Genomic DNA, 72,089 nt, shown 5'->3' on the forward strand with positions numbered 1-72,089 from the left:
GTCTTTTGCTCATGGTTTGTGTTATGAATCCTGTTTGTGGTGTTTCCCCAACATAATGCCGCATTGTTTCCCTCCTTTCTTAAAAGGCTCTTGCTACACTCAGACTCTGTGCTTGCGAGAGGGGAAGTATTGCCTCCTAGAGGCGCCCAGGGGATGGTATGTAATTGTCCCAGGTCACTGGGTGGGGGCTCAAGCCGGTTTTGCATTGCATTATTGAAACGGAACCCCTAGACACTGAACCCGGCCCTTGTTGCTACCAACTCAGAGGGGCAGAAGGGTTACATATAGTTGGTGTTATTTTTTCCAATGTGCATTACTTTACATTTATCCACATTAAATTTCATTTGCCATTTTGTTGCCCAATCACTTAATTTTGTGAGATCTTTTTGAAGTTCTTCACAGTCTGCTTTGGTCTTAACTATCTTGAGCAGTTTAGTATCATCTGCAAACTTTGCCACCTCACTGTTTACCCCTTTCTCCAGATCATTTATGAATAAATTGAATAGGATTGGTCCTAGGACTGACCCTTAGGGAACACCACTAGTTACCCCTCTCCATTCTGAAAATTTACCATTTATTCCTATCCTTTGTTCCCTGTCTTTTAACCAGTTCTCAATCCATGAAAGAATCTTCCCTCTTATCCCATGACAACTTAATTTACATAAGAGCCTTTGGTGGGGGACCTTGTCAAAGGCTTTCTGGAAATCTAAGCAGCAGGCCCCAGCCCCACTGTCCCGCTCGGGTCCCGCAGGGGAACGAACGGGCCTGGGCTGCTGATGCCTCCGCCCCGGGGCCACCGCGGGATAGCACCAGCTGGGTAGCAGCCCAGATGCAACTGGCCAGGGGCTGGGCGCAGCGTGTGCGCTGCTGGGTCCCCACAGCAGGCCAAGGCTCGGGGGCTTCGGGCCTGGGCACCAGAGCCGCAGTCGCCGAGCTTGGCCATCGGCCGCTTCCTCCCCCCACAGCAGTAGGAGCTGCAGCAGCGGCTGCTCCCGAGTCCCGCTACCCAAGGGGGGAGAACAGTCGCCGCCTGGCCCCACGGGCCGCCCCCCTACTCTCCCTACCGCCCGACTGAGTCCTGCCTGCACTGGGGCCAGGCCGGACTCTTACTCACCCTGGCCCCGCGCGCTTCCCCTGCGTCTCCGGGGCTTCCCTCCAGCACTTGTGGAGGGAGGAGGAATGGTGAGCCTGGGGAAGAGGTGGGGATTCGGGGAGGGAGCCAATGGGGGGAGGAGGGGGCGGAGTCAGGGCGGGGGTGGGCACGAGCACTTCCGGGCTCCGGAGCATTTCCTTGTTTGTCCAGTGTCCCGACCGCACATCGGAAGGAAATATCGGGACAGTCCCGATAAAATCAGGACGTCTGGTCACCCTACAGTGACTTGTTACTGTTAAGTTCATCAATTAATTCCATAACCTCCTCTAATGACACTTCAATCTATGACAATTCCTCAGATTTGTCACCTACAAAGGACGGCTCAGGTTTGGGAATCTCCCTAACATCCTCAGTTGTGAAGACTGAAGCAAAGAATTCATTTAGTTTCTCCGCAACCGCTTTATTGTCTTTAAGTGCTCCTTTTTTATCTCGATCATCCAGGGGCCCCTGGTTGTTTAGCAGGCTTCCTGCTTCTGATGTGCTTAAAAAACATTTTGTTATTTCCTTCTGAGTTTTCGGCTAGCTGTTCTTCAAACTCCTTTTTGGCTTTTCTTATTACATTTTTACACTTAATTTGACAATGTTTATGCTCCTTTCTATTTACCTCACTAGGATTTGACTTCCACTTTTTAAAAGATGCAAAAGAGCAATATCGTACATTTCTAGAGTGTCTTTTCTTTCCTCTGATTCTTGGGAGGCAACATGCAATGACAGCCTCTGCTTTTTCAATTGTCATAAATCAACTTCCGTGCTACCCTCACTTTCCCCATGCCCTTTACTCTTTACCGGATACACCATGACCTCACCCTCAATGGTATTTAGGTAGAGAAGAAAGTCTGATGACTATGTATCACAGATCCATTCAGGATTTTAATCTTTGTTCTGGGTATACGGTTTTAACTCCAATTTCCTATATCATCTTTACAATTTAAAAGGTGTGAAAACACACACACACACACACACTTCCCTGCCCACCTTTGCATCTCATGTCCTTGTTCTAGCCCAGTCACTATGCTTTTACATGCTAGTGATCGGGAAGTGCTGTCCTGAAGCCAACTGCTGTCTGTCTTCCATCTGAGCTTAAAGAGACAGAGCTCACATTTTTTCCTTGTTCTCATTTATTATTTTGCACTACCACAAATATAAACTGACAGACTAATGCCAATCTGTCACACGTTAAAAATAAAACACATTTAACCAGGTTAACAACGTTCTGGCATTCCCTAACTGCAGTAAAAGCCGTGGGAGGCAACTATGGGGGAAGAAGTGTTCGTGGAAGTCCCCTTTGTGGAGTTTCTCCCACATTGCTCCTTCGCAAGGGGAGGCTTTCCCATCCCCACCCATCAAACAACGATTCCGCAAGTTCAGACCTCAAACCCTTAGCAATCCAGGGCAGAGTCATTCATGTGAAAATCCTTGTGACAGGAAACTGTCCCTCAGGATATCCCCCTTGTGGTGCAGTGTGGCCCTGCAGGCATACTGTACTCTGCTTCCTCTGTCTGCCTCTTGTAAGAAGCTACTCCCAGGCCAGAATACTTGGAACTGAGATTGTCTCTGTGGGTACTTCTACACAGGGATAAAAGACCCGTGGCATGGCCGCAGGCGGCCCAGGTCAGCTGACTCGGGTTCATGGGGCTAAGAGTCACTGTAGACATTAGGGCTTGGAATTGTGAGTTACTTTTGGCAGACTCCCAGAGCACAAGTCCAGTGAGGCTGAGTCTACACTGAAAAGCAATAGGGCTTGAACCCTGGGTCCTGGCTTGACTCAAGCTCTGACCCCGCACCCCGTAGGGTGCTGCGACCGAGCCCTGGGTCAGCATGATTTGTGTGTAAACGGAAGAGAGATTAGGTTTGAGCCTGAGTTCAAACCCTGGGCTTACATTGTAATGTAGACATACCCAGACTCTAGGACCCTGTGAGGTGGGAGGGTCCCAGAGCTCAGGCTGCAGCCTGAGCCCCAATGCCTACACCACAATTAAACAGCCCCTTAGCCTGAGCCTGGAGACCCAACTGCTAGAGTCTATGCTGGTAACTCACATAGGCTTCATCTCCTCAGGTCAAGTCTCACAGCCCTCCTCCTGGAGTCTGTACTGGTAACTCAAGCCAGCTGTAGCCCCCAATCAGCTTCTCTAAACTGGCCCCTTTCAAATATTTCCCCTAGGCTAGGAGAGGTCAGCAGACCTCCTCCAAGCTGTTCCCTTCCCATCTACCTTTTGGGTCGCTGAGGCTTCTCTTTTATCACTAGGCCTGGGACTGATTTAGCCATAAGACCTACCTGTCACACAGCCGCAATGACTTCCTCACCTGGGAAGGAGAGCTGAGGAAAGCTCATGTAGGGCTGGACCTATTACTCTTAAAGGGGCCAGTCATCCTGTGACTGCTCTGTACATCTGGGAAATTGCTGCCTTCCCATCCCCCATTACATGACAACGAAGCTCCAAAGGAGGCACATTCTAGCAGGCAGGGCCGGCTTTATGACCCACGGGGCCCGATTCCAATACCCGGCGGCAGTCCGGGGCTTCAGCAGCACTTCGCGGCGGGGGGGTCCGCTCCGGGTCTTCCGCGGCACCGAAGGACCCCCCACTGCCGAAATGCCGCCGAAGACCCCCAGCGCAGGGCCCTCTTAGGCACGGGGCCCGATTTCGGAGAATCAGGTGAATCGGCTTAAAGCCGGCCCTGCTAGCAGGGCCTCCCCTGTCAGTGGCTGCCTCATGGGAGAGTTGCCACCTGACCAAGTTTTCCCAGGATCATCCCTTTTTTGGGGTAGTTGTCCCGGGCAATCTCTAAGGGCTCTCAGTGCACTCTGCCAGCTGTCCAGTTTTATGGGCTCAGGATCATCCTGGATGTCCCAGCTTTTTGTGCCGCTGAGGTGGCAACCCTAGCCCCATGCCCCCTTAAAGAAGAGCTGGCAACAACACAGGGATCTCTGCAGGAAAAGTAGTATCACTCCGTTAACAGAACTGCATAGATACAGAAGAACTGGGCAAAGAATGGGGAAAAAGATAGATTTGTTGAACGTCATACTTGATAAATATATTGGATGGATATATTTAAATTATTCACCCAGCTCTCTAAAAATATGCCATGAATAATGTAGTCCAAGTGTGACATTCTTTAAATACAACTATTTGATGAACATTATTCGACCAGCTCATTATAAAGCCAGAGGAGAAAAGGCTCTGGCAGTGATGGGATAAGGTGGTGTGTATTTACCTCAGTGGTTAATGTTTGCTGCTTGAAGCAAACATTCTGAATTGAATTACAAATTTCTTCTCCCTGGTCCATGTACCTTGCCAGTGAGGAGCGTGAAAACAAATTTGCCAAGATTTTCAAAAATGGGTGCATAAAGTTGGGCTCCTCAGTCCATATTTAGTCACCTAAATAAGTGACCTGATCTTCAAAAGTGCTGAGCACACAAACTTCCACTGAAGCCAAATGGGAACTGCTGTCCTCTCTGGACTTTTTTAGACCACAGCTGGAAGTTGTGTGGGGTAGGGAGAGAGGCCGCAGCAACAGGCCAGAGGTAACAGCCTGGGAGCTGGTTGGCACCTAAACATGGAAGTAAGAGCCACCTTTGAAAATCTCACCATTTCTTTTGGAGAAACAAGCACTAATAATTTGGAAGCTCTAATATCTGAGTCATGTGTTAATATTCTTTTTAAATAGAGTTTAATGTTGCCTTAAGGAAAAGCAACAATCATCATTTACAAAAACATTTAATCTGTGTTATGGACCTGACATCCGCTGACCAAAAAAGCAAGACCACATCTTAGAGACAATTTTTTTAAAGCTGTAAATGTGCGGCAAGTGATATTTTCTGTACAAATTGTCTGAGTGACCAGTGTAGGTTTAAATCTAAATGTTATTTGGGGATAAGTTACTAATTTGCGGGTTATTTTTAACACTCATGAAAGTAAGGGACAGATGATGCTGGGCAGAGCCAGGAAAAATACAAATGAGAGCTGTGTAAGCTTCCCACCCACAACTTTGTCACTGTCCTTTGAATTCTGACTTTCAATACCCTCTGCTATATCACTCTTGGCTTCCCCACATCAACTCTGGCACAGCACCTCAGTTCTCTGCGTGGATTTGCAGATACTGCCAACTGTGCAATTATACTCAACTATGCAGGTGGTTTTGTAATGACCATGTTGATAAATATGCACAAAGAACACAGACTGGAGAATACTAAATAACTTTTGCCTATGGCACACTGTGTGGTTGTCATTGTTTTGGGTCTTTGTTTTGCTTGAATTACTTATAGGCGACAAACTGACTTGAATGAAGAATTTAACTGGAAAAACCTTTAGCTCACCTATGCCACAACTCACAAAGTGCAATAAAAACCACGGTCAAAGGGCCAAATGGAATAAGAGTCTCAGAGAATGAAGGCCAACCTCATCTAAAACCAAGCACAATTCATCATTTTTCTTTCTGTGTCTCACTGCGTGGCATACATTCAGTTCTCAGCATGGGTAATGTTGTTCAGTGAATGCCTTATTTACATTGATGTTTTTAGGCTAAAAATGTTATGCACAGTTTACTCTTTTAAGCCAGCAGCAGGCACAACGTAATTACACTACATGCAACCTAGAGTAAGTCCTGCTTAAAAGAAAAAAATTTAGTGCTAAAAGAATATTAAACTAAGGGTATGTCTACACTACGGGATTAATCCGAATTTAGATAATTCGAATTTGGGAAACAGGTTGTGTAAATTCGATTGTGCGCGGCCACACTAAGCACCTTAATTCGGTTTTTAACCACATTAATTCGGTGGTGTGCGGCCACACTACCCCATTAATTTAAACACAGTAATTCGGTGGTGTGCGGCCACACTAACCCTAATTCGAATTAACAAAATCGATTTAGGCGCTACTCCGCTCGTCGAGGTGGAGTACAGAAATCGATTTTAAGTGCCCTTTAATTCGAATTAACTGGCTCTGTAGTGTGGACGGGTGAAGGGTTAATTCGGATTAACGCAGCTAAATCCGAATTAAAGTCGTAGTGTAGACCAGGCCTAACACTAGGTTGTATTATGTTACATTTTTAATCGAGTGGGCTTGTCAATGGCTCTGAAGTGCCCAATTCAACTCTTAGTAAAAATCAATGGGAGTCCTGTGAGTGACTTTAATGGGAATGGACCTGGCCCTAACTGAATAGATTTCTATGGTTTTACACATTGCCCTTTTAAGTTAAGAGGTGCTCTGCCATTTGAGACAATGCCAACCGGCAACAGTGTTCTACTTGGACAATAGCTACCTGCAACTGCCAAACTTTCAACTGACATTGTGAGCTAGATTCGGAGTTATCAAAAGCCCTTAGCAAGGGGCAGCGTGTAGCTCAGCTACCCGAGGGTCCTTGCTTATTCCTTGTTTTATGAGATAAGTAAGCTGCACCAGCACTATATCTAATTTCCCTCTTCACCAGCCCAGCTGTGCTGGCTGATGCATGGGAATGTGGAGCCAATACTGTGTCTATTCGCCCCTCTTGCTTGTCCACTCCTTGCCCATCTGTGTGAGTCAGACAGCAGTAGCTCTGCCTGCAGCAGCTGCTTCCCACGCCAACCCCAGAAAATGCGTGAGTCCACGCAGGGAGTTAAAAGGGGTCATAGGGCATCTGACAATTAAGCCCAAGACATTTCTTCAGATTACAGAAGAAAACTGTAGTGTTTTCAGCTGAAAGAGGGAGGCATCCCCATCGGCAAATCACTCTGAATACCACAGACATGTACAATCATCTAACAGGTCACCCCAGGCTGGGAAAAGATAAGTGGAAGAGAATTAAACAGTAAAAAATTTAATCTCATTAGATAAAGCCTGCCAATTAAGCACTGAAACTTTTCAAAACGCTGATTCTCTACAGTTTTGACATGAAATACCTTGGGAGGAATTTGGCTTGTATTCATGTAGGAGATCCAAAAATGTTAATGACTGATAAAATAAAGAGCAGGACATGAGTGGAATATAAATAGTTTAATTTATTACATTTTCTAGTATATTTCCAAAGATTTCATAATAAAATGTACATTTAATTTGATATGAATTCAAAGGACTTTGTTTTGGCCTTTAACGTAGCCTTATATGATATCTTCATAAATTATATGCCTCTTTGACCATGCATAGACCCACAGTAAAAATAATATTGGAGAGAAAAATCTAATGTTTTCACAGTTCAGTTATCTTGTTTAAAATATAAAAATCAGCAGCTTTGAAAATATACACCAAAAATTATTATTTAGCACATTAATCAGTAAAGAAGGATTTATAATCTATAGCCCAGTCCTGCAAATGCTTGAGTACACATGGAACTTATTCATATACTTAAATGTCTGTCTTCAGGGAGATGACGCATATAAGTAGTTCCCCGTGTGCTTAAATGTTTGAGTTCGAGGGCCTACCTAGTGTGAAACTCTACTCACTGTATTTTCTGAAGTCTTATATATGTGACATCTAGAGCATTAGGAACACAAATGCTCCTAATGTTAGTGAAAAGTAGGCCCTTAATTTTTCATTCCTTACATTTTAAGGACTTGTCCTTATTTGTTTGATATGCACTGGGGAAAAAGCCCTACATTTTTCTGAAAATATCTAACATACTACGCAAAAATCAAAAGACTGAAATAAATGACGCAAAGGTTTATGATCAAAGTGGCCTTTTCTGGTCTTAAAAATGTATGTCTTGCTAAGCTATAGTTTCTTCACTCGGGAGTGCATCAAAAGGAGTAGCACTTCACGCAAACATTCTATTTGCTGCAATAAACTGGCCAGAAAAAAACACACATTGTTTTATATGGTATAAAGCATAAAAAATCTTTCAGTTAAGTATATGAGTTTATAAAAATAATTTACAACACTATTAGAAGCTTCTCAATAGAAAATGGTGATATTCACCCTGTGCAGAAGCCCAGCGCAAGGCCAGTGCACCACTTAAATAGTCTGTTTTAAAAATATAATTTTCTTAATCGGATATAAACAATGCACATATGGAAATTAGGACAGTTTTAGGTGTTGTCTACACAGGAAAGATTGACAGGGTTTGTTTTTTCTTTTTATTTACTCAGCTATACAAATATAGCTAACTTGAAAGAGTGCATTCACACTGCTTTGTCTAAAGTGGCTTAAGCAACTTCCTTTGTGCATCACAATGCCCACGCAGCACTGTGTGTTTTGAAATAAGCACACAAGCTGTCCGGGCAGGTGTCCCAGGGTACAGTGCTCAATATACTGTTGTTTATTGTTTTGGATTGTGGGATACCTACTGGAATCTACTGGAACATGGGGTCAAACTCCCTTGATTCCTTCCACTGTAACCCATAATTGGCTTGTTTTCCACTAGTCAACACCATTTTCAAACTGTTTCAGTTTCAAACGAGTTTTCAAACTGCTGTCAGGCAGCATAGATGAAGCACTGCTGAGTACAGCAATCCTGACCATCATTAATACGAACAGGGTGCTCCATATGTGTTAACTGCCTAGGAAGGTGATGTTGGAGGAGATGGAAGATCACCACCATTGTGACAGCACACGGATGCTGCTAGAGCAAGATGCTAAAACTAAGCAGTTACTTCAGTCCCGCTCCTCATAGCATGCACATGTGCTGGGAGCATTAACCGAGATCTTTGTTTTTGTAATTCTACCACTGCTCCTTGGTTTTGGTGCCACACTGGCACCTGTCCTGGGAATATCCCTTTCTCCTGCATTTGCTCTGCTAGCTGCTGGTAAATCTTGGCATTCTAGTGACTCCTGAAAAGATGAGATTGAATGTACTCTTCTCCCTGGAAGGCCAGGAATTCCTCAATTTCCTGATGCAACCACATGAGGGTGCAATGGACTCAGGGTCTGTGAACTTGCCTCGAACTGGAGATACACAGATGCACTTGTATGTCTGCCATTATTTAAACAGAGATAGGGATGTCCAATCAAGATGCAGTTGGTGCTTAAATTGGTCTGAAAAAAGTGTGTGTGTGGGGGGGGTCCATCATAATCTGGGAGCAGCAGCTTTGGTAAAACGGTGCTTGGGTGTGCCCCTCAGCAACCTAGCTCGGTTTTTAAACTTTTTCTTTTTCCCCCCCCAGGGCCCCAATCCCTTAGACCACCATGTCACCCCTCCATTCCCTCACCAAGCACATAGACTTTAAATGCCAGATATGGTGGAGGATAGGGCTGTGCAAATAAGTGATTTTTTAGTTTGGTGGCTGAACCGTAAAGTCGGGGGGGAAATTGTTTTAGGTTGAATTAAACGTTTTGTTTGAGGATGTGGTCTGGGTTTTTTCCCCCCAACATTTTAAAATAATTTTGAGGTAAAATTCAAAATGCAAAATAATTTTGAATAAAAAAAATGGAAGCATCTCATTCAGAAAATGTTGAAACAAAGTGTTTTGATTATTTTAGAATTTTTTTGCTCCCGACCAAAACAATTCAGCAAATTCAACGTGAATTAGCAAAATGCATTTTTTGGACAAAAAAAGTTTTGGTCCCAGCTCTAGTGGAGAGTGCACACGTAACCAGACAAGCCAATCCAGATATTAAGTAATGCAGTGTGGGATAGCAGTGAGAGGACTACCTGATGCGATACAGCTATTTCAAAACGGGGATATGTCCACACCAATCTTACAGCGGTATAACACATTCCAAAACAGAATTATGTCACTTCCAAAGTGGGTTAATTACAGAGGGATAAGATGCAAGATAATGCCCCAAAAGATCATTTGAGTCTGGATGGAAGGCAGTTTATGCCAAAAAACTAAAGATACACCCCCCCACACACACACAAAAAAAGCTTTCCCATGTAGACAAGGCCTATCCAAGATAAACATTTTCCTTTCTCAGAGGCTAGTATAAGGGGCAACCGTGGTAACAAGTATTCATCTCTAGAATAAGAAACTATGAGGGATTAATTTTGGTTTTAGGATTTTTGGAAGCCAAAAGAGACTTGCTATTGTGGATATTGCTAATTATGGCTAAAAGTACGTGACAGGCTATTTTGCAAGACAGAATGAAACATGAGATAAGATCACCCCTCTATACTCATACTTTACCTGCTGCATTACTGTGATCTGATGATATGCAGGCTCACTGAGGAAGAGTCACCATCATACTGTTTTATAATGCAGTACATGGAGATACCATAGAACTATCAGTACTTGTGGTTACACATTTAAGTTAGGAAGCTCTTCATTTAGGAGAAAAGGGTTATTCTCAAACTGTGCCAGCAGTTCTTCCATCGCTGCCTACCAGAAAATACTGGGTTTAGGCTGCGACATCATGGAAGCATCCTGTAGATGCCTTGCCATGCAGCAGCTTGATGTTAAATATTCCCACTGTTTTGTCGATTGCCATCCAATCATCACGAGTGACTAACAAATCCCAATGTGCTTTTCCCATTCAGTTAAGTGAATGCTTTGGTCAAGGGGGTGCCCACTGCTGCTGAGGATGATGAGGACAGCTTGTTTGGAGATGTTTTCTTCTGCCTTGCACAAGTCAGCCGTGGTGATGAAAGTCAGTCTCTGGCAAACGCAACAACAATGGGGGTGATTAACCTCAGCAGCCAGACTGAAGGATATTTCCACCAGAACGCTTAGTCACTGACAGCGTGGTGAATATCTAAGAGGAAGGAAGCAAGAATGTTTTCAGTACATTGAAATGAATCCCAAGGAGGATGGCACTCAGATATATAAGGAATAATGCTACAACCATAGCATTTCTTATTCAAAGTAGTATAGTGTAATGGCAAAGACACATTTAACATCCTCATTGCTACACAGTACACACACCCCTTGTCTTCACCACTTTTCTTAGGGTTTTTATTTTTGTGGTCAAGAAGAAACGACTGAGGGAAAGTCCCGTGGCTTTCTACCACTTTTATCTTAATATGGTAAATTAAAATATCACGTTAATCATATAGAATTCTGGAACCAATTCCAGCTCTAGATATTTTGGATTAGGATTTACAGCACTTGTGCGGACCAGGATCCGGTGATTGGAACTCCTGCTTTAGGAAGTGTGGAGCAGATGTGGCTACCCTTCCAACACATACACTGGGATTCTGTTCTATGTCTCCAGAAGCACTGGGCAAGGGGAAGAGAAAGATGGTTTTAAGCTAATTTTGTGTCTGTCCGGTTCTGGGGCTAAAATGACAACCAGCATAATTTAGAACAGCCCTGGAGGCTGCTTTAAATTAGGGCAGCATACCTTGAGGTTCCTATCATTTGCGGTACAAGCCAGAATGGCCGTAGGAATATATACTAAGGCCCCAACATCTACTGCCCATGGCACAAAGGTTTGTCTGGGGAAGGGCCAGTATAGGGACACCTATCGTGGCCCAACATAGTACCTGCAAGGAGGAAATTCTACCCCAGCAACTTGCCTGTTGAGATCCAAGAATGATCTTGGCACTGGACAAGGATTCCAGGAAACCTGTGTTCTATTCCGTACTCTGACACACTTTTCCTCTGTGACCTTGGGCAAGTCACTTAACCTCTCCGTGCCTCAGTTTACAATCTTCTGCTTGTATGTGTCCCTTTCTCACACTTCTTCTCTATAAGACTATAAGCTCTGTGGGGCATGGACTCTCTCTTACTAGGGGTTTATACAATGCCTAGCACATTGGGCCCCCTACATGCTACTGTAATACAAATAAAATAATAATAATTGACTTTAATGGAGGTACCCCACACATTTCAGGACCAGGCTCTTTTAAACTATATCTTTGACTGAAGGAGCTCAAACGGTTCCCAAAAAAATGAAAAATCCATGAGCACAACTCTTCCAATATAGTTCTCTTGGATTCAAGCTGCTCTAACTTGATGCCGAAGGAAAAATATTCTCAGTGCACTTTATAAAGGTTTTCTTTTTTCCCCCCAGACAATAGCCAAGAAACCTTTGTAGATCTAGTCTACAAAATGAGGACTCTTGGTGCTTTCCTGACACTTACATTAAAAATAAAGATATTCAAGAGTAGTTTTTGTAAAATGAAAAAGTACTGAAATTCTAGAAGAAAAATAAGTTGCATGAAATCCAACAAATTACCTCAGTTAGTAGTTAAGGTTTACTACACAACTGATGGTGTTGTTTTGCACACACATAATACAGGAAGGATTACAGGAAATCAAAACCACTTCTATCTAAATGGTTCAAAGCTACAGTAATTAGCTGGCATCAAAGTCATCTCTGAGGAAGAATAAACTGAGAACAGAACAGAGTATCTGCACATTTCTCTCATGCAAATAAGATTGAAATGTCTGCAGTTAATAGAGATCTGAAAGCCTTAAAGTTCAGTAAGTTGAAGCCTTGCTGTACACAGACTGCTAACAGCTCTTTGGGGAATAGCATCAATAAATGATACACAACCTCCTCCCTCTGTAAGCAAATAAAACACTACATGCCAATAAGGAATTCAGATACATGCAAGAAACTACCTTAATTTATAGTGAAAAGAAAGAGGATATATTTAAGCTAAGGGACTGGGTTTGAAATAGGGCTTCTAATTCTCCAATGCAAAATATGTGCATCTTAATCTTCATTTTCATTTCAAGTGGACTTTGATTGCACTGCATTGTTGAAGTCACTTTGAAATGAAAATAAAGATTAAAATGTGCTAGCTTTATCTGTTTTTCCTTCTTGGTCTTGACCCCAACTTCTATGTGTACTGGCTAGCTTTAGCTGCTGTGCGGTCTCTGCATAGCTTCTTGACTAAAGCAAACCAGCTGGGATCTATCTGAGAGTTACTGGAAACATGATTTTTCGATTTAGAGCTGTTAGCTGTTCAAGTGAAGACAAGGCTATAGATCCAATAAATGGAAGCGCTCATTAGTGAACTAGCTGAGTCATGCCAGTTTCTAAAGGAAGATTTGCCTGAATTGTAAATACCAACATTGGTAATCACTACAATTCAGTCTTTCTTAAAACCAGGTCTCATTACAGCCCAGGTTCTGCCACCTATACTCACGCTGAGTAGCACTTGTCTCTGCAAACAGTTTCATTGATTTCAAGAGCCTGTTTTGTAGAGTGAGTAAGAGAAGCAAAATCTGGCTCTAATTTATAAAAGCAAAGTAAATTAGAGCCCAATCCTTCTACCCTTAATCAGTGGCGGATTTAGAGTTAGTGGGGCCCTGTGCTCAGCTTCATTTTTGGGGCCCTCCTTGGGACCCAGCCAAGAAACATTCTCTCTTATCTCCCCCCACCCATCCCTGCTTTTCATCCTTTTTTTCTTCATCCTTCTCCTATAAGTAATAGGAAGTAAATGAAAATAAAGTCAGGTACCTTGATTGTTTTTGTAGTGTAACCTATTTTTCCACAGACCACTTGAAAAATCACTGAGGGTCTCGGCGGACCCCTTAATGATCTTTCCAAATATTGTTTGTACCGTTAGCTAACTATTGTAAAGCGCTTTGGATAAGAGCGCTTTATAAAAAAAATGTAAAAAAGCGTTGGGGTGCGGGGTCTGGCCAGAAGTTATGATGCGGGAGGGGGCTCCGGGCTGGGGCTGCAAGGTCTGGGAGGAAGTTAGAGTGCAGGAGCAGGCTGGGGGTTGGGGTGCAGGGTCTGGCCAGGAGTTAGGGTGCGGGAGGGGGCTCAGGGCTGGGACAGGGGGTTAGGGTGTGGAGCACTTACCTGGGGCAGCTCCTGTTTGGTGTGAGGGGTGCAGGTGAGGGTAGGGGGGTGCAGGAGTCAGGGAGGGCAGGGTGTGTGTGAGAAGGGTGCAAGAGTCAGGGCTGGGAGTGTGTGAGGGGATGCAGGAGTCAGGGAGGGCAGGTGGCTGAGTGTATGAGGGGGTGCAGGAGTCAGGGCTAGGGTGCAAGGTCTGGGAAGGAGTTAGGGTTCAGGGGCAGGCTGGGGTGCAGGGTCTGGCCAGGAGTTAGGGGGCAGGAGGGGGCTCAGGGCTGGGGCAGGGGTGTGGAGCACTTACCTGGGGCAGCTCCCATTTGGTGCGAGGGGTGCAGGTGGGAATGTGTGTGTGGGGGGTGCAGGAGCTCCCGTTTGGTGCTCAGGGTGCGGGGGGGGGGGGAAGGTGTGGGGGGGTGCAGGAGTCAGGGCGTAGGGGGTGCAGGAGTCAGGGAGGGCTCGGGGTGTGTGAGGGGTGTGCAGGAGTCAGGATGGGGTTGGGGGTGTGGGCTGGGGTTGTGGGGGTGCTCCCAGCCCCGTGCCCCACCCCAGCCTCCTGTCCTGAGCAGCTCATGGCGGGGGGGGGTATGTGTAGGGGGAGTGCGGGGGCCCCGCCTTTGCTCCGCCCTACCCCATTTCCACCCCCTAACCCCAAGGCCCTGCTCCCGCCTCTTCTCCACCTCCTCCCCCGAGCGTGCTGCAGCCCTGCTCCTCCCCCTCCCTCCCAGAACGACCTGAGTGCTGACAAATAGCTCTTAGGAGGCAGGGGAAGCGCTGGGTGGGAAGGGGCGGGAAGGCGGCACGCTCGGGGGAGGAGGCGGGGGAGGGGGAAGCTTGGGTGCCGGTGGGGGCGGAGCCTGCAGCAGGAGCCACAGGAGCCTGCAAGACCAAGCTTCTGTCCCCGCAGCTGCCCGGCCCTGGGCCTCCCCCACATCGTTGGGGGGCCCCGGCCAGGGCACCCTGTGTTTCACTGTAAATCCGCCTCTGCCCTTACTCATGCTGAGTAACACTGTACTTGTCAGAAGACTGCTCGTGAAATGAGATACTACTGGAAGTCACTGAGGATGGCAGTATCTGGTCCGAAATAAAGATGTGCTACATCTGTGCAGGAAAGTGATAGTAATTTCCTTTCCTTTAGCATGTTTATAAATGTATAACATAGAAAGCATGCTGAGGTCATTCATCGTTCTATTTGTCCCAATGCAGTCAGTACCCACAAAATGCCAACAATTTTTTTACTTTTATTGGCTGAATAAGAGATGAGATTAAGTTAGAGGAGCAAAAACCTTTTGAATGCTAGCACTACCAAATCATCACAACCCTCTGGAGGTTTTAATTTGCATGTTCCTCCTCAAAACGATTCTCTCCCCCACTCCTCCCCAAATAAACCTGATTAGCTGAAATTACCACACCACATTATGTCTAATCATACTATTCATTTTCAATTTTAGCAGCTCAGATGTCCAAAATAAATTATGATTATCATTCTATCTTCACACTGCATATGCTAATACGCCATTTGAATTCACAGGTGTGAAGACTCCCACTCAGCCGTCTACCAGGAAAAGGCCTCTGATAAAATGAGAACTTGTTTTCCTTTCTTTGAGGGTTTATAAGAACCCCATTATAACATGATGTTACAGAGAAAGATAAAACCTTTGCTGTGGATGCTCTGAAATGACTCTGCTATCTGCCAATCTGTTACATTCACAAAGGCTGTCATCTTGTCTACCTTGCATTATGCTGCAAACACAACATACAACTAGCACAGACAAGTAGATGTGGCTACTTTTGCAGATCTCTGGTATTTTAGAGTATTACAGCTTGTAGCTAAAATATGTACATAAGGACACAGATTCAGCCCAAGACCCACTGACAGATTCAAGAGTTAAAATGGCTTAGGATATGTCTACACTGCAATTAGACACCTACAGCTGCCTGTGCATAGATGTTCAGGATCAGGCTGCAGCCTGGGCTTTCAGGTTCTAGAGCCCAGGTTGCAACCCACGTTCTCAGGTTCTAGAGCGCAGGCTGCAGCCCGGGCCCAAAGTTCTACACCGCAATTAAACAGCTTCTTAGTCCGAGCCCTGCAAGCCCAAGTCAGCTGGCATAGGTCGGGCACATGTTTTTAATCGCAGTGTATGTCTAGCCTTAGAGGAAATCCTCAGCTGGTCTAAATAGGCACTCTCCAATGGAACGCAACTGATTTACACCAGCAAATGATTTTGCTCCTTTTCGTGCTTCTTTACTTGGAGTCAGACACATGAACTGAGTAAAGAAAAAATCTCTGGAGCGGCAGAATTTAAGAGAAAAATCATTAAGTAACTGATCTTTCTCTAGAATGCCAGTTTATAAGCCTATTTTAAGTACTTAGATCAACCTGAAATGTTAGCCTTGATAACCAATTAGCAGAAATAAATATTTGAAGCCTTCATACACAGATTTCTGAGAGTCAGAGTGTAAGGAGAATTCTCTACTCTCAGACAGAGGAGACACTACATCATGGCAGACCATTGACATTATATAGTTAAAGAATTAAACATATGTAAAAAAAAACCCAACAACTCTGAGTCTTTATATAAACAGTCAAAACTTCAATATCTGAAACTCCTGGTCATCCAAAATTCAAATCAAAACTTTGTCTAGAAACCAAAATTCATTTTTATAAACTCTAATTATTCAAAGATTTCCAACATCTTCCCCGGAGACCCCAAAATACAAGGCTGTGAGACAAAATGTGCATAGTGCAAGCTGGGGAGTGTAAGGGTGGAAGTAGCTTTGGGCAGGCTTAAAGTTCACTCTTGAACTATCCCTGATCCTGCTGACACTCTATATTAGACTGGTCCCTGTGCTCTGAGTTAGAGCATCTTAGGGATGCTTTGATTTATGATAGCTGTAAATGACCACAAGGTTGAAGATCAGAAAGAGGGATCTTCTAGTGGAGTACAGCAGGTATGGGAGCTCTTACATCATCACTCTTTCCCCTCATGTGCTGGCAGCAGGAAGGAGGGGGAATGCCTGCTCTCCTCGATCAGAAGATCCCCTTGTGCTGGCTGAAGCAAAATGCCATAATCTGGCGTGATTCCCCCTGGGGCTGCATGTACTAGCTTTAGGATCACATCATCTGGCACTGCAGTGCAAAGGGGCTGCACTGCATAAGAAAATCTAGCCTTATGTATTTTTTGTTTAGAGATACCACGCACACACCTCTGACACCACATACACACCTCTGCACAAACTGGATGAATTCCTATTGTGTTGTCCAACTGCGCTTTTGTCAGTCCACATTTGATGGCTGCTGAAAACCCCTGGGTAACTTCTCCAGCATTTGGACCAAGCACATGGAAACCGATAACTCGCTCCTAAATAAAGAAAATCAATTCAAGTAGCCTTGTACATTTATTCTCTTCAGATAGTCTTGAAGATTGTCTTATTACTAAAGACAGTGTGTTTAACTTTTACTCAGATAAGTTGTTCCACTGACTTCAATGGGCTACTCACCTAAGTGAAGATAAGCATATGTGTATATCAAGCATATTGCAATACCAGGGCCAGTGTTGGTTGGTCATTTACTGTGTGTTTGTTCTGAATCATCTCAATAAAAATTAAATTTTACAAACTCCCAGTTTAGCAGTTAAGTAGCATTAAGTGTAACACAAGAAACGCTTATATATGATTCTATTTAGCTTTTCTAACTGAATTGATGTAATTGAATGATTACTGCTGGGCAAATATGTTCACTGACAAGTAATACATATTCTGTGCAAAAGGTCAAAATCAAAACACTGGCTCATGGATGTGATGTCAGGTTACAAGGAGACTGAAGCCTGAGCCCCGCCACCCGGGCCCAAAGCCCAAGCTCTTCCACCTCTTAGCTTCATGGGGCCCCCTGTGGCATGGGGGTCCGGGGCAATTGCCCTGCTTGCTACCCCCTAATGCCAGCCCCGTGTACATTTCTGTGATTTTATTGTTTATTGCCCATGCCCTGTCCGTGACTTTTAATAAAAATACCCGTGCCAAAATCTTAGCCTTAACTACGAGCAATAGTTAACATCTCTGGTGACTGCTGAAACAGACACGGCAGATATTCACAAGAAAACAACTATCACTGCATACTCCGCTTCTCCAGCATACGCTAGTGTCCAAATGAAAAATATCTGGAAACATTTTAGTATAGCTCCTTTCCGTACTACCGAGAGAACAACAAATCTGATTTATAAAATATTTTACATCCTGAGCTGGTGTAAACTGCCATAGCTCCATTGACTTTGATGGAGTTATGTGATTTATGCTAGCTAAGGTTCTGTCTCTTTGTTTTCATGCTATAACAATCCTGTTGGATATCAAAGGCTATCTGCTTCTGCTAACTACAGTTTGTGATTTGAGTTTTAGATTATTTTTCCTCATTAGTGAGCACCTATGGGCTAGTTACCCATGGGCTATTTCAAGGATAAGATAATGGGTAAAACCTAAAGTATATCTATTTTCAATTCTCTTTTTTTTATGACATTGTATTAATAAGAGTTTCAGGTAGAAACTTAAATATTTAATGGATTGAATTTTCATCCTGGATAACCTCTAACCCTATAGATATTTAAACTCATTTACAATTTTCAGGACAATAAAATGTGAACAAATTAAGGCCCTGATTCAAAGTCCACTGAAGTTAATGGGAGTCTTTCCATTTACTTCAATGGACTTTGGATCAGGCCCTATAGCCCCAGTTCTACCACAGGATCCACATGGGTGTAAAGGTGATCTCCAAAAAGTGGAGCCTAAATACTATGGTGATGGGCACTTTAGAAATGAGATAGTTATTTAGACACCATCAGTGTGTGGTAGAATCCTTAGAATTACCATAAGTACATTAGACAACATGGATAGGAGTAGCTAGATAAAATAGATTTATAGATGTTTGCTAACATTGGTTGCTAGATGCCAATATCTAATAACAAAGATACTGTCACAGTAGAAAAAGTTAAAGGCGAGGGAGAGACTTGTTAATAATTAAAGTCCAACTCAGCTCTTATTAAACAGATCTTGCTCACTTATAGCCGGGAATGCTGATTCTTCTAAATGGTTTATAATCTACTTAATGGTTTAACAGATTCTGTAGATGTCTGTAGTAGCGAAGGGTGGTAGTTTTATCCCTGCTATGTCAGGTTAATCTTAGCATTATCATTTAAAATAAGATTTGTGAGGGCAAGACAGAGAAATCCTGTTATAGTCATCCCAAGAGTTCAAAACTAACCCATGGATTTGTAAGGAGATGAAATTTGATGGATTCTGGCTGACCTTGATTTAAGGGAGATACATCTCCTAAAGGAAGAACAGGAAGACTTTTTTAAAGTGTAAGAGCTACGTAGCATTACTAATAGTTTATTTACCTACTTTTGAAATATAATGAACATTTCTAGTGATAGCTACCAATATTTTTTAATCCTTATGGAAAACTACTATGTACAAATGTCAGCCATACAGTCTGTTAAAGGGCCATTTTTCTATAAAACATAAATATTTGGTACATATTATTAGAAATGTTTAAAAATATTCAAAAGGTAGATTAGTGACAAACTGAAGGATATTTATTTTTTAACAAATGGGAAAAACAACTACTTATCCCTTTCACTGTGGCCCCTAAAACGACTAGCTGGTTCCTGTTTCCCCAGGAGGAAAAAAAATGCACTTACATTATCTTGAATATTGCAGATTATCTTTGCATAGCATTTGTTGTTGTCTCTAGATGGGACAGTCCACTCCAGTGGCCAGAAATAACTATGGTAAACCTAGAAATACAATAAAGACTTTAAACAAGTTTTATAAGTTTATGGTGCTAGAGTAGGCTTTTGAAAAGTGCCCCTTGTCAGCCTAACTCTGCACCCACTGAAGTCAATGGGGAGTTTTACTGCTAACTTCAATGGGAGCAGAGTTAGGCTGACAAGGGGCACTTTTTAAATTCTCACCCTTATAGTTCTTAAAAATGAGTAAAACACAATCCTTCCTGGAGTTCTCTGTGGAGCAGTGCAGCTCTACCACCAGCTAACTGTAAATGAATTATTAGATGAGAAGAGTGTTTAATTAACTGCGGCTTACTGAGAAAAACTGAACATATGTCCCTCAACAAATCAGGAGAGAGCTGGTTTAATCAGGGCCGGATCTACCATTTTTGCCGCCCCAAGCAAAAAAAAAAAAAAAAAAACAAAACACCAAAAAAAAAAAAAAAAAAAAGCCGTCTGGACTGTGCCACCCCAAGAATGCTTCCTCCACTGGTGCCTGAAGCCAGCCCTGGGTTTAATGCATTTCACATAAGTAAGGTTCTAAGGCACTTTATAAACTACATATATAGAAAGATGTTGTCACCCAACACTGAAATTTAGCCATTTCAGGGGTGAAAGGCAGCTCAAGACCACAACTAAAAAAATGTTTAGAGGACAAAGAAAAGGAGACTACAGGTGCAACTAAGTGCTAAGGAAATTGTAATTATCCAAATTAGAATTCATCCAGGTTACAAATGACATTGAAATTCTTTTTGCCTCCTTCGAGCAAATTTTCAAAAAAAAAGTCTTCTAAAACTGCAAGTGCATTTTTCACAGTTTAGGGTCCAAGATTCCACATCCAGTTTGGGGGCTTGCACAGACTGGGTTTTGTGAACATAAACTGAAGGTGTGTGGGCAAATGAAAATTTCAGCCATCTTCCAGTGGCCAGAAGTAAGACCCCGTAAAAAAAAAAGGGGAGGGTGGGGGGGCGTTGTGCGTCAAATCATATAATTCTTTTTCCACACAGCCCTCTTAAAAAAAAAAAATCTTCTTAGCTTTACTCTAGTAAAAGTTTGCTAATTTATGAACCAGTCCTTACATAATCATTCACCCAGGCCTTGCTCCCAAAGCAATATCAATGAGAAGACACCGTTCACTGCCAGATTCTTGCAAAGATTTTTTTCTACTCTGTGGTTTGTAGAATATTTTACTGTTTTAGGGCCCAATCCTACAAATTCTTACACGTTCAATTTTACTCCCACGAGCAATCTCGGTGGGACTACTCCCCTGAGTAAAATTAAATGTGTGTGTGTTCGTACAATCAGGGCCCTAAGGCTTGTCTATACAACCATCTAGCTTGCAGCAAGCTGGGGTGTAAATCCACCTCTGAACAGCCTTCTACACTAAGAGTATGTCTACACTTACTGTGGATCAACATTGCGGCGATCAATCCACCGGGGGTCGATTTAGCGAGGTCTAGTGAAGACCCGCTAAATCAACCGCAGATCGCTCTCCCGTCGACTCCGGTACTCCATTGGAACGAGAAGCGTAAGGTAAGTCGACGGGAGAGTTTCTCCCGTTGACCCAATACAGTGTAGACACCCCAATAATTCAACCTAAGGTACATCCACTCCAGCTACGTTAGTCACTTGCGTAACTTAGGTCGACTTAACCCCATAGTGTAGATCTGCCCTAAGTGTCCATGCAGCACCTGATGCCATTTCAAAGCAGGGTAGATCAAAGTGCACTAAGGAACTAATAGTGCATAGCAGCAGGGTCCACACCGACAGTGGGTGGCAGGCTAGTGTGAGGTAGACTTACACCCCAGCTTGCCATGAACTAAGTGTTTGTGTAGATAAGTCCAAACAGTCTAACAGGAATAATAACCATGGCAGAGGAGTATATTGCCATACTTTGTGATTACACCAATAGTTCAGCTTTGGCACTAAAAAACATTTACTGCCTTTCAACGCTCCTCCACTAATTGATCCCCTTATTATGTCTAGAGACAAAGATTACATTTTTACAAGTATTTTACACACAAGCCAACAAGAGAACACATCTGCAGCTAGGTTTACCAGAATTGCAGACTAATGTTTACACCAGGGTTTGGGGTCTAACCAAAGCGATAAAAATATTTTTAGTATCCTGTTGACCTTAACAGTAGGTCTACACAGCAAAGAAAAACCCATGCCTGGCCTGTGCCAACTGACTCGGGCTCACGGGGCTGTTTCATTGCTGTGTAGACTTCGGGGTTCAGGTTGGAGCCCGAGCTGTGGGACCCTCCCACCTTGCAGGGTCCTAGAGCCCAGGCTCCAGCCTGAGCCTGGAAGTCTACACAGCAATGAAACAGCCCACAACCCAAGCCCTGAGAGCCTGAGTCGGCTGGAATGGGCCAGCTGTGGGTGTCTACTTGCTGTGTAGACATACCCTCTATAAGAAAGAGGGAAGGACGTTAAAATTTAATTTAAAAAAAAACTCTTTTAATGAAAAAGCAGAACTGAACAGTTTACCTCAATATTTTCCTCCCCAAACTTCTCCAACGCTGTCTCTTCTGAGAATCCACAGGCTCCGTATTCCAGTGGTGTGAACACTGTGGTTGGAACATTCACATAGTCGCACTGTGTGGGATTTAATATATTTTTTTTTATGTCAGCATGTTTAGCACCATCAATATTCCAGTTATAAATCAGTGCATTGTTAACATTTCAGAGAGATTTGGCACATAGGAAGCAGAGATGGGAAATTCATAACTCTGAAGGTATCACTTCGAACGCAACAAGACCTAAGGGCTCTAGAGATGCTGACTAGAAAGATTATACTAATCTTTTAAACTACACAGAAATTAACATGCATGGATTGGGAAGGAAGAGGAAATTCAGTGCCCTCCTTTAACATGTCAAACTGAAGATAAAAGGTAGATTCTCAAATGCCATTAAAATAAAATTTCCAATAGGTAACACTGCATGTATGGTGCATAGCAGCATCCAAAAATGAGACTATTTTATACCTGTCGTGGTCTAAGATGATGAGGGGGGAAAAAAAACATGATGAGAATTCTTGCAGGGTATGATTAGAACTGCAGAGGGCACTATGTGCCTGATCCCGCACCACTGAAGCCAATAGGAGTTTTGCCATTGACTTCAATGGGAGCAGGAGCAGGCTCTGTCTTTGCCGACTTCCAAGTACAGCAAGTAACATCCCTTCCCGCAGAGGTCAGTATTCTCAACAGAGCATCTCTGCTGGTGATTATAAAGTTACAGGGATGCAACTTTTAAATTATACTGCCAAACACAATAAGGAAATAGGTAGAACTGTAATAAAATAAGATGCAGTTTCCTTTGTCGTATTGCAGAAATTGGCCCTGATGTGCCACAGATCCAGGGCTCTTCCCTATGCCCCTTTTCACGTGGAAATCCTGACTCTCACTTTCAGACAGAAAACTGTCTGTTTCACAATTATATTGATTAAGGGCTCTTCTTAATGTATTTTCTTTGTGGTAGGGGACCACCAAAAAGTTTCTGTTGACTATTTTTCTCCTCCCTCCCCCTTCATACATACTTTTTTATGCCCCATCAAATCACCCTTCTTAAGTCTTGGAAAATGAGTAGTACAAGCAAGGACACTGTCTAAAATAACAACTAGTTTCCTGGAATCACTGACCAGGGGGATTCTCGCTTTTGCAGCGTAAGAATGTCAATTAGTAAAATAGAGCAATCTGGCAGAAAGCGTAAATTAAGATAAATTCCCTGTATTGCAATCAAAAATTTGGCTCCAGTCATGGATTTATTAAAGTTTGCCTGGCTGAGGAAATGGCACTATGCTCATTGGTTCAGACGTCTGTTACTGCAATACCGGCCAACCTGAAACCAAGACTGGTTAACAATTGAATCTGATATCAACACGGAAGTCTTTGCAAGATAAAATCCTTGCATTCAGATTCAATGATTGGGGGCCATTTGAGTACCTAGATAGATGGAAAAGCACTTTGGGGACACATTTTTTCCCTTTTCATATAAAGATTATAAGGCCTGACTGGGCACTGTGTTACTCCACTGGCTTCAACGGAGTTATACTGATGTAAAATGGAAATACGCAGTGGTGATCCAGACCCTATAAGTGAAAGTATGTTGCTCCACTAACGTATCAGACCTTTCTTCTATACATATTTTAAAATGTCAAAGGACTTAGAGTTCTGCATTATAATGAAAACACAAAGATGGGAAGTTAAAGATATTAGTTCAAATAGCTCTGAGAACTAACAGCATCACCTAGGATCCTGAAACCCTTTTATTGTCTATTTAGGGACAATAAGCAGATTTACTAAATTGCCTGTGAATGAGAGTTAGTTTAATGAAACTATGGCTACTGCTGACATTTATAGGATAGCAGTAATATTTAGTCAAAATGGCCTCAGTTCACTTTCTTATTACACTCTCAGAGAGAAAGAAAAACCCCACTTATACTAGATAAAAATCAGACCTTTATTGCATTCTTAAGGTATTAATTTTGTCCTGCACTATAGACAGAACATGTCTGCAGTAATATCTTTGCAAAGGAGGAAAGCTGAAGAATAAACAAAGCTAATGCTTAAAAAAGATGCTATGAATATATAGTCCAATATGCTTCATATAGCACAATGACAGTGCTTCATGCTAATTGCTTGCTTACCTTTAAGGTTGCTCCAGCATAAAGCCTTCGAGCCAACAATCTACCTGCTTGGATTGCCACTGGTGTGAGCTCCAGCTTGCCCTCCAACACATCTCCAATGGCATAAATATAAGGCACATTAGTTTGTTCCTCATCACTGACAGGAATTTTTCCTGATCTAGAAGAGACAAGGCATGAAGTAACTCAATATTGGAGACTGGAGGAGTAAAATATTAATAACCTGTAGAAGTAAAGCTCTCTAGCTCTATGAGAAGGATACATACTGAATTTCTCTCAGGGTACGTCTTCACTATCCGCCGTATCGGCGGGTAGCAATCGATTTATCCGGGATCGATATATCGCGTCTAGTTAAGACGCGATATATCGATCCCCGAACGCACTCCCCGTCGACTCCGGAACTCCACCAGAGCAAGCGGCGGTAGCGCAGTCGACGGGGGAGCCGCGGCCGTCGATCCTGCGCCGTCTGGACCCCAGGTAATTCGATCCAAGATACTTCGACTTCAACTACGCTATTCGCACAGCTGAAGTTGCGTATCTTGGATCGATTCCCCCCCCCCCCAGTGTAGACCAGCCCTCAGACACCTCAAGTAGCCAAACAACGCTGTGTTACAGTCTTGGGCCAGAATCTAAGCTGGTGCAAACCAGCGTCTCTCCAACCGAAGCTACACCAATTTACACACCAGTTAAGGACCTGAGCTCTTGAAGCAGCAGTCAGGCTTCTGAATTACAGAGTTATAGGGTGGGACCTGGATCCTCTTCTCAGCACCCACCCCCAGTAGCTGCGTTGGGTACAGAGAATCTCCAGGACCCAAAACAGGAGATATTCTCCCACACAAGCTTTGGAGCAGAAGCAGAGCTTCTCTATTGCTGATAATCCAACCTGATGGTAGAAGTTGCTACTGCGGCCCTAACCCTCAGTCTTCCACTTTAAGTGCCAGACATTCAGTTCAAGCTTCTAGACCAGTGGTGGGCAACCTGCAGCCCAACAGGGTAATCTGCTGGTGGGCTGCCAGACAGTTTGCTTACATTTGCACGGCCGCCCGCAACTCCCAGTGGCCGTGGTTCGCCAGTCCCGGCCAATGGGAGCTGTGGGAAGCGGTGCGAGCCACAGGGACGTGCTGGCTGCCGCTTCCCACAGCTCCCATTGGCCAGGAATGGCAAACTGCGGCCACTGGGAGCTGCGGGCAGCCGTGCAAATGTAAACAAACTGTCTGGCGGCCCGCCAGAGGATTACCCTGACGGGCCGTGTGCGGCCTGTGGGCTGCAAGTTGCCCATCACTGTTCTAGACCATCCCATCTAAGGGCAACTAACAAGAATTTTTCTAAATGTTATATTTAATAAGTTATTAAAATATTAATAATTCACAGGTTGTTAGTAAGTAAATAGCGCAATAGGCACTGAAGGGAGGAGAAAAGGTAGATAAGGAATTCTGCACAGATGTTCATCTCATGGTAACAACCAACAGTACTGACTGCAGGAATTATAGTGGGACCACTATACACTCCTATACTAAGGTCACTTCACACTTCCCATTATAAAAATTCTCTAACTTTTTATTTTAAGAGCTCTACCACCCTCCATGACTTACACTGGGACTTTAGAATGTGGCTGGGGAAGGTCCTGGCATCAGGGAAGTGTCTTTTGTTGTTTCCAAGAAAACAATAAATGGAGACACTATAGGTGTAGAGAGATTCCAACCAGTTCAGCACATCTCCTCAGCAACCTGGGCTACTTGTGAGCACATCAGAACTGTCTTCTGCTCTCTATACTGGCTTCCGTAGAATACTGCATCAAGTTCTAGGTTGCAGTCCTTCTCTTCAAGGCACTCCATAGCCTGAGCCCAGACCAGGGGAGGGCAAACTACGGTCCGCGGGCCAGATCCAGCCCGTCAGGGTTTCAATCCAGCCCATGGGATTGACAGCCCCGTGGCTCAGCGGGGCTAAGGCAGGCTCCCTGCCTGCCCTGACCCCGTGCCACTCCCGGAAGCAACCAGCACCATGTCCCAAGCAACCGCCCCCTGCAGCTCCCATTGGCCGGGAATGGGGAACTGCAGCCAATGGGAGCTTCGGGGGTGGTACCCACAGGCAAGGGCAGTGCGCGGCGGAGCTGCCTACCCCACCCCATCCCACCCACCGGAGCCACCGTCAGGCATGCTGGCCACTTCCGGGAGTGGCGCGGGGCCAGGGTAAGCAGGAATCCTGCCTTAGCCCCGCTGTGTGCTGCTGCCACCCCGGAGCCACTAGAGGTAAGCAGCGCCGGACCGGAGCCTGCACCCTGAACCCTTCCTGCACCCCACACCCCAGTCCCCTGCCCTGAGCCCCCGCCACACCCCAACCCCCTGCCCTGAGCCCCCGCCACACCCCAACCCCCTGCCGCACCCCTCCTGCACCCCAATCCCCTGCCCTGAGCCCCCAACCCTCTGCCCTGAGCCCCCTGCCACATCCCTGCACCCCTCCTGCACCCCAACCGCCTGCTCTGATCCCCCTCCTGCACCCCACACCCCACACCCCTGCCATAGCCCTACATTCATGGCCCTGCATACAATTTTCCCACCCAGATGTGGCCCTCAGGCCAAAAAGTTTGCCCACCCCTGGCCTAGACTATTTAAAAGATCAACTTCAGGATGAATACTATGGCTGACAATGCCACTCCTCTGGCACAACATGCTCCCTACAGTGAGGGAGAAGCTTGTCTGTGCAAGAGAACGAATATTTTTTGAGGGGGCCAGTTCCACACTGTGGAATGAACTCCCCCAAGAACTAAGGACCATCACACACCTCATTACCTTCCACTTGAAGGGCAAGGTGCATTTCTACAACCTTGCTTTCTCACTTAAACACACATGTACATTAAAAAAGAAACAAAAAAAATCTTACAAACAAACCCCTACTAAAACACTACAGTGCAGACACAATTCTCCCCCTGTGGAGAGGATGAGAGAAAGAATGAACCATGTGACAGATGCTAGTCACGCTGCTTAATGCACTGCTGGAAGGCGGTGAGAGATACCATGGTGACAAGGACTGTATAAGAACCTAGGTAAAACAGACTATGTTTGCATTACTGCCGAGTTTGTCCATTTTGTGTATTTAGTAAAGGGCGGCTATCTGCTAAGAGGTTTTCTACTGCCATATAAGTGAAATGGAAAGAAAAATAAGGGTCTCAAAAATTAAATCTTTTATGTCTTATATAACTAATGTTGCAATAGTAAATCATATCAACACAATAATTAGGAGCTGCAAAGTTTGTCCTTACCTTTCATTGATCTTCACTCCGACTTTGTCTAAGCCGATTGTTCTTGTGCATGCATCCCTTCCTACTGCTAACAACACCTGAAAAACATCAGCGCACATATTAGTGATTTCCTAAGAGCATGGAAGGGCATTTGCATACTTATCTGTTATTATATCTTATTTGTATTATGGTAATAGCCAGAGGCCCAATCAGAATCCCACTGTGCAAAGCATTGCACAAGCACAAAGTTAGAGACAATCCCTGCCTCTTCCATGAGCTAATGGTGCCAGCTGATATTTTTAGCATTAAGCCCAGTTAAATATCTTCCCTCAAGAAAACATCCCCAAATGCAGATCAGATCCTGTCTCTCCATTCTCTCATCTGTGATACAGAAGTATTATGACACTTTTTTTAAAAAAAAATCAAGACGTGACTCTGCAACAGTTCTTTAATGAAAGGCTTCCTTAATTAGGAAACTCAAAGGCGTTGGCAAATAAGAAGAGAGCAAAACGGTTCCCTCTTTTTGTTTTGGCTCTGGAACCCCAAGCAGCTATGTCTAGATATGTCCCCTAAGCAAGATGATTGTTAAAGAGGACTTATCTCTTACCTCCACACAAGCATCTGCTCAGAATGTTGGCCAGGCCAGGTGAAATTCTTCACCTATCCCATCAACTGGCCACCTCTTTGAGCATGGTAGATTCCCAAAAAAGGGTCCCTCAAGATCTGCAACTATGGTCAAGGAGTTGCTTCAGCCCTCACAATGTCACACATCCAACCACTAAGAACTGTTGAAGACATGTTCAAAAACTCCCTCTCATCCCTGCTGGGTGACTGAGCACATCAGATATGTAATACTACCAGATGGTTCAGCTAAATTTAGTTCTCCAGCAGAGTAACTGATTACATTCTTAACTGAGCTGACACATCAGCTCATTGGTCCTAAATGGGATGACAGCCCTCGAGAAGGAGAGGTCAAGGTGATATAGTCAGTGCAGGGGTATTGGTGGTGGGAAATCAGCAGCTTTCTTTACGAAGAGATGGCTCAAGTTTTGAGACCTGGACTTCTCACTAGCGTAAGTCAGAAAAAAAGGGAAGTAAGTAATTAATGTCACACAGCACAATTATTATTAAACATTTGTATTATGGTAGTACCCAGAGGCCCCAGTGTGATACACTGAGATACACAGAGGCTCTGTACATACATTGAGGTAGACAAGTCCGTGCCCTCAAGCACTTACAATCAAAGGCCCGGATCTCACAAGGCTTAACTTTATGCACTGTAAGTAGTCTCATTGACTTTGTGTACATAAGTCTTTTCAGGATCAGGGCCTAAGAAAATGAGTGGCATGCAAAAAAGTGAGGGGAAAAGGGCAACAATCAAATATATATAATACACACACACACAAATATACTATTTTAGTTTTGTCATTACATAAATAAGTATAGCTTTCCCTAGCTGTCCTTTAGCCTAGCCATTAGGACAGAGGTCAGCAAACTGTGGGGCATGCCCCCCCCAGGGGGGTGCAGAGGAATGTTCGGGGGAAGGGGTGGCTGGGGCCCAGGTCATCCCCCACAGGGGGCGAGGAGGGAGCTCCATCCACCTTCGCTCCTGACCCCAGCACTGGCTGCTGGCTCCGCGCCCCACTGCCGACCCCATGCCCTGCTGCCGGCCCTGCGCCTGGGGTTCCAGCTGCCAGCCTCACGCCCAGAGCTCCACTCTTGGCCCCACCCCCAGCTTTGGCCCCCTTATTCCTGTCCACATTCTCCTTCCCTCCCCCCCACCCACACAGTCGCGGCCCCGCTCCCAGTCCCGGGGGGGAGGGTGGAAACATGGACAGGAGCAAGCGGGAGGCATGAGGTAAAAAGTTTGGGGACCACTGTATTAGGCATTGGGTGATTTCATGTAAGTGTTGTTTCACCAGTTGGTCTTGAGAAGGGACCAGGTTTATTTGTGTCTGTTTTTTACAGAGTCCATCTGTTGTATGCTAATATTGCAGTAGCATGCTGCAGCTGTAGTAGAAGCCATTATGTATCCTCCTTTACCAATAGTTTATCGTGGGTAACTCCTTAGGGCCAAATCCTGCAAGTGGCTCCACACCTGCAGACCCCTGTACTCCCTAAAACCTAATGAGTAAAGTTTTCAAAGCAGCTAAGTGGCTCAAGCAGCCCAAGTTCCCTTGAAAGTCAGTGGGACTCATGCTCTTATGCCATTTAAGTGCTTCTGCAAATTTTACTCACCATCTGTTGCAGATATACAGGAAACACATCTTGACATTGAGGCCACGTCTATATTTACCGGGGATCAATGCTGCTGCAATCAGTGCAACAGGAATCCATTTAGCGGGTCTAGTGAAGACCCGCTAAAATCGACCGCAGAGCGCTCTCCGGTCGACTCAGGTACTCCACCAGAATGAGAAGAATAAGGTAAATCAATGGAAGAGCATAGACACCGCGGTAAGTTGACTTAAGCTATGTCAACTCCAGCTACATGAATAAGTCAACTTACCGCAGTAGTGTAGACAAGGCCTGAATAATAAAAACCACTTCAATCTCCAGAAGATCTCTCCAGCAGCACTAAATCTTAACGTTCACTGAAAGGTTTTTCCATGCTCTTCTTTATCAATGTGAAGGCACCATTATGAATTACTTACAGTGTTGTATTCCCCTTCAATTATTTCCCTGCCGTCTGTGGACTGGGCTATGACTTTCAATTTGCCAGGAGTTCCTTCCTCAATCCGTTCGACCTACAATATTTGAAAATTAAGCTTTACTTTCCAAACGGGAGATATGCAGGAGTAAAATGCTAACGCTGCAGCTGTTTTCACCCTAGCATAACAGAGTGAAAGACAGAAATTGAGTATCTAATTGCAGCTAGGTCTCCACTCTGAGAATGATCCTATGGACACTTCAAAAGCAAGATATATCACAATCTTTTCCATGGCACTTTCTTTCCTTTGATGAATACACAGGATCTGCTCTCACCAAAGGGAAACTAACATTTAATCAAACAAAATTAAAGAACAGACTCTGAATCTATTTAGGTTGCAAATCCATGCAGTGGTTCTCTGTAGTGCCACACCTCCTTTTCACTCTGAGCCATGTGAAAGACTGTGCCTCCTAAAGTACAATCCCTTTCTGTGCTTCCCCAGAGGCCGTGAGGCTCCATGCTGCCTCTGACCTGGGGCGGTTTATAAAACACAATCTAGCCCTTTACCATGGTATGAAATTTTCAGGGACAGTTTTACTGCATAATTACCTAGCAACCCAGAATAATAAACTGTAACAACTGTTCTCGTGATTATTTTATATTACAGTATTTAGGCACAGAAAAGGCAATTTTTTCCTAACAATTTCTTAAAATCTTTGTGCCACTGGACCCATTTTACAGGTTGCATTGAATCAGCACAGTATTATTTAGGGCAATGGTTTTCAAACTTTTTTTCTGGCGACCCAGTTGAAGAAAATTGTTGATGCCCACGACCCAACAGAGCTGGAGATGAGGGGTTTAGGCTATGGGAGAGGCTTAGGCTGGGACAAAGGGTTGGAGTGCGGGGGTGAGGGCTGCAGGGTGAGGTTCAGTGTGTGGGAGGAGGCTCTGGGCTGGGGCAGGGGCTTGGGGTGTGGGAGGGGATCAGGGCTCTGGACTGGGGGTGCAGGCTCTGGGATGGGGCTGGGGATGATGGGTTTGGGGTGCAGGAGGGGGCTCTGGGTTGGGGGGGGTCAGGGCTGGGGCAGGGACGCGGGCTTACCTTGGGCGGCTCCTGGTCCATGGTGCAGCGGGGGTGCTAAGGCAGGCTTCCTGCCTGTCCTGGCACCACGGACCGTGATGCGCCCTGGAAGCGGCCAGCAGTAGGTCCGGCTCCTAGGCGGAGGCACGCAAGCAGCTCTGCATGGCTCTCGCCTGCAGGCACTGCCACCCCCAGCTCCCATTGGCTGGGAACCAGCCAATGAGAGTGCGGAGCTGGTGCTCAGGGTGGGGCAGCATGCGGAGCCCTGTGGCCCCCCCCACCTAAGAGCCGGACCTGCTGCTGGCCACTTCTGGGGCGCAGTGCGGTGTCAGAACAGGTAGGGACTAGCCTGCCTTAGCTGGGCAGCACCGCCGACGGGACTTCTAACACCCCGGTCGGCGGTGCTCACCAGAGCCGCCGCGACCCAGTGCCTTACATTCCGCAACCCAGTACTGGCTCGCGACCCACAGTTTGAAAACTACTGATTTAGGTTGATGCATCCGCTGTCTCACAACATTCAACACAAGGCTTGATACTAAAATGGAATGTACATAACTTCAAACACAGTGCCAAAAAGGAAAACAAGGAAGCTGGCTGCTGAAAATCTGCCCAGCCATCTGAGACTTTAATGTCAAAGGATATTCCTGAATGGATACAGGACTGAATCCGGCTCCCACTGAAGTCAATGGCAAGGTAGCAGAGACACAGTATGCAACAGTCAAAAATATATTCTGCAAGTAATGCAGAATGGGCTCAATCCTGCAGTGTGCTGAGCACTTGTGACTTCAATGGGAGTGGAGAGTACTCAGCACTTTACAGGAAGGCTCAGCATCTTGTAGGATCGGGTCCAATAAAAACTGCTGCACTAAATATGGAGCAATTAGAAGCTAAACATTCAGCTCTCTCTTTTTCATATGCCTAGGGATTGCTACAGTTTATGCATGAATAAGAACAGAAAATTCCTTGCAATCTCCCCTCTAACCTTTCGGGATAAATCTCTTATCCTTTATGAGAACAGAGTGAGTTCACACTATAGAAATTGGCAATTCCCCCCCCCCCACACACACACACACTTGTTTTTTAAGCCTACCCCCTGGTGCGCTAGGAGTGAAAAGAATGGAATGCATTTTATTTAATTTTTAATCCTTGAACACCTAAAACATTATAATGTATTGGCTTAGCGCCTAATGGAAGTTGTTTCGTAATTCCTTTCCCGTTTTATAATAATTAAACCCTAATCATTAAGCAAATGCTGTTGGCACCCGCCCTGGTTTTTGATAGTAATTTTACATAAAGGACAAAAAAGCTCTATGGGTCCTTTTTATGGCCTTAATTCATCTAAGAATATGCGTAACTTTACCAGGCTTACTCATATGCATAAAGTCAAAGTTAAGCATGTGCTTACGTGCTTTGCCAAATCAGGACCTTTTTGTTGCCTTATTTTAACCATTATCTTACACTGTAAAGATACAATTGTATATTTTTACAGTTAAGCCCCAGTCCTGCATTGGGATCTTATGGTGTGGATCCCAATGCCCACACATAGTTCCATTAAAGCCACAAGTGCAGGAGTCCATATCTGGGGATCCCCATCCTGCAAACACTACATATGAGTAAAGATAGACACATGTGTAATTATTTGCACGATTGGGGACTAAACTGCAAGGTGGTTGGTATTTGATTTTTTACAATATTTTCAATAAAATAATCAGATAAACATTCTTCTTCTTTTTATTGCACAGTGAAAAGAATTTTCTTGTCACCTTGCAAATTTAAGGCATTATGCTGCAAATACTTACTACCATACTTAGTAGTTAATATCCAAGGATAGCTCCCCTTGACTCTACTGGGTAGTAAACATTAGGTACTGCAGTAAGCATTTGGAGGCTCAGAACGTTACAAACTGAAACTGGCATTCAGTTTAGCCTCATGTAATGTGAACGCTTTCGATGCATTGGCCCCAGTTCTGCAAAAACTTATGCATATGCTTAACTCTGAGTATGTGAATAGTGCTGCTAACTTCACTGGAACTATTCACATACTCAAAGTTAAGCATGTGCATTAAATGTTTGCAGAATCAGGACCTTCATTTCCAACAATATTTTTAGCACAGGAGGCTAAAGAATCTAATTCTTATAAAGAATTTTAAAACCTCAGGCAATTTAAATAATTAAACTAGACTGATTTTTATAAACTTTATCTAATTGAAAACTACACAGTCAGTTACAAGGTAATAAAAATTAACCTTACTTATGTTTTAGCATATCCAATAATATGGATTAAACTTTTTGTTGTCATTAAGATAGATAATTCATGCTTCTTAAAATACTATAATCTGAACATTGCTTTCATTTATGTTTATATACCACTTTCAAATGTTCCAATGAAAAGGCTTACCTTAGTTGGCACAAACTCTCTAATAAACTTGACTCCATGTTCTTCCATATGTTCCCCAATTTTGTTTGCCATTTCCTGATCAAATCCTCTTAAAAGGATGGATCGTACCATTACAGTTACATCCAAACCAAGACCTGCAAGAAATCCAGCACATTCAAGGGCAACGTAGGAAGCTCCAACCACCAGGGTCTTCCCTGGACAGTAAGGCAGAGAGAAGAGATCATCACTGAAAAAAATAAAACATATTAAATTAGACAGACTATTTAAGACAATGCTTTACAACCGATAGCTATTTTTCTATAGCGAAAACAGGAAATCTTTAGAACTAGGAATTCACTATGTACATAATTGGAATCTGAGGTCAACACATGGCAGAGAAGTTCTAATTAGGAGCATCAAAAATGAATGTGGAATACTCTAGTTTGCCTCTCAGTTTGTCCAAATTACAAAAAAAAATTATGGATTGTTTACAATAAAGTATAAGCAGCTGTGCAGATCTTAGTGTCTGCTTTTCTTAAATTTGAATCTCATTGCAAATGGTGTTGTAATGAGTTAACTGTTCACAAGGAAGAAGGTTCAGTATGTAGATAAATGTACCATCTGGACTTTTTTTTAAGATTTTATTTTAATCAGTGTTATACAGAATATTAAAAATACAACCAATATGCAAATAAAACAATATAACAAATGTGCACAAACCATAACTATAGGTGGGGCTATTAGGTCCACACGTAATTAAGGTTTCCTGCAGCTTCCTGTTAAAAGCCCTTATTTACAGTTATATATAAGTTTGCTAAACTTTAACTGTTTGGGCTGAAGTTTTCCAACATGAGTGTCTGCTTCGGGCTGGATTTTTTAAAAAATGTTTCAGCAAATACAGTTCAACTGTTTCCAAGAAGGAAAGTAGGAAAATGTAATTGTTTAATATGAGCAAAATAACTTCTTTCAACTGTTTTGTGGAGAGGCTTTAGCTCCACCATGCTTTAGAGCAGCGGTTCTCAACCTATGGATCGGGACCCCAAAGTGGGTCGGGACCCCGTTTTAATGGGGTCGCCAGGGGTGGCATTAGACTTGCTGAAGCCTGTGGCCAAAGCCCGAGCCCCACCACCCAGGGCCAAAGCCCAAGCCCAGCCACCCGGGGTCAAAGTCAAAGCCTGAGGGCTTCAGCCCTGGGTGGCAGGGCTCTGGTTACAGGCCCCCGGCCTGGGGCAGAAACCCCTGGGCTTCAGTTTTGGCCCCACCAGGCTTTGGAATTGCCCCCCCTCACCCCGGGCAGAGGGGCTTGGGTGGGCTCAGGCTTTGTTCCCTGCTCCTGGGGTCGTGTAGTAATCTTTGTTGTCAGAAGGGGGTCACGGTGCAATGAAGTTTGAGAACCCCTGCTTTAGAGCAATGGCTTGCAATCTGGCAACGGATGCATTCCACATGCTTAGTAGAGATTTGTTAGAGTTTGGCAGCTAAATTCTCCAAGGATTCCGTCTATAATAAGCATGCTCCAGCCCAGGACTGCAGGGACTGAGCAGGATTCTCCCTGAAAAAGCTACTGTAGAAAAAACAATGTGATCATGTAATTAAAGTCTGTATTATAATGCATGCACACAAAGGGACCGGATTGAGATTGACAGGCAAACTATTCTGGCATTTCCTAACTCCTGAGTGCCTGCTTGACTTTGCAATCTTAATGTTCTTTTAACAGTTTTTTGTATGTAATATATATAAAAAAGATGTCCACTCTCACCACTTCCTGTTAGTAGAGAAGTGTGAAATTTGGCTGTTTCCATTCATAGGAGTTTATTCAAACTTTTTATTTGTTTTGACTCACATAGGTTTGCATGCCCATAATTTTTGTCTTTGGTTCCATGCTCCAAAGAATCTAAAAGCTAAACTCAGTTGAAACCACTGCATTTCACCTGGATGTGTGTTAAAACCTTGTAAAGCCACAAGTTTTGTGTGGCTTTCACAGAGTCATAAATCGGTTCGCATTTACCCATAAAATTCATGAAATTTTATGAACTTCTTTGGAAACCTGGATTGAGTTTCAAGGTTGTAACAAGACAAGAAGACAGGCAAATTTCATGTGGTTTCACAACAAAAACTCTAGTATTTCTTGGGTCAACAGTACTTCAGCTCGCTGCATGTGTTTATACAGACTGCTGACTTGTAGAAGTGGAAATGCTTTCAGACTCAGGATTTCCTCAGCACTTGTGCAGAGAGGCTTCCTCTAAGTGTACAGTGCTCCTCGACTTGAACAAACCACTACAGCTGCACTGAACCGGGCGCAGGTGAATAGGGAGGAAATGAGTGCGATGGGGATGGAGATAGGCCTGATGAATTAATGCAAATTATGGGCATTCTGGCATTCTCATTTATGGCATCCTCAATTACTGCTGCTGTCAGCCAGGAGTAGTACTACCAAAGGGTCGCATGAAACATGGCTCATAGCTAAGTGCTCACAGCCTCGTGATGTATGCTAGGTCTGGTGTTCTTGCTGGTCCATTATTCTGCCATGGCCATTCTCCTCCACTTGTGTTACTTTACAGGGCCATGAGTAATGACGCACCATGCTCAGCACCCCTACTCTCTTACAACCTGCAGCACTCACACCATAGGAGACCATTTTAAAATAGGCATAGTGGATTATTCTGCATTCTTGCCCATTTTTACCTGCTAATGCAGTATTCCTTGTCTCCAGGGACACCCAGGTAGCGCGGCCTTTCACCAGTGGCAATCAGAAATTTCTCCGCTGTGTAAAATTTCTCTTTTCCTTTGTTATTTGTTGCCTATATGCAAAGCAACAAGACATAGTTTGTATTTCACACTCTTACCAACAAGAAGATTGTTGTGTGTCAGAAAAGCATCTTTGTCCAAAAATAGTAAAGAAGGGCTAGAGGACACATTGCTATTCGGTACCTTAATTGTGTGCGGGCCAACAAATTCTCCGAAAGCATTCTCGTATGTGACCTTCTTCTCTCTCAAAGACACCCTGTAGCCCCAGTTGAGAGAGCCAATGTAATTCTGAACAGCTTCTGTCATCGTCTCCCAGCTGTGTTTGACTGCTGAAGAAACAAAAAGATGTCCAGCTTTTAACCTGTCTATCCTTCATTTTCCCCAGCCTTCCAACAGGGCTCTCACATAACAGTAGTCACACAGGGCCCAATTCACCACTGTGTTACTCCTGTTTCACCCTGGTGTACCCCCTGAAATCTAATGAGTTACACCAGCAAAAAGTTGGAATAAGGTAGTGGTAAGTCTGACCTACAGTGCTTACCACATGGCTGCAACAACAGTGGCAGGCAAGCATTTTGCTATCAGTGGGCTCCGACCAAGCCATTCAACATCTTGTCATTTCCTATTTTTTTTAACCCTTGAAGCTTGTAGCTTTATCTCAGTATCAATATTATTCTGCTGACAACTGTTGTGAGCAGGTGTCTGTTAAAACATGAACAGGTTACGTCTCTTTGAGAATTGCCTCGGCATATTCCCACTTACGGGAGCATGCCTGCATCAAATCCAGACCCACATATATGGACATGTAGGGTTCATTATATTAAAGTTGGAAGGAATCAATGGGCTATAAAAATTGATCCTGTAATGTATTTAAGCATGTGTGTCATCCCACTGAACTCAATGGCAGGGCTGGCTCTGGCTTTTTTGCCGCCCCAAGCAAAAAAATAAAAAAAATAAAATAAAAAATAAAAAGGAGAGGCGGCAAAGCAAAAAAAACCCAAAAACCTGCGGCGTGGCTGGAGCCAGGGTTCAGGGGGACTCCCTGCGCTGCACACAGGGGAGGGTGAGGGAGTGGGGGGGGAGAGAAGGGTGGCGGCCAGGGCTTCAGCGGGGCACTGCCACGCGGCCTCGACCACCATGCCGCCTGCTGGGAGGGTTCCCCGCCACTCCGGTCGGCTGGGAGGGAAGGACGCGGGCTGCCCTGCCAGGCTTGCTGCAGGGCGCTCCCCTCCTCCACGCCGCCGCCCCCTACAGGGCAGCCGGAGCGGAACAACAACAACAACAACAACAACAAAAAGTGGCCGTGCCGCCCTAGGATGGGGCGGAATGCCGCCTCGTACAATCTGCCACCCCAAGCACAAGCTTGCTCGGCTGGTGCCTGGAGCCGGCCCTGCTCAATGGTACCACTCCTTCTTAAAGCTAGCACAATCTGAATTGCTTTGCAGCAGAGGTTCTGGAGTGCTCAGCACCTTGCAGGATAGAGTTCTGAATGAGGTACATGAAAATTAAAAGATATGTTTTTTTAAAAATTTCTATACCTTTCTCCTCAAACTGCCATCCAAACTTGCGTGAATCTTGTAAGGCTTGTCCTAGCAAAGCTGCCTGGTGCATCAGTTTTTTAGGTATACAACCCACATTTACACATGTCCCTCCAAGACCTAAGAGAGGAATAGAATATGTTTTATGTATGAATGTGCTCTGTCCTAAAATAGAATCTGAGTTTTTAAATAAGAAATGTCCCTTTATAACAACATGACTGTATTCAGCAGAAATTTACCCCATCTAGTTCCCTGAGGAGTAGGAGTAACGTAGTCCAGCACCAGCACTTTCTTGCCATACTTGGCAGCCTCCTGGAGAACAAATTAAACAACACAAATATCTAAATATTAGAACTTATATCCATACTACATGATAGCATCATACACTGCTGAAAATCAATGTCATTTTTAATTATGTAATAACAATTGAGTTGCAAAGGCATGGCCAGGTGATCATTAACCTTCAGGATTAATCTACAAGATGGAAAAGAGGGAGGGGAAACAGGCATATAGATTTCTACAAGTGATGCAGTTTCATTTGGTAGGTTGAGGGCACTGCTAAAGAACTGATGCTCTCCACTTCAGCCAGTCATATTGCTTAAAAAATTTCTCAACATTCCATTTGTTTTAAAATCCTCCTAACAACATTATTTATCTGGTTCTCGCTTTAAAAATGTGTTTCTACTGCATTTATCTGACATGTCCTATAGCAGCATAAAGGCTCCCGGCACCAAATTCTGCCCTCTGTTACATCTCTGCACATCCCCTGCACTTCAGTGTGGGTGTGCTGGTATACATGAATACAGAATTTAGCTCATGATCTGTAGATGTCAAGAGTGGCATTTGTTTTTCAAACTAGTAAACCTGATATCTTGAATGACCACAGCTGGCTCATGCGTTATTAATTATATTCCATCATATGAGGGGCTCACAGCTAGTTAAGCAAAACTCCCACTGACTTCAGTGAGGCCAGGATTTCGTTCTATGAAACTATGAATTTATACAACTTCTTCCATTAAAAATAAAATGACTGATCCAAAAATGAAAAACAAAAAAGTGTGCGCACACGAACGTCTATGTACACACACACACACACACAGAAAGATTCCCAGGTAGATATTAATCTCAGACAAAAATAAAAACTTTTTTATAATAATTTCAGAATAGCTTTTAAAATACTCTCAGCAATTTAATCCAAATGCTAAGAAAACCTCTCAAGATATTTTCCCAGAGTTTTCTAACAACAGCTCTTGAAGAGGAAAAAAAGGTCAAGTTTTATTTTATATTCACTTTGTTACATTTTCATACTTTTCATCTTCAGAACAACTGTCTCTTTAAATGAGGATACCATGCCCCTGGGACTAGCACCGGAAGATCCACAAAAGAACAAGAATTAATTTGATGTCTCTACAATATTAGAGATATTCAGACCTGAAATGTTCAGGATGTATTCTGCTCAATTATCAATGGCTCATAAATTTGCGTTTTGTCACTCATACCTTGGAAGCAGCCAGACCTCCAGAACCCCCTCCAATGACAATGAGATCATAGTCATAGGAATCCTGTACATGATCATGTCCTTTTGTTTCAAGTAGTTTTTGAATCTTTCCTTCCTTATGTGCCTGAAAGAAGAAAACAAAGAGACAAATCTATTCAAAGAAAAGCATTATCCATAGCTCTCAAATCTGAATCAATGACAAAATGAATACTTCCAGTGAGAAACAGGTGCTGGGGGAGGGAGGAAATGGGTATTTTTTGATTTTGCAAACACTGCTCCCAGTTAGCTTCTTAGGGCTGGTCTACACTTACCCCCCAAATCGAAGTAAGGTACGCAAATTCAGCTACGTGAATAACGTAGCTGAATTCGACATACCTTACTTCGACCTTACCGCGGTTCAGACGCGGTCCACACGCAGCAGGCAGGCTCCCCGTCGACTTCGCGGTACTCCTCTCGCTGAGCTGGAGTACCGCAGTCGACGGGGATCACTTCCTGGTTCGATTTATCGCGTCCAGACCAGACGCGATAAATCGAACTCGGAACTTCGATCCGCAGCCGTCGAACTAACCGGTAAGTGTAGACTAGCCCTTAGGGTTGTATCTTTGTAATCCATACTCCAATAGCTCCGCTTCCTGCATAGACACAAAAATATGAACCTGCTGCCTTTGTGCAGGTTTGGTCTGAACAGTTCAATGTACTGCATTAAATCAGCCCTAGTCGCTGTTCAGACTATATAATATGCTGACACAGAGTGAATTCAACAGGCCTATAATTTGTTGGGGTTTTTAAAATAATTATTCCCCCATCCGCCGCCACCCTTTTCTAGAATTGTTTTTTCCACAGCATGTCTGAGCAGGAAAATTCAGCAATGCATACTCCCTGAAAACATCCCCTAAAGTTTTAAACAAACTTCAGTTACCACTCTACCAACTACATAAACTAGTCTGTCTCTTAGAAAAGAACACTATACTTAATGTTTTTTGCACGTGGCTTTCCCTGAGGTTTGACATAATAGTTTTAGCTTTCATTCCAGAATCATGGGAACAAATGCAAGAAAGTCAAATGAAGTCAATGGAGTTGCACCAGGGATGAATTTGCTTCTGTTCTCTTTTTGTGGATTAGCTGTTGTTATTCTGCTCTAATAGTCATGCATTTGGACAGCTGTAGTCTACAAAGCACATTCCATTAATCTTCATATCCCTCTGTCCAAAATCAGCCATTGTATTAAATTCGTGGGGCCTCATTTCAATGGGATTTAGACTAAGTAAAAAAATGAAGGTTTTTCCCCACAAGGCCTGATACTTGATGTTGCAGGCAAAACTTCCATTGACCCCAATGGCACAAGATAAGACCTCTAGTGAGCAAGGACCAGGTCCTCAGCTGGTGTCCATGGGCATAGCTCCAAATGACTTTCCATACTAAATAAACATGCCTGTATGTTAAAGGGACACAGCCACCTTTGAAACCACACAGCTTTCTGAGAGCTCGTTAGCTACTGGAAGAAAGCTGGAAGGAAATTTTTCATCAAAACTCTTTTTGACAGAATTTTTGTTGAAACCAAAGAATTTAGAAAAAAAGGTGTTATTTCGACAGACATTCCCACAGAAAAAAAATATTTGAAACTAAAAAAAAAAATGTATTTCAGAAAATTTGGCATCTTGTAATTCTGAAACTTCATTTCAGAATGTGGAGCTCCATAGAACAGTAACACAGCCAGGCTGGGGCTGAATAACCTTCTCCGGATAAATTCTGCAAGGTCAGAATGGGAATGACAGGCATCCTCCTACCCCATTGTATACTTCTGCATGGACCCCTGACTGAGCAGAGAAGCCTCTGCAGTGTCCAGAGCAGGGGGAAGTGCATGAATCCCTCTTCAGCACAAAGGGATTGAAAGCCATGCATGGATCAGGGTGGGGTGGAGAGAAAGGAAAAGACATAGCTGTCTGTCTGTTAGTGTCTTCCTTTATTGTTCTGTTTCTTTCAGACAGCAAGGAGAGAAAATCATTGAAAAACAAGAAAGAACACAGGAAAACGTGATGGCAAAACCCCCAAAATTGGCAGAGGGATTCAGGGAACAAGAATAGCACTTGACAATACCTTTAACTCACTTCATTAAACTGACTAAATTTCAAGACCCCCTTCAAGCATCTATCTATCTATTATAATTATATGCCAAGCACGTTTTTGTTGATTTAGCTGTTTGCACTGCATTGCGAGGTTATTATCCCCGTGGATCAAGATGTGAAAGTACATGAAAAGAACAAATGCATCAGATAAACATATTAAGAAAATACTAATTCACAGAACAAAATCAGGAAGTAAAAAATGAACAGATCAGGCAATACTCCACCCATCTCCCTGCCCCCCCCAAAAAACCCACACTAAGCAAACAACATCTCAACAAATTATGGTGCTGTCATTTATATCACAAATCACACATATGATAAATTAGCACAAATCATCCTTATGCCCTAAAGCCTCATTGAAATCACTACAAATTTCTCTCTATTTGGAGTTTCATTCACTGAGTATATCATATCTTCCAAAGAGTTAATATTCTACCCTATGCAATGTATTGTGACTCTCACACTGAACAGACATCATGTGTAGTGCATCTACATTAGGGGCTTTTGCCAGCACAGCTCTTTAAGTCACAGATCACATCTCATCCCTGACCAACATAGCTATGCTGGCAAAAGTCAGTAGTGTAGACTTGGCTGTAGAAAGCTAAATCAGAAGCATTAGATAATCACAGACTGCTTTTTAAAAATGGAAACAAAACCCTGAAAGCATCAGTGGCATCAGTAGCTGGGAACATGTAACCACACACATACAAAACCCACAGAAAAAAGAATATTGCATCTAAAACTTTGGATTCGTTTCCCCTTTTGTAACATGGCCTTTGCCCTATGGCTGGGTTCAAGTTCTATTTCTGTTAGAACAGCTTAGGAAGGAAGCATTTATTGTACTCAGTGAAATACTGTTTCACACTGTTCAAGTTTATAGAAATAAGTTTAAAAGGAAAGTGTGCTGTTTCTCTCCACCTCTCTTCCTCCCCAAAACACATCCTTTTGTTTGCCTGATGGCGACAGCCCTGTCTGAGGCTAGACAGCCGTCACAAAATAGCTATCAGATAACCATCAAACATAATTAGTGAGAAAAGCATCCTTGATGAAGCACACATCATAAGAAGAGACTATAACGCCTACGTCTAGTGTATCTGGAGAAGAGACGATACTTTATAAGTCATGCTTTGAAATTTTTTAAAAAAAGAATGTTTCATTTTGCATCACATAAGTTATGAAACTGTTTAGAGTCTTTACTACATCAGTAGTTCTCAACTTTTTCCATATCAAGATCCTTCCCCTCTCCCCCTTCCCAGCCTCCCTTTCAGAGCTCTGCTCTGATTTAGCTGGGATCTTGCCAGGACCTGCTTCCCATTCAGTAGTATGGGAAAAGGGTGATTGTGACTCAAGGCTGAAACAAACCCCCGAACTACACACTGTTAAAAGGAAGGCTGCATCTGTACTGATTCTTACCTTCAAATCTAAAAAGTTAAAAAGATCTATTCATATTGTTTTTTCCCCTACCTTTAAAGTTTTGTCATAATCTCCTATTTGCTTCCGTTGCACAAATACAATTGGTACTGAAGTTTCCATGGTTAGTTCATACAGTACGTCTTGCAGCTTCTGCCCATCCTCTGTGAAATAAAGTACAAAAGAATAGAGTCTAAAGTCTTCCTTTATGAAGGCTACACTGTGAAGTGAAATCACAGGGGGGCGTGGCTTTCTGTTTCTGAAGAATGATCACTCACTTCCCCATGAACTGGATTACACTTCAATGCAAGCCTGTTTCCTAAGGCAATGATGAGTCACATGCAAAGTTAGAATGACTTGCTATATTTTAGTCTGCTGAAATCCAGTAAACTGATCGGCTAGGATTCCTGCCAGTTTTACAATACATTTAGGAAAAAGCAGGGAAATTAGATTTTCTGTGGTTACGTTTTTAAGTTTTAAAGAAAATTACTACCAATATTTTTCTCTCTCAGCTCTCCAGAAAAAAAACCCTCATTATCCATTAGTTTTTTATGAAAATTTATTAAAAGTTTGGGATGGTTCTCTTTTGGTTAGTTTCTTCAAAACTCTTCCTTCAGTTGCATCTGTTAATATGACTAGGATTACCATATTTCAAATTCCCAAATAGAGGACACTGCCAAGGAGGGGGCGGGGAGAGTTAGAGGGTAGGTTAAGTTGGGGGGTGCTGGAGGAGTATTTAGGGGGTGAGGGTGTCCTGGGAGGGGTATTTGAGGGTGCTGGAGGAGGTACCTGGGAAGTGCTGGAGGGAATACTGTGGCCTCACACTCAAGGTGGGGGTTAACGTCGCACTCCCTGTCAAAGTGGCAGGGCAGCTGGTGCAGGACCGGGACACAACACTAGCACATCAGTCAATGTCTGTGGGCCTCTCCCCATCCCAGGGCAGGGAGCCTTGGCCTGGCCCTGTCACTCTCTCGGTCAGGCTCTAAGGCCCCGCAGCGCGACAAGCAGCACGGCTGAGAGGCGCTTGGCAGCTCCATTTACCTGGCAGGCCAGGGTGGGGTGGGGTGGGGTGGGGTGGGGTGGGTGTGATCCAGCAGCTGCGGATGCAGGGAAGGGACCGATTGGGGCATGGAGACTACTCTTTCTGAGCTGCAGCATCTGCTCCGCTAGCCCCCAGACATTTCCTCTTATTTGAAAAATCCACCCAGATAGAGAGCAGACTACCAAAAAAAGAGGTCATGTTCGGGAAAACCCAGATGTATGGTAACCCTAAATATGACAGAAATTTTGACTTCATAGAACTCAAATGCCAAAATCATTTCACATATAAAGTGCTATGTGTAATCTTAGAATGCCCAACTAAAGACAAAGATAATGTGACTGATTGAAAGCCAATTCTGTGGAGTACTTTTTCAGAAGGCTGGGTGAGATTTGCACCTCCTTCTTGGACATCAAAGTGGAAAAAAAAAACTACCCACTTATGTTCATAGAAAAGGTCTGTATAACAAATTAGCAGAAACAACTGACATTCTCCAATCCTGATGATGGGAGTGCTGATCTGGCACAGCACTGAATGCAGAGGAGAGGCAAGGTCTGCACACATGACAGGTTCTATGACCAGCTCTGCTCCTGAATCTCCATGTAACTTTGGTCAAGTCATGTAGGGTTTGATTTTCAGTAAGTTGGTCAGCGCGCACTTGTGTGAATTTAGCTGTGTGCATACTTCTCCTGCTTACTACAGGATGTGCAGTGCAAATTCTGGTTTGCACATGCACATGGCTAGACACACACCTGTCCTGGATATGTGCATATATATCTGGTAGTGAGCACACAAAGGAGAAATACAATTGTGCACTCATATGCAGACAGACCAACTTACTGAAAATTAGCCCTTCCTTAACTTCACTATTTCCTACTCCGTAACTTAGGGATAATACTCACTCGAGGCACCGACTTTCTAATTTCCCTGGGGGGCTCAACACCTACTCTACCCCAAGCCCTGCCCCCACTGTAACCCTTCCCCGAAGGCCCCACCCCACCTCTTCCTGGCCCTGCCTCACCTCTTTCTGCCCCAGCCCTGCCCCACCCCTCTCCCCCAGCGCTTCCTGAATACTGCTGAACAGCTGATCCACGGTGGGCGGGAGGCACGGGGGGGGGAAGAAGGAGCTGATCAGGGGGGCCACTGGTGGATGTTGAGCACCCACTGTTTTTTTCCCGTGGATGCTCCAGCCCCAGAGCACCCCCGGAGTCGGTGCCTATGATACTCACCTACCTCACAAGGCTATTGTGAAAAATAATTAACTAATATCTGTAAAGTGCTCTGAAAATACATATCATGTAAGCACTAGGTATTGTTATTAATTATGTTAAAGTCTTAATATTTTATTTTGGGGAAACATTATGTAGGAACCAACTGTAACAGGAAAGTCTGCCACTTTAAGGGGCAGCCTGGTTTGAGGCAGAGACCCTCTACGAAAAGGTGTTTGGGCCTGGTGGAGGCAATTATCAGAAGCACATGGGAAGGAAGAAGTCAGGTGATTCCCTGATGAGCACCTGACTCCTATCAAGGCTGAAAGAGCTCTATTGAGAGGGAGCGCTCCAAGCAGCAGTCCTGTGGCAGGGGGACTCCCAGGAAGAGTCTATAGTAAGGGTGGCCAAATTGTGTCTCACAAGCCGCATGAGGCTCTTATAGAGTTAAAGTGTGGCTCTTGGAGGCCCCCATGCTCCCTCCCCCATTCTCCACCTACCAGACTTGGGGGTGGGGAGAGCTCGGGACCTCTGCCTTACAGCAGGGTGGTGGGGTAGGGGCTTCTGTCCAGCAGGGTTTCAGCCCCACAGGGCACACCTGCCGGGGCTTCGGCAAGAGCAGGGCTGAAGCCTTGTGCCCGGCAGGTGCCTCCAGCAGGGCAGAAGCCCCAGGCCCTGGCAACTGTACCCTAGCTCTTGAACTTCTGAAGATTGTTGTATGCGGCTCGGAGGGTCAGTAACTTTGGCCATTTCTGGTCCATAGGAAGACTGGGGAAGAGTTGCCTGGCAGGGGCGCTGGAACAGTTTGTATAGTGGGGGTGCTGAGAGCCACTAAACCCTGTAAAGGATGGAAACCACTTCAGGACAGAAGGTGAGGCAGCACTCCCAGCACCTATGTTGCCAGGTGCAGAGAGGCTCTGGCAAGAAAGCCCTCGGGTTGAGGGAAGGGTGGCTGCTGGATTTATGTTGAACTGTTTGATTTTAGGGTTTGCTAAAGATTGTCAGTGCAACCAATAAATGGTGCCGTGAGGAAAGGGACTGAACAGACTCAGAGTGTCATGTTTAATCCTTCCTGAGCGGAGGGGACAGGACAGCAGCCGACACAATACATGCTGAGGAATACTGGGACAGAGTTTTTGAATACCTCCCAGGATTTGTACTGAGGTAGAACATTCCCCCTGCCAAAAAAAAAAAAAAAAAACCACCCTACGAAAAGCCAGAGTTCGGTGGACATTAAACAAATGAACCTTATGTTGTATTCCTTTAACAAGTTTAAACAGCTTCAAGAATGTTCATGTAAAAGTATACTCTGAACTTAGATAAAAATATGTTGGTTGGACAAGGCAAATTGTATACAAATAGCTCTAGTCACCCCAAGTATCTACCAGGGGAATTTAGTCATAAATTCATAGGTTCTCGGCCACTCCCTTGTTGCACTGGGCAAACTGCCAGAGATGAATGACAAAGCAAAGAAGTGCTTTTCATATCCTGTGTTTGTTCTGGCAAACACTCAGTATAATCTCTTCCATTAATGGTAATTACAATACTGCAGAGAGTTGGTGAATCAATATTTTCCCTCAGATAAACTAGCATATTCCTCAGGGCAACATCCACAAGCAGGTCTTGGATCTCACATCTAGCACATTTGGATTCTTCTCTGAGCCAGAGGGCATTTAGGGCCACTCTCATAGCTGGTGTAAACCAGCATAGCTCTAATGAAATCATGACGTCAGTGGAGCTGTGCTATTTACACCAGGTGACTATATGGCCCACAACTTTAGGAAAACCCATAAAAAGCTGGTTGGGCCATGATATTGGACCACATCTGGCACACTGTAACATTAAAGAAAATATGAAACTCCCCCGCCCCGTCACTAAATATACATTAATGTTAACAGCACTTTGAGATGGATCGTGTCTTAAAGGCACAACCCTGCACTGAATGGGTAAGGAGGGACTATGCTGCAATGGTAGCCTAGGAGGAATTCTTCCTGGGGTTATCAGAGAGTGCACGCTGCAGCTCTGCCACCCTTGAAATGGATGCAGTGTGTGCTCTCCTCACGTCTGGGCTCACCTGCTGGCCCATACAGAGACTCTACCCCCCTGTGCCTGCCCCCTTTGTGGAGGAAAGCACTCCTGTGGTAGCTCAGTGGAGCAGGATGAGGGGAGAAAAGCACAAGGAGCTTTTACCCCAGCCCTTGTGCCCCCTGCACGGGGTCCATTAACAATCTGATACTATAAAAAAACCAAGAAACTCTTTACAGTATTAAAAAGCCAAACAAAATTCAATATTAAGTGCAAGAGTAAAAGGGAGTAATACACGGAGGGCCTGATTCTCATTTACACTAAGGCCCCGCCTGAGAATTCAGACTAATGTTTGTGTAAGGAAAAAAAGCAACTGTTGCTTACATAAGAAAGAGTGGTAGGTGTAAACCCTCCAAGTACTCGCCATGCAGATCTAAGAAATGCACTTCAAGGCAAAGGTCTTTGTTGATTTAAGTAAGAATTTGCTCTCCATGTCACAAAGCAGAAACTTTCTGCTGATTTGCATTGGCGTGAATCAGCAAGAGAACCTTTACACAAGAAAGAATTTGATTGAAAAATTAGCTGTCATTACTACTCTAACAATCTGGAAGAGACAACTTAAAACAAATGCCTCATTTTAACAATGATGTGCCAGTTGCTTTACTCCTATCATCTAGAACCTCAGCAATATGGGTTACATCTGCTTAGAGTCCAAAAGACTCAAGTTTAGGGTGACCAGATGTCCTGATTTTATAGGGACAGTCCCAATTTTTGGGTCTTTTTCTTATATAAGTTCCTATTATCCCTCACCCCTGTCCCGATTTTTCACATTTGCTGTCTGGTCACCCTACTCAAGTTCAGTGGGCCAAATTCAAAGCTGATGTGCATAAGCTACACCTTGATGAGTGGGTGTAAATCGTAAGACTAGATCATGGCTCCAACAATTGCTCTTTGTGCTGTTGCAGAGGGCAGCTATGTTGGCTTTATGCCAGTGGCTTCTGCCACCCCTCAACCCTATTGCAGGAGATGTGTCAGGGGCTGGCTTGGGTGACACTGCACTGATCCCTGGTCAAAGGACCATTGTAGCCTAAACTACCATAAATGAGAGTAGCCCTGTGGATAGTCTATCTTGTGTCAGGGGGATGACCCAACCCCTGGCTCTGCTGAGACTAGAGAAAGCATGAAGGTGGTTTAGAGCCACATTTGCCTCCACAGTCAGGGTTCAATCGTTGGCTGTGCCAAAGTGAGCTAGTTGGTTAGTCAAAGATAATCTAAATGGGTGTAATGTACACACAAGGGACTTTATACGCCTCTCACTGACATCAGTGTAAGCCAGGAATAACCCACTGAAGTCAGAGGAGTTGTGTTACTGTAATATCATAAGTGAGATCAGAAGCAAGCCCTGTAGGTATGGATGAAGGTGCTTGTTACATGAACTTACAGTCTCACCTCTCAATTTAGTTACTTGTGTTTAATGTGTTTGAGAAGCACTGTACATATAAAAGCAATTTCACTACAATCTCACCTTTTCTCATAGGGGCTAAAACATTAAATAAAAAGCAGTATAGGATGAAGAAAGCATCGCTATCATTTTCAGACACCATCATGTAAATCCCAGCCATAGCTATAGCAGAATGAAACACACAACAGCAGTGAATCCCATTTGGAACTGTAGTTTTAACATGTCAGGCAGTTGTTCTGAGGAGGCAGGTGAGGAAATGTTTCACCTGTTTTAAAAGAACATCTATGCTCTCCATGAGGAAGAGATACAAAAAAAGTTTGTCTTTAGACTACAAGGAAGAACAGCGATCTCATTGTTTGCAGATACAGCCAACGAGGAAGTAGTCACAGGAAATATTAAGAAAGACTGTGGTGCTTGCAGACTTGCAGTATATTTATTTGCATACAAAAAACTCAACTGCAAAAGAGCCTCACCTGTCTGGTCTAGTTCAAGTGAACAGTAGGGAACGCTCATGGATTTGAACAGCTCCTTCACCTGCATAAAGCACAGTGAATAAATATTGACATTAATACAAAGCACTGAACACTGAAATTTTCCTTCTTCCCTCTACTAGGCCACCCACTTATCCTCTTATCTGCTATCTACATCTAGCCCATAAAAATCCTCCCACTGAGAGGCAATGTAGATGAATAGCTAGAGAAAAAACTCAGAGGTCATAGGTTCTCTTCCTGGCTCTGCCACTGCCTCATTGTGTCCTTGCGCAAGTCACTTAGCCAGTCTCTGGGACACATTAGGCCTTACTCCCAATGCTGAGCAGTTACTGTCTTGCACAAGAAATTCCACTGAGTTCTCTTATGGGCCACACGCCACTGGTATAATTTAGAGCAGTTCCAAGGCTGCTCTAACTCATCCAGAGGCTGGGACCAGTGTAAACTGGCCCACAGGATCAGGGAGCTGGAATTGGCTACCCAATGCCCTTCCTCCATTACACTCATCTCCCTAAGCCAATCAGAACTCAGATGCAGGGTCAAATCTGGCCTTGAGTTTTCGTTATAAATTTAATATTGACGAGCCCTCTAAAATCCATTAAAAAGGAGTCATGTTAACCTCATAACTGGTAAGTGAGGAGTGAGGTAGATTGTTCTGCCATATTAGAAGTTAATCGGGCAAGGTATTCATTAATTCTGACTCCTTAAAAATAGAGGTGAACACCAAAGTTCAATATGTCTTATTTTTCCCTCCATTTTTGCCACTCTGTCCTTATAATCAATGCCCTGAGAAAATCAGACACTCATAGTATCTTATCTATCCATTATAAGTTTCATTTTACTATTGACCACAAGTACTAGAACGATATAATCTTAGCAGAACAGCCACAGCACAACTCTGTGGCTTTTAAAGTCTTAGGGCCCAATCTTGCTTCCATCCAAAGTTAAGCTTGATTTGAGTGAGAGCAAGATGTCGGATGACTTGAGCTAGAATTCAGTTAAAAATACTGTACATTAACAGTAGGGCTTCTGGTTTTCAGTTTTAACTGATAACACCAATAAAACACTACTGATAAAAAAATGAAATCACTGCCTATTCAATAAACACTGGAAAAACTCTGGAAATAGTTACTTGTATCTAAGGGCTTGTCTACATGGAGCAGTAATGTCTACGGCGGTGATTTCTAATGCACTCTAACGCAGTGTTTTTCAAAGTTTAGGTCATGACCCACTACTGTGTCGCGGCATGTAAGGCACTGAGTTGCCTTGCTCAGCACACTGGGACCTAGCTGCTTTGGTCAGCAACCCCAGCCCAGAGCCCTGACCCCCTCCTGCACCCTAACCCCCTGCCCCAGCCCTGAGCCCCCCCAAAACCAGAGCCCCTCCTGCATCCCAAACCCCTCAGCCCCAGCCCAGAGCCTGCACCCCCAGCCCAGAGCCCTGACCCTCTCCCACACCCCAACCCCCTGCCCCAACCCAGAGCTCCCTCCCATACCCTGAATGCCTCATTCCTGGCCCCACCCCGCAACCCTCACCCCAACCCTCTGCCCCAGCCCTGAGCCCCTCTCTCATTCTAAATCCCTCATCCCCAGCTCTGCTGGGTCATGGGCATCAACAATTTTCTTCAACTGGGTCCCCAGAAAAAAAGTTTGAAAACCACTGCTCTAATGTGTTGTGCATTAATTGGTCCATGTAATGCACTGTTTGAAACAGTACTACATTAAAGTGCACTAGGAACATTAATAAATAATCTCTTCATACAGTATATACTAAGAGAAAGCCCCTTAGTGCCCTGATTTTTGGACATCTACATAAAATTGCTAAATTAAAAATAATGAATCCAAAATTGCTAAAAATAAATCCTGAAAAACAGAAGCCCTAATTAACAGAAATAATGGTGCTGTGCTCTAAGATAAATCCCTCTGCTAATGTGTGGGCCTGGACTTGAGACTCTAATGTATAAAATCTTATTCCAATTGCCCATCATTTTTAAAATTGATTTATTAACTTGAAATAAAAACTTCTGTTCCCCTTTGAGAAAACCTAAATTCTTTTTTAATTACATCCATTAGAGTAAAAATATACAATTAATGTGTAGAGGCATATGCAGGTAGTTAAATAATAAGTAGGAAATATCTTTATGTAGATGGGAATTTCCTTCTGGGAACTTCTCAACCTGCATAAGAGTTAAACAATTTATCCATAACAGAAAGAAAAAGCGGTCATCTTTTAAAAGAAAGATAATCCTTAGTTAATCAAACCCAATGAATACATGAAAAAGGCAGAAACTACTTTTCACAGTTCTCTTTCTCCAAAGGACAAACTAGAAAAATTAACTTTTCAAGAAATCTCTAAATAGCAGAGCAAGGGTATTACAGAAGCAAGGTAACTCAAGAAGAGGCATTGACAAAGGGATGATAAATTCTACACCAGAATTAATAAGAAATTTCATCTCGGTCACCTATCTGAGGGCCTGACCCAAAGCCTTGAAGTCAGTAGGAAAACTCTAATTTAGGATCAGGCCCTGAATGAATGGGCTGAGATTAAGAGCCAAAATTTAGCCCTTGCAGCTTAATTTCCATCTGGAAACAGAGCATTCTATGGCCCTCACTCAGCAAAGCACTTCAGCATATGCTTAGGTTTAAGCACGTGCTTAAATATGTCCCACTGAAGTAAACATAAAGTAAACTTAAGCACATGCTTAAGTACTTTGCTGAATTGAGGCCTATAAGCTGGAAGGTCAGGATCAGATATTTGTCAGGGACAGTGGGATGGGTGCCCGACGCAGGAGCAATCTGTAGCTGGGATTAGAGACCAGACATACACTTTGCAGGGAAAAAAAATAGAAAGATGGTTCTGGCTATGGTTGGACTAGGAAAAGTAGAGGAGACAGCAACTAACACCTGGATCTTGAAAATGACTTCACATGGACAGACTCCTGTGCCCATGTGGAGCCATGCTGAAGTCAATGGGATCTTGCAACTCAGTTACATTAGTGAAATGAAGAACAGTGAACTTGTAAGATATGACAAATCCTGTATATCTCTGCGTGAAAATTAACATTTTACCTTAGCAGAGAGACTGCACGCTGTGTTACTGAAGATCATAACAGTGTTTTTATCTATGTAGGCCTGTATTTTAAACTGCAGGTCTGTATCTTTGTTTTTGCAGGAAGCTGTAATGGCTTGTCCATTGTTTGCATTCTGAGCTTCATGGTGATAATCTTCTGTTGCTATAAGAAATTAAAACAAAGTGGAGTAACCAAAAACCAGATTGTAAAATGGTTTATGATAAAGATGACATGCTGATAAGAGGTTCAGATGAAATTAAAATATTAATGATTTATTTCAAAGGGTTTTTAAAAACAATTCCCTATTTTTAGTCACCTGGTTCCATTGTTCTTTCTCTGTCCCCCTCACCCACCAGCAGGCAAAGTCTAAGGGTATGATTATACTTGGAGTTGGGGGGTTGATTCCCAGCTCAAGTAGACATACTTGTGCTAGCTTGCATCAAGCTAGTGTGCTAAAAATAGCGGTGTAGCTGCAGTAGCAATGGCAGTAGCAAGTGGCAGCGTGGGCTAGCTGCAGGGCCACCCAGAGGATTCAGGGAGCCTGGGGTCCCCCGCCGCCGAATTGCCGCCGAAGACCCGGCATTTCAGCGGCGGGTTCCGGGACGGAAGGACCCTCCGCCGCCGAATTGCCGCCGAAGACCCGGAGCAGAAGAAGCTCCGGGGGCCCAGGCCCCACGAGAGTTTTCCGGGGCTCCCGGAGCGAGTGAAGGACCCCGCTCAAGGGGCCCCGAAAAACTCTCGTGGGGGCCCCTGCGGGGCCCAGGGCCTGGGGCAAATTGCCCCATTTGCCCCCCCCCGGGCAGCCCTGGCTAGCTGCCCTGAGTACCAACCCACCTGAACCCCATGAGCACATACTTGGCATGGCTAGCCTGTGCTGCCACTCACAGCTGCCCATGCTACCGCAGCTTCTGTTTTTAGTGTGCTGCCTCAAAGAGAGCTAGCGTGAGTATGTCTACATGAGTTGGGACTCACACCCCTAACTCCAAGTGTAGACACAGCCTAAGAGCATGAAATGCTGAGCTCACTGAAGCCAATGGCAAAACTCCCACTGACTTCAATGAGGCCAGGATTTCACTGCATGACATTTTATGAAGACTCCTTACCATTCACATTTTTTGCCCTAGAAATCATAACTGAGGCAAGCTTTCAGGATTTGGCTCTGTTCCTGCAATCGGATCCATGCAGGAAGATCCCTGAATCCTTGTAGAACCTAATTACTGGGGTCCACCTATTCAGATCTCATTTCAGAACTGGAGCCTTCAGCACCATCAGCTGAGCATCAATGTTCCAAGACAGACTTAAACCTTTATCATATTCTTTTCCCACATGGCTGTGCCACGTTTTCAGTGAAGCATATGGGGATTTAGTCATGAGGCTCTAATTAATGTTAATGGAGATGTTTTACATGAGGGTAAATAGATTATGTGCTCATCTTAAAAGTTTCCAGAGCATTCACAATATAAATTACACAAGCCTAGTATAGAGCAAGGTTGTAGCAATTAAGTCAATAGCTCCTAAACTTTAATAATACCCCTCTTAATGACAGAATTTACTACTAATTATTTACTAATACTGATTTACTCCAGTATCTGAACATTTCCATCACCCATTTTATTTTAAAGTAAATAAAACTGGTTAAAATAAACTTAAATATAGAACTACTGTAGCTTTGTAGTATAACAAATGTCAATAATAGATCTCATAAAAAGCTTTATGACACATTTAGTTATAACTTATAAGAACCATCCTATAGGAACAACATTAAATTCTTAGCACTTAGGATCTGATTCATCAATTTCAGTAGCAGTTAGGAGCCTAAATACCTTTGTGGATCTGGGACAGTCTATTTTCAGACTATTTTCATACAAACATTAACTAATGGTATCATTTGTCCTGTCTCTCCATTACCTCCCTAATATTTGTTATTTATCCTTGTCATGTCATGTTTGAATTTGGAACCCAATCCCACAAACTAAATGGGATTACTTGTATGTGTAAGAACTGCATACACGAGTACAGGTTTGCAGGATCGGGTCCTAAAATTGTGAACTCCTCATGGTTAGAACTGTGTCTTTTATTTGTGAAGCACCAAATACACGTATAATGTAATAGAAAACTATATTTCATAGAGATACAAATAATAGTTAAAATATAAATATATTTCACATTTAATAAAATTCAAACCATTATATAATCTAACATTTCATGATCTTTTGGACATACCCATATCAATTATTGTTTTTATATAACTAATGTACTTCTGAACAATGGAAGATCATTTTAACATGAATAAAAAGATGCAGCATACTGTAAGTGGCCTAAACAAACTATGTGATTAGTCTCTATAAAGTCTCTATTGTCACTTGTTTGAGATGACCTGCATATCTGGGCTTCCTGCTTTGATGCTCATAGTTATTGTGGTCAACACAAAACGGGGGCAACCACAACAACAACAACTAGCTCTTATGGCAGACATTTAATGGATTAAAAACTAGCTAACTAAGAGCTTTCAAAATGTAAATGTAAATGAGGAATCGTCATCCAGCGGGTGTGTTTCCAATGGGGTCCTGCAGGAATTGGTTCTTGGCGCTGTGCTATTTAACATTCGTATCAGTGACGTAGAAGAAAACATAAAATCATCCCCAAAAAAGTCTGCAGGAAGTGGCAAAAAAATTGAGGAAGTGGCAAATAACGAAGAGGACAGGTCACCAACTGAGAGCAATCTGGACTGCTTAGTAAACTGTGTAGAAGCAAACAGTATATGTTTTAATATGACTAAATGTAAATTAGGGATGTAAGAGTTTAACCGGTAAACTGGTTAGCTGATAACAGAAACCAATAAGCATCAAGCTTAATGATTAAACTCCACCCAAGGTCCCGGCTGCTGCCCCGCGTGCCCAGGGTTCCTCCAGGCTGTCGGCCCCGCCACCTGCCATCCTGGCATCCCTGCACGGCTGGCATCCCAGCTGCCGCCCTATGCTAGGGCTCTGCTGCTGCCCAGCATCCTGGCACGCCCGGTGTCCCTCGGGGCTCCCAGCCCCGCGCCCGCGGTCCCTCCCAGCAGCAGAGATCCCCGGGGGTGGCAGCAGAGCCCCACGTAAAATGTGGGGGTGCTGCAGCACCCCCTGCCCCACTAGTTCCCCGGGTAAATGTTTAACCATGTAACCGATAGAATTTTAGTCGGTTACATGGTTAGTGTTTTTACATGTTATTTATATCCCTAATGTAAATATCTAGGGACAAAGAATGTAGGCCATACATACAGGATGGATGACTATAATCTGGGAAGCAGTGACTCTGAAAAAGATTTGGGGGCTATGGTGGATAATCAACTGAATGTGAGAACCCAGTGTGACGCTGTAGCCAAAAGAGCTAATGCAATCTTGGAATGCAGAAATGGGAATCTTGAGCAGGAGTTGAGAGGTTACTGGTGCAACCACTGCTTGAATACTGTGTCCAGTTGTGGTGCCCACAATTCAAAAAGGATGTTGATAAATTGGAGAGGGTTCAGGGAAGAGCCATGAGAATAATTAAAGGATTAGACAACATGCCTTATAGTGATAGGCTCAAAAAACTCCGTCTATTTAGCTCAACGAAAAGAAGGTTAAGGGGTGACTTGATTACAGTCTAAGTATCTACCTGGGGAACAATATTTAATAATGAGCTCTTCAAACTAGCAGAGAAATATATAACACAATCCAATGGCTAGAAGTTGAAGCTAGACAAATTCAGCCTGGAAATAAGGCATAATTTTTTTAAGAGTGAGAGTAATTAACCACTGGACCAAAGGGATGCGGTGGATTCTCCATCACTGACAATTTTTAGATCAACATTGGATGTTTTTCTAAAAGATCTGCTCTAGGAACTATTTTGGGGAAGTTCTATGGCCAGACTAGATGATCACAATGGTCCCTTCTGGCCCTGAAATCTATGAATCTGATACCCCTTTAACTCTTTGGCAGACGTTTATCTACCCTTAGTCATCCTGTTCCCGCCGCCCCCATTCTTAACTGCTATCTTGGTCCTATCAAGAAAAATCCTGCAATATTTGTAATTTCTAAATACACTGTTTAGTGGGCAATCTCTTGTGGTGAACTGGTTCTGGTTCATAGGCTCCAGAGATGATCAAACTGGTGTGCGTGAGGGTGAGGTGTGAGAGGAGAAGAGGAGGGTCAAGCTGGGGCAGGGGGTATTCCCTCCACAGCTCTGGGAAGGAGATGTTTTGGTTGGTTGGCCTGTTCCCACCACCTCATAGACACACACACACTCACACTCACTCTTCTCATAGAATCACAGAAATGTAGGGCTGGAAGGGACCTCAAGAGGTCATCTAGTCCAGTCCCCTGCACTGTAGCAGGACCAAGTAAACCTAGATCATCTCTGACTGTTTGTCCAACCTGTTCTTAGAAACCTACAGCAATGGAGATTCCACAACCTCCCTGGGAAGCCTGTTCCAGAGCTTAACTACCTTTATAGTTAGAAAAAACTTTCTAATATCTGACCTAAATCTCCCTTGCTGCAGATTAAGGCAATTACTTCTCCTACCTTCAGTGGACATGGAGAACAATTGAGCCCTATCCTCTTTATAACAGCCCTTAACATATTTGAAGACTATCGGGTCCCCCCTCAATCTTCTTTTCTCAAAACTAAGCTTCCCCAGGTTTTTTTTAACCTTTCCTCATAGGTCAGCTTTTCTAAACCTTATATCATTTTTGTTGCTCTCCTCTGGACTCTCTCCAATTTGCCCCCATCTTTCTTAAAGTATGGTGCCCAGACTTGGACACAGTACTCCAGATAAGACCTCACCAGTGCCGAGTACAGCGGGACAATTACTTCCATGTCTTCCACATGACACTCCTGTTAATACTCCTCAGAATGAAATTAGCCTTTTTAGACGCCTACAGAGTCTAATAGTTTTGTGGATCACTAAAGAGCCTAAAACTGGGACTTAGGCATCTAAAAACTTTTGTGAATCTAGCCCCAAGTGCTTAGGAATTCGGTATCATCATCCTCATTTTACAGGTGGGGAAACCAAGACACAGAGGACTGAAGTGACTTGTCCAAGGTCACCAAGCAGAGCTGGGAATAGAATCCTGAGTCCTAGTCCACTGCTCTATCTACTAAACAACACTGCCTCATGCACACTAGTAAAACTATTCCTTCCTGCACCATCTCTATCTATTATTTACTATGCATTTTAGTGACACAGAACATCACAAGCAAACACAGGGAAGTACTTTGCACAAAAGGAAGAGTACTATCAACCAAGTATCAAAAGTGAATGTGGTCAAAGGAAACCAAGCTTTCCTAGGCAGTGTCCCAGCATCTCTGAAAGTGTTTTGAGGTGAAGTGTAGAATAAGTCAGCCGTAGAAGAGAGTCTAAATCCTAGAGATTTGCAATCTGGAAGCTGTCAGGTGTTAGCAGCATGACAAAGGCAGACCTGACAGTTCTCAAAGGGTGGTATTTTATAACTTTATTAAATTCAAGACATGACAATATTCAAAATAAAACAAAGTGAATAAAATCCTTTTGTTCAATACTGTACACATGATGCAGAAATATCAGTGCATTTTCTATGGCATGTATTTCACCTTCATTTAATTTGTACTAAAACATAAAAGTAAGCTTTAAAATAACTCAAATATCTCATTCAGCAATTTAAACTGTAAACAGCTTGTTCATTTCTATTAGGAGAGCATTATAGTAATGTACCTCCATTAATGAGCACCTCTTCTCTTGTGCTTATCTATAAAAGGATAAATATGTGATTGAAGGCAGGTATATCAGTCTTAGAATGATTGAAGTCCTTTTAATATGATCTGGAAAAGGTTACCTCAGGTTAATTATAAACACCTGAGTCTAATTAAGGACAGCCTGTGACCTTTAGAAATCTCTTCCAGTGAGAGTGAGGGGAGGAAGCAGTAGAAAGACTGTGTGCAGTGAGAGGGGAGGCTTTTCCAAATAAGAGCTGTTTTTCTCTATAAGGGAAACGTGTTTATTTCTGTTTGGGGAGGAGGACCTTGGTTCCCAACTTAGCTGGGCACAGAATAGGTTAGAGAGGGCGACTGGCAATTGGTAGCCAGCATATGAAGAGGCATACTCCAGTGGGAATTAGGAAATGCTTTTTTTGTTTGTTTGTTTGTTTGTTCGTTCGTTTAAAGAAGCCCTAAGGCCAAACCTCGGGCCTCCTCTGTAAATACTGTAAATAAGCCAATGTGAAGAACTAAACCTCCAGAGTAGGACTGATTTACCCCAGGCTCCCCCAGTGCCAGAGGGAGAAATGCTGAGCCCTGACGTCACTAAAGAGTTGCGCTGTCACAACAGTTTCCTCCAATTTTTTCATCATCCAACTTACAAAATGCATCTATTCAGAAATCATTTAAAAGTGGTTATGCCAACTGACTTATCTGGGTTAAAACAAATGTGAAATAAAGTTCCTCAAGAGTTTAGGTTAACAAGGCTGAACAAAACACATAGGAATAAAAAAAAAAACATGCATATTGAATGAGCATTAGGCTGGCAAGGAAATGTGATGGCAGTTCATATACTAAGGGATAAATCCCGCTCTCAGTTACTACTGAAGTCATTAAGGGTATGCCTACACTACAAGTGCTGCAGCTGTGCAACGGTAGCGCAGTAGTGTAGACACTTGGTACAGCAATGGAAGGGATTTTTCTGTTGCTGTAGAAAATCTGCCCCCTCGAGAGACGGTAGCCAGGTCAACCTAGTGGTGTCTCCACTGGGGCTTAGATTGGCTCAATTATGTCTCTCAGGGGTGTTGATTTTTCACACCCTTGAGTGACACAGCCAAATCAACCTAAATTTTAAATGCAGACTAGGCCTAAGATTGCACTGATGTAAGCAAGGGCAAAATTGAGCCCAGAGTCTGCAAGCTTGCATCCATCAACAGTAATGCTATGTGAACACAGCTATGAAGCATTGTTTATGTTATATTGTAAAAGTCCACACATACAATAATATGGCAGAAATGTTTACAGGAAACAGCACAAAGAGAGAAAAAATGAATTTGGGCCGAATTCGTCAATGAGTTACTCCAGTTTTACGCTGATGTAATTTCATTGATTTCAGTACAGTTACATTGGCATAAACGTAGAGTAATACAGCAGTGATTTGGGCCCCTTATCTTTATACCATGAAGCTGTGATGGATTTTGGGGCTCTGCCAGCTATTATTAGCACAAGAAAATCTGCAAAAGTGATTTTTAATAGTAACAATACTTTGCAACTCTACCCACAAAGGGCCGGATACCAAACTCATTCCAAGATTCCAATTAGAATCTTTCCATGCACACCAGTGACAAGGAATTGAGTCCCAAGAGCCCAACCCTCAACTTCTACTGAAGTCAATGGAAGTGGAAGGCACTCAGCACCTCAAAAATTTGGACTGAGATGTGGAGGCGGGGGAGATAGGGGAGACAAAACTGGGATGAGGACATGGAGCTGGGGGGGAGGGAGGGGGAGATTCTATGGACAATATAGTATGTGATCATGTGTAAGGCTAAGATTTAATCATGGGTATTTTTAGTAAAAGTCATGGACAGGTCACGGACAATAAACAAAAATTCACGTCCCAGTGACCTGTCCATGACCTGTACTATATACTCCTGACTAAATCTTGGGTGCTCTGGGGGGGTCCCGGGGGCACAGCTGCTGCTCTGGAGGGGGGGCTCCGGGGCACCCGCTGGTGCTGGGGGGGAAGGCTCCCGGGTGCCCGCTGGTGCTGGGGGTGGGAGGGCGGCCTGGGACTGCCACCGCTGGCAGAGGGGCAGCCTGGGACCCCTGGTGCTGGTGGGGGGGAGGAGAGCAGCGGCCTGGGACCACCGCCGCTGATGTTAGCGCAGGGGGGACAGCAGCCAGGGACTGCCGCCGCTGCTGGGGGGTGGGGAGGGTGCAGCTGGCCCTGGGGCCGCCCCAGCTGCTCGGGCAGCCCTTGGGTCAGCCACACCTACCGGCTGCAGAAGTCACAGAGGTCCCGGAATCTGTGACTTCCATGACAGACTCGCAGCCTTAATCATGTGTGATGATTTGGGGAATTTTTCTCTGTATAGTTTAGGAATTCTGTTTGAGATTATGAACTCTGTATGTTTAAGCCCTTATGATTCTCTTTACTGTATACCTGCCTCAAACGCCTTAACACCAAGGAGACAGGGAGGGGTGCCTGGGTGGCTGTCTCCGAATAGGATGGTTGTTAGACTATAAGCACCTGAACAGATCTTGCCCGAACACAGCAATGGGATAAATGGGATAGATGCATCCTCCAGCTTGTCTGCGGAGAGCTGGGGATACCAGAGACAGCGTCTGTGCCCAGGAAGTACACTAGAGAGGCCAGAGAGAGAGAGGCTGAAACCGAACTGGGATGCAGGGGAGCTTAAAAAAAAAAAAGCACACATGCCTAGCATGTGAAACAGGGCAGTCTGGTGAGCATCCAGCAGGATGAATTTGATCAGGGCTGAGACATCATGTAATTAAAGACACTATCACAGTGCATACACCCAACAAGGCTGAATTAAAGTAACACAGGCAACCTTAGTTCTAGCATTTCATAACTCTTAAGTGCTTGACTTTGCAACCTTAATGTTCCTTGAATATAGTGCATTTTTATGTAATAGGTTATACATTTAAAAAGCAAATAAAAACAGAAAACATATATATTATATGGTACAGTAAACCACTTACTGTTTGAAAACTCTACAATACCATGGTATAAAAGCAGGAGTAAAGACAAGAGCATCTGCCTTTAAAGAGAAATGTTGTACTAGGAAAATTATAATATACTATAACATTTTTTCTTAAATAAATTTACCTTTCAGGTGATAGTCGTAATTTTCCTTGCCAATTTTGCTAATTACTGGCAGCGGGTTTTTTTTTATTTAATATCTTTCTTGATCTTAACATGAAAGCAATAATTCTGAATTTGTAACATTACTTTGATTTCCATGACAACAGTCTAGGGGTTTTGGAACAGGAAGGAAATAAAGGACTGCTCCCAGCGCTACCACTGCAGCTACAATCTGTTTTTAGCACACCAGCTTGATCAGCGCTAGCATGGGTATGTTTCCTCGAGCTGGGAGTCAAACCCCCAGCTTGAAGTGTAGACATATGCTTAGATTCAGGCTAAAACATTTGTAGTTGTGTTAGCGTTGTAACCTAGGTGGGATTGTTTTTGCTTGTCAAGTCATACCTTAATAGTAACCTGAGAAGTGGGAACGTCAGTATGTTCCTTTGATTCCCTAATTAGTACTGTGGGAACCCTCTGCTCTGCATGTTCAAGCACAGTAGGACTGGCTTGACAGCATCACCTTAAGCAGTTCAATAGATTTTGGTTATTCCAGTTAGGATAAAAACTTCCAATGCTGACTTCTGCCATGCCCTTAATTCTAGAAACTGGCTCAGATTTTGGTATAATTTTTTTTAAATGATACTTAGAGAGATACATCCACAACAACAGGCATCTCTCATGATATCTTACTGTAAAATAAACTTCATCCTTCCATTTGTCCTCCCCTGCTATGTTGAGTCTCCTATAGGCTCCTATCCTGTAAGCAGATGCACTGGCACATCTGTTTGCAAGCTCGGAGTCTTAGGGCTGGTCTACACACAGAAATTGCTAAATTCTGTTTCTACACAGATTTATCTAAACCAGTGCAACCTCCTTGTGTGGACGTTCTTAAATTGGTTTATGGGTGCCTTATATGGATTTAGCTTAATTTGATTACTGGTTTGACTGAATTGATTTAGAAACAGATTTAGTTAAACTGGTGCAATTTCTGTGTGTATACCAACCCTTCAGTTGTTGCTCCATGGAGAAGGGACTTGACAGTTTAATGTATTTGTTAACGGCCATGCAGATCTATGGAATTGTGGCCCAGATTCTCCCACCCTTACTCACAATGACCAGCACTTTACCAGATTTCAGTGTGGCTCTTAGCACATTAAGGCACTACTTTATATGGCACAATCTTGCCCACGGGAAGAAGAAAATATATACCTATTCCTATGGGGTTAATCATAAAATTATGAAAATTTGCTCAGATTAAATAAATGAAGACTTGTGACATTCGTTTTTTTGCTGTCAAGACCAAATGAAGTACCTAGAACCGCTATAGTGCTGTTTTTCTGAATGTCTCTGCATCCATGGTCTAGTATTGTGGAATTTTATTTAAAGCTAGATTGTGCCCTGGACCTATGCAGCCACAGGAGGCAGTAAGGACCCTCCTGGATTGCAGCTCCAAGTGTGAGTGGAGACAGCAGAGACTGCAAGTCCAATATTCCCCTCTTTCCACCCCATGATAGCAAGGAGAAATGAATAGAGCAGTGATTCTCAACCAGGGTCCGGGGCCTCCAGGGGGGCTGTGAGCAGGTTTGAGGGGGGCCACCAAGCAGGACCAACATGAGACTCGCTGGGGCCCAGGGTAGAAAGCCAAAGCCTCACCGCATGGGGCTGAAGCCCAGGGCCCTGAGCCCTGTCACCTGGGGCTGAAGCCAAAGCCTGAGCAATGTAGCCTCATGGTGGCCCCTGTGGCATGAGGCCCCAGGCAGCTGCCCTGGTTGCTACCCCCCAATGCCGGCCCTGGCTTTTATATGCAGAAAACCAGCTGTTATGGCACACATGGGCTGTGGAGTTTTTATAGTATGCGGGGAGGGGGGGGCTCAGAAACAAAAAGATTGAGAACCTCTGGTATAGAGTATGGACCTGCGTGACCCCTCTCAAATCCACCAGCCAGCAGATTATTATTGAACATTTATATTATGGTAGCACGTATGACCACACACAGGTTGCCCCATTGTGCAAGGCATTGTACATCATAAATTACAGTCCTTGACCCAAAGCGTTTATAACCTAAAAGGTAAGACATAACAGATGGAGGAGACTAACAAGCAGGTCAGGGTGGGGATGGGCGAGACAAGGTAATAAATATACTAGAAGATGTGCAATTCTTCGCCATTCAGTAGCAACGATCACAACTTGCAAGCATAACCTCCAATCTGTGCTGAGTTTGCCAGGACTACAGAGAGAGATCTTCTTCATCCCCAAAAGGGGTAAAGTAAATTACCTACCATCTGGAGCAAGTGGGGAAGCTACAGAAGATGGAGGAATTGTGACTGTCTGAAGCTTCACTATGCTTCTCATATAGAACTGAGCCTAATGGCTCAATGTAGCATTATTTTACAGAACTACAAAAGTGTTTTAGTCCTGACGATTCTCCAAGTATCATATATACAAAAATGCTCTATGGCAACAATAAAACAAAAACCAAACAACCCATATCCAACTTTGAGGAAGTGAGGGCTGTGTATTAAAAACTTTCCACAGTCCAAAAATATGCAATGTTTTAAAAGTTTCCTTCAGCCTTGAATGCCCTATTAAAATATTACATATTTAAAATGGCTTTTGGTTTACTCTAGACATGCTTAGCTTTTTCTTTTTTTTTTTTTTAATTCCCAGCCATTCAGAATTTCAAACCCTTTACATTTTTAAATCACTTTTGACAGTTTTTTAGTGAATGTATTCTTCATGCTAAGTGCCAAACTGATAGCACTGAAGATGGAAGTCCTGACCTTGATTTATCCATAAAACAAATACAAAATGGACAGCTGAAGTGCAAGCTTCTTCACACTGCACTGCTAGTTGCCTCAGTCCTAACCTGGATTGGAGGGACTCTCTCTATGGGTAAGAGAGCAATTCAGTCTTCATATCACTTCAAAATTTGCCCTCTCTGCTGTGAGTGCTACCAGGGTGCCATTTATGGTGATAAGAATGTCTGTGATATGGACACGTACTCAAGGAATCTTGCACTCAGTGACTAGTGCTACCATGCTGGTAAATACTAATCACTATATTTTGATGTCCTTATTCTTTGGCATTGTCCTCCCTGACTAGCCCCACTGATTTAAGTTAGTTTATTAATGGAGTAAAGTACTACTCAACATGATTTATTATTATTAATTACTTGTATTATCGAAGTACCTAGAAGTCCCACTCAGGGACCAGGTCCCTATTGTGCCAGGTCCCTATTGTGCTGTACAAAAACAGAACCAACCGACAGGTTGTCAGAATCTGGCCATAAATAGATAGGAATTGAATCAATCACATCATCTTTGTTTCACATAAACCAGATCAAGATTTTGATAAGTATAAACAATCACAGAAAACAATTCAATTTCTCAAGTTAAATTTTAGAAATATATTATTACTGAAGCCTTGTCTGCAGTCACATGTTTACTTCATTAAACAGTCTACGTTTTACAAAAATACGTACACAGGTACCTAAAAAGTCCCAATATAAGAAGTCCTGAGTCAGAGTTAGAAGAGGGAATTAAAGCAGAAAGATAGCTACAAAGCTCTCGATTTTATGTTGCCCCCCCCCCCCCCGACACACAATTTTTAGCTTCAGTTTCTGAGACTTGTGAATTCTTTTACCAGAAAATCCAAGTGTTTCATTATCAGTTTATGGACTAGAGCTATCGATTAATTAGCATTTGTCAAGTACTTTGAGTAAACGACTGCAAAACTATTAGGGTGACCAGACAGCAAGTGTGAAAAATCGGGACAGGGGGTGGGGGGGTAATAGGAACCTATATAAGAAAAAGACCCAAAAATCAGGACTGTCCCTATAAAATCGGGACATCTGGTCACCCTAAAAACTATGTATTATTAGGCAGACATGTAGAAAGATGGTCTATATAGTTAGCTATATAGATGCAGAGACTCACACCTAATCTATGTACAAGGCCAAGATTTTCAAAAGCAACTAGTGACTTGGGGTGCTTTTATTTTGGGGCACCTAGCTTAGTTAAACGGGCTTGATTTCCATGGCACTTGGCACCTTCTGCAGATTCAGCCCCAATCTATGAAGATGGGCACCCCAAATCACTAGCCAGTGGCAGGGCTGAACATCTTGGCCGAGACTCACACAGAAGAAAAATCACAGGATTCCACGGAAGCCCCCCCCCCGCTTGGCAAGGCAGGCCCCTGGTAGGGAGAGACGCGAGCAGGTAGGGAGGCGCTGGGGAGCGGCTGCCACCTGGCACGGGCAGAGCGAACTTTCTGCTGCGGGAGCCAAGCCCCGCTCCCTGCTACCACCTTCCTGCCCGGCTGCTGCCTGGTCCCCCGAGGGGCAGGTTGCCTACCTGCTCGGTGGGGCTGCTCCCTGCTGGGGCGGGCAGCCTGCTCTGCCGGCAGCACCGCGTTGCCCTTCCTCACCGAGCTCCCCATGGCGCGGCTCTGAGCGCATCCTCCTCCAGCGGCTCCCAGGGAGGGGCAGCGCCCTCTGCCAGGCCTGCTCGGCCAGCACCAGACAAGGACGCAGGGGAAGCCCCGGCTGCAGGGAAGGGAGCTGCGCGCTCTGGCTGGCGGGACCCGCGCGTCCCTCCCCTGCGAGACGAAGCTCCGGTTGCGATAGCAATAGAGCCGCCAACAAACCCAGCCCCAGCTGCCTGCAGCGCTGGAGCGGATTTCCAGGGCGTGAGGCGACCCCTGCCGGCGGACGCGCCTCAGCTACTGAGTGAGGGACACGATGCCCGGCCGCCTCCTGGCTCCACTTTGATTTTTTTTTTTTTTAGGTCAGGCTGTTTAATAAATCGATCTCGCCCCTGGAAGGAGAAATGTGGAGGGGGAATCACAGCAGCTGTTTAGTGAATTGACCTGTGCCCAAATCCACAGTCTTGAGCAGCTGATGAGGGGCAGCTCCCTTGTGACCTTATTAATTAATGAATTTAATTAATGTCTTAGCGATTGGCTGAACAAGAAGTAGGACTGAGTGGACGTCTAGGCTCTAAAGTTTTACATTGTTTTGTTTTTGAGCGAGGTCATGTAACAAAAAAAAATCTACATTTGTAAATTGCACTTTCACAACAAAGAGATTGCACTACAGTACTGGTATGAGGTGAATTGAAAAATACTATGTCTTTTGTTTAACAGTGCAAATATTTGTAATAAAAAATAATAATACAACGTGAGCACTGTACACTTCGTATTCTGCGTTGTAATTGAAATCAATATATTAGAAAATGTATAAAAATATCAAAAAATATTTCAGTTGGTATTCTATTGTTTAACAATGCGATTAAAACTGTGATTAATCGCAATTAATTTTTTTAATCGTGATTGATTTTTTTGAGTTAATCGCGTGAGTTAACTGTGATCAATCGACAGCCCTAATTTTTAGTCAAGCATACCTCAAACTGCTTTACATACCATAGATACCACAGACAAGAGGTGTCTTAGAAGTAAAAGATATTACTCAATTTCCCTGGAAGACCAATGCAGCTAAAATAAGGCATTGAGTAAAGGTGTGTGGGGGGGATTTTCTTCAATATAAAAATAAGCAGAAACTACTACTAAACTGGAGCTGTAGCAGGTCAGCTCAAGAAGCATATTGCAAACTGACACGGAATTAGAACAGAGCACATCGCAAAATACATTTTAAAAGTTAAATATCTCTACTTTTTGGGGGGGGGGAACCATGCTCAAAGGAGTTAAGTGAACAATTAAAAATATGACCTGCACTTATTGCAATCCTACTTGTAAGCATCTACCCGAATGGAAAGGCAATGTGACCTCGTGGATAGAACAGTGGAGTGGAATCAGGTGACTTGGTTCTATTCCCTGCTCTGTTGCTGACCTGAGGGCTGACTTTGGACAAATCATTTCACCTATCTGTGCCTCAGTTTCCCATGTGTGAAATGGAGATGATACTTGCCTCCTTTGTAAAGTGCTTTAAGATCTACAGGTGAAAAGCACTACTTGAGAGCTAGATATAATTATTATGTTTATCTTTTTTCATTTCTGATGTCAAAAATATTAAAAAGGGGTAAAAGAGGACAACTTTAACTATAAGTAAATCACAGACAGTAGCACGTGTTCGCATACGCTGTCTAGCTTTTGGAAACATTTGAATTAAAAAAAACCCCCAAGGATGGACTCTGAAAGTAAAGCTCTACATATGGGACAATTTTCAGCATGTCTTTTTTTTCCAAAACCAATAATTTCCAACTTAAAAAGTATAAAGGAAAGAAAAGAAAACATTTGACTTTGTATGTGTCTAACTGAAATTCAGTGGCCTTAGCTTTGAGGGAAGTCAGACTAGATGACGATAATGGGTTTCTTCTGGTCTTAAATTATGAGCCACTACAGTACTGCCTAGAAGCCCCAACCAAAATTGGGACACCCTTATGATGTTGAAGGTACACATGAGAGACCCAGAGTTTATAGTGTAAAGAGACAAGGCAAAAGATGGGAGAGAAAGTCTGTGAATCTATAAAAAATAAAACAACAGCACACATGTGATGTGGTTTTCTTACTGTTTGTTGAAATTGTGCATTTCCTTTCTCTTTGTATGGAAATATATGATTGGCCAAACCAACTCAGACAATAAGTCCATCAAAGCTGGTATCCTACTCTTGCTTATGGCCAATACCTGATGTTTAAAAAAAAATATTGTCTTTGTGAACAAATAATCTCTTCCATTATGTAGGTTGATTATATGCTGGGGGTGGGGGGAAATGAGACGAAGGATGCATGCTGAGAGGAAGAATGACCTTGTGGTTAAAGCACTAGTCTGGGATTCAGGAGATCTTGGTTCGTTTTGTAGCTTGGTCATAGACTTTAAGTGATCATGGGAAAATCATTCCTGTTATCTGTATCTCAGTTCCCCCACTGTAAAATGGAGATAATTATCCTTCTTTTTTCCCCATCTTTATACCAGTCTTGTCTACTTAGATTGTAACCTCTTTGGGGCAGGGACACTCTCTCGCTATGTGTTTGTACAGCACCTAGCACAATGAGACCCTGATCTCACTTGGGGCTTCTATGCACTAGCATAATACAAATAACAAACAACACTAGGGATCTCTATAGAAAGGAAACCTCTTTCTCTACTCCCACAGTGGTGGTGGAATAGCCTCCATGCTCAAGTGGTATAATCTCCCAGAATCCCGGTCTGTTTGCATGGATGATTTGTGCCACTCCCATTACAAATGCTGTACAGTGCTCCCATCCTACAATCCAATCTCCAACATTAATTGGAGTTTCGAGTATCAAAAAATTACACCTGAATTTCTGAAACACTTTTGTTGACTAAGGCCACGATCCTGCATACAGATATTCATATAAATAACGTCACACTGGGAGTAGTCCCATTGAACTCGTCAGTATTCACATGCATAAAGATATTCACGTGCATAGGGGTTTGCAGGATTGGGACGTAAATCTGGTATGTAAGTATACTGACCTCTATCTAATTTAAAACCCCAAGGGGTAAAGCCATTTCATTTTGTACAAAGTGGATAAACCAACAGGCAAAATATTTTTACCAAAGCCATATTTTTGAAATGGAAACCTCTGGCCCACCCTGTTAAATGACTTCTAAGGCAAAAGAATAATAATTTGGAGTTAAAATAATTAAATCTATAAATGCATAAACTGCTATCTTCATTTAATTAAGATGACTTTATTACAGGGCACTTATAAATGAAGCAGTGCTTCTGATCTAGCAATAAGAATGATCACCGAGATTTTACAGTTAATATCTGCATTCACTCATCTATAATAGCAATAATTATTATAATAGAGGGTAATAACTAGAACAGTCATTCAAGGAATACGGTTTATATAGAATTAGGGATATACAATCATTCTCAGGACAGGTTGTGGGAAGTCATCCTACTCCACCAAGCCTCACAAAGTCTTCAAAGGGACACCATCAAATGGACATTTCATCAGTTTGAAAAAAATAAGTTAAAAGTAGCATAAGATACTGCACCTGCCCTGGTATCGCTTGACAATTTTTGTGGTTTCACAATCACATTCCTTTATTAGAAAAAGAAAAATCTCTCCCAGGTTGCTGTGAGAAAGACCCACAGGAACAAAAGGGGAAACTAAGACCAACATTTTTAAAAGTGGCCAATGATTTTGGGAGCCCAACTTAAGACATGCAAAAATAGAGGTGCCCAAAATCAATGAAAATATGGCTGCATCTGACTATAAAGGGGGGACAGTGAAAGGGGACTATACACTGTCTAGTGCACAAAATAAGAAAACTGAAAATATATTTTCCTAATGTCTTTCAGTTACATTTATTGTAGGTGTTACGTGCCACAAGAGTAGGTAAGTAAATTTATACAAAAGTGCCTGCTGCTACAGAGCAGAAACCTGTCAGTACAGTCAATAAGCTACTGGTCATCTTCAACTCCTCCCTCTCCCCACACATCCAGAGGATGTCCAAATCCGCTGCTTCTTCCTACACAATATTCCTAAAACAGCCTTTCCCTGCCCCCTCCTCTGTCCCGACTTCTAAAACATTTTTTCGGGACCACCCTATCTCCCCTTTTGACTATGGTAGCCCCCTCCCTAGCCTCCCTGACTTCACATTGCTCCCCTGTCCCCTCTAGTCCATACAAAATGCAGCTCTCATGGTCATGTTCATTATGGTTTTGATCATCTCATGCCCCCGCTTTGAATCCTGTCACTTCCCTTCTCTATCGCAGCAAATTCATTGTGGTCACCTCCAAGGTCCTACATAACTCTGCTCCTCCCTACTTATCTATTCTTGACTCTTATCTTGCTTCCCTGTCATCCTCTCTATTCTGCCAGTTAGGTCAGTTTCATCACCCTGTTTGTCTGTTTTTCCCACAAGTGTCTCAATGCTTTTTTCACACCATCCCATACACATCAAATACTTCTGAGCTGGTGCCCAAAGCCACTGTACTCTCCTCATTTAAATCCCTCCAGAAAAAAACTATTTTTTCTGTGATACCTATAATAAAGCAGACTAAAGGCACCTACTTACCTATTTAAGTTGTTCTTTGCATGAATGAACTGCTCATTTTCATGAAGGTAAGAGGTCAAATGTTGAGAAGATGCATGGGAACATTGGAATTTAAGATGGGAATTGTGGTATAAAAATGAGAGAGCTGAATTGTGGAGGGAGGGTGAGGGGAAGAAAACGTGTGTGTAACTTTTTTTTTTTAAACTACAATCATGTAACTAATAATCTATGTGACTATCATCATCTTGATCCCTTTGATTGTATGTTGTATCTGTTTCTCCCAGCCTTTGCTCATCTTTGCCTAAACTGTACACTCTTCAGGAAAGGGACTGGTTTCTTTCTCTGTGTTTGGAAAATGCCTAGCACATTTTGAGCTCTACTTTAATCTGCATAATAAATGATAATTGATGGTGTCTCTTTTAAATAATAAAATAGGCACAGGAAAGCATTGCATGGGTATTATAAAAGTCAAAGGAGAACCAGTTGGACCCTGTAACTTTTCCTGGACACAGACTCTAATTTAAGGCCCTAATCCAAAACTTGCCTATTGAAGTCAATGGAAAACTAGAAGTCTTTTCATTGACTTAAATATGCTTTGGCGTCATCCTTAATTTCTATCAGTGAGAAAAGCTTGTCCAGATGTTGAGGACTGCTGTGCAACAACAAGCAATCACTTATTTTAACATCAGATAGCATTCTGGAGAAAAGGGAGAAGAATCAGAGGCTCCACGAAGTCCACTAGGATCTTCATTATTACTAACCACTTTTACATGGGAGGCACTCATATTACAGTGATAGGCAGCAGTAGAAAACCATTAGATATATTGCTCTCTTTTTTTCTGTGATGCCACAGCATTCTCAAAGGAGCAGGACAGGAGATGGTATCCTTAGGAATTTCTGCAAAACAAAAAGAAAGGTTGCAAATAATGCATCATACTGGTTGGTATTTTGGGCTATTACATTGCACAGATTGCCTCAGCATCATGAAAACAAAGGAGGGAGATAGGGTGTGATAAATTCAGTAACATGTAGTAAGTCTATGAAGTGCCCTAGTCACTAATAAAAAAACCAGCTTCTATAAAGGTGAAATATAAGAAGGCATTTCACTCTATGTTGAAATCTTGGTGAAGGTATTTTCAAGTAATTTTATCCAATGTATGATCCCTGCTGAAGGACCCTAATAAAAGAGCTGCAATTGTCTAAGCTGTATGGCCCTGATCCCACAACATATTTAGGCTCCTAACTCCCATTGATTTCAGTGGAAACGAGGAGCCTAAATACCTTTGTGGTTCTGGGCCCACCACAACACTATCTGAATGTTTTTTAAGAAGATTGACTCCCAAACCAGTGACTGAGCTAGTGGGATCATTAAAATAATATTAGAATCCTTTTTCCCACCAAGTATCTCATTAAGAACACAAGAATGGCCATCCTGGGTCAGACCAATGGTTCATCTAGCCCAGTAGCCTGTTGTGACGTTATTGATATAATCTGGGACCATATAGAACATGGTTGCAACCAAAGTCCTGTAGTGGCACCAAATCTTGTATAAAGGGGGTCAAATGAGATGTCTAAGACAAGGTTATGGTTTGCTGGTTATAATTATGCTGTCTACATGTGTGTATCAATTTTGTAGTTGAAGTTATGAATATTGGCTCTATACTGTCTATGTATTTCAAACTTATGCTATGCTTCTGGGAAACATCCCAGACAAGTTGCTGTTAGCTCTGCCTAGCCTGCTGGATGGCCCATTAAGGACCATCGGCTATACAACTGACCCATTGAGAGAAGGCAAATATGCCTTGCAACTCGGCAAAATATGCAGGGACTGGCCCATGTGACTCCAGACTCCATTTTGCTGTAATTTTCCACAGTAAGGACAAAGAGGTGTTCTTACACCTGGAAAAGAATATAAAAGGCTGATGCCTCGTCTCCATCTTGTCTTCAATTCTGCTTCATACCTCTGGAGGAACTTTGCTACAAACTGAAGTTCTGAACAAAGGACTGATGACCCATCCCAGCTGGGGATGTACTCCAGAGACTTGATTTTGAACCTGCAGTTTATTTCATCACTGCTACAAGCCTGAACCAAGAACTTTGCCATTACTGTATGTAATTGATTCCATTTAACCAATTCTAGCTCTCATCTATATCTTTTTCCTTTTATGA

The 72,089-nt window shown here is 43.4% G+C and overlaps 1 protein-coding gene across 1 annotated transcript; it reads right to left on the reverse strand.

Moving 5' to 3' along the window:
* Positions 1-9,590: 9,590 nt before the first annotated feature.
* TXNRD1 (thioredoxin reductase 1) lies at positions 9,591-52,199 on the reverse strand. Its single transcript, XM_029912809.1, has 16 exons — positions 52,130-52,199; positions 49,047-49,107; positions 42,894-43,003; positions 39,305-39,427; positions 38,045-38,117; positions 37,806-37,925; positions 36,451-36,596; positions 36,205-36,320; positions 33,544-33,769; positions 30,070-30,162; positions 27,440-27,516; positions 24,184-24,340; positions 22,026-22,133; positions 19,446-19,541; positions 16,983-17,117; positions 9,591-10,755 (listed from the first exon to the last, which is right to left on the reverse strand). The coding sequence occupies exons 1-16, from the start codon at positions 52,166-52,168 to the stop codon at positions 10,693-10,695; spliced, it is 1,743 nt and encodes a 580-aa protein (XP_029768669.1). The 5' UTR covers positions 52,169-52,199; the 3' UTR covers positions 9,591-10,692.
* Positions 52,200-72,089: the final 19,890 nt, after the last annotated feature.

This window comes from Terrapene carolina, unplaced genomic scaffold, assembly GCF_002925995.2.
Source record: "Terrapene carolina triunguis isolate 2854851 unplaced genomic scaffold, T_m_triunguis-2.0 Scaffold247, whole genome shotgun sequence".
In the NCBI taxonomy this organism is placed as follows: domain Eukaryota; kingdom Metazoa; phylum Chordata; order Testudines; family Emydidae; genus Terrapene; species Terrapene triunguis.

Bases quoted from the DNA above. Each gene is read 5' to 3' on its own strand.
- TXNRD1 (XM_029912809.1), bottom strand. From the start codon at position 52,168: ATGATCTTCAGTAACACAGCGTGCAGTCTCTCTGCTAAG. The intron at 49,108-52,129 runs GTAAAATGTTAA...TGCTTTATGCAG, and splicing joins CGTGCAGTCTCTCTGCTAAG to GTGAAGGAGCTGTTCAAATC. The intron at 39,428-42,893 runs GTAGGGGAAAAA...TTCTTCTTTCAG, and splicing joins ATTATGACAAAACTTTAAAG to GCACATAAGGAAGGAAAGAT.